A 72089-nucleotide genomic window follows, 5' to 3' on the forward strand; every position below is an offset into this window, starting at 1 on the left:
ACACACACACACACATACATACACACACAAGCACACACAATATCCACACATACCCAATTATTCCCTTACACCCATCTATTATACCCTACTCAATTATTTCCTGCCCCTTCACCTACCACAGTTTATTACCCCTGCCCACCTTCCCCTCATAGCCTGTTTCTGATGTCTGCCCTGGCTCCGCCCATGACAGGCCCAGGCCCCACCACACACCAACTGAATAACTCCCAGACCTTACCATGACACATCTGCAATCCCAGCCCCTACTTATAAATATCATCTCACTTTTCTTTCCTGGAAAGGGAAATGTTGGGAGATATGTTAATGCATTTGGTCACGTGTCCCACTACAGGCTAGAATACTAGTGAATCGTTGAATCTAGTATTCAAAGGATAGACATGCATCTAAAATAGCGTGCATATTCTAAGTTGAAAGTAAATGCATTCTCTTGAGCGCAAATTGGTTTAACGTGTCTGGTTAGTGTGACTTCAGAACTATGGTTAACTGTTGCACAAGACAAAAAAGTTGCACAAAAAAAACATTAAAAACACATTTTAAAGTACAGTTACACTGTCTGATAAAAAATATTAAAAACAATATTGTATTAAAAAGTTCTAAAGGCTCAAAGATATGAGGTCTCAGGTGTTAGAAAAAAAAGGCAGACAAAGGACTTTAACATAGAGATACATACATATACCGTACATGTCTAAATATGTATTTGTATATATGTGTGTTTTACTATATATGTACTGTATATATTTCCCATTCCAATATTCTTCACTTACAGGATAAAGTCCTTTTTATTGTGAATAGATATTTCTCTCTATATATATCTGTATATGCCTATATCTATCTATAGATATCTAGGTATAAATATGTATTTTACATGAACAGTAACAGATATATATAGACATATATATTTAGTAATAAAAAGTACATTATGTTCTATGTGAAGAACATAGGAATGTCAAATATGCACATCGGGTTTCACAATTTAGATTTTAACACACTCAAGTCACATGAAAACTTAGTAATCTTAAGGCTCGTTATTGAAATATAACATATAAAATATTTGTAAAATTATTACAATTATTTAACATACTTTAACATACTGTAAAATATATAGCTATATCATATGGATTATTTATTTTTTTAAATATTTTATATATAATATTTCAATGGTGTGTCTTAAGATTATTACATTTTCATGTGCGCTCCGCTAACCCGACCTCGTTAAAATGTAAATTGTGAAACACAATGCGCAAAGTGCACATTTGCAATTCCTTCACATAAAAAAAATATCTACTTTACAGTAATGTTGGGTTAGCGCACATTATTATTATGAATACTGTAAAAATATATATATTCTAAATATTATTTAGAATTTTCTACAGTATCTATAATAATTTTTAAATATATTTTTTTTTATACTTTCAAAAATGTGATGTAAAATATAAGATTAGTGATGTAAGATTAGTAATTCTTTAAGCATGCTAACCCAACAACACGTTAAACCTAATGCGAGATACACATAATTTATCATACCTATGTTCTTCATATAGAAAAGAATGTAATTTTTATTATTAAATATATATTTCTATATATAATAATTATATATTTATATATATATATCAGATAATGGCTGCACCTCACTGACGAGGCCCACAATAGGCCGAAACGTACGTCTGGGGTTTTGCTGTTTCTCTCGTTCAGAGAGGAATTGCCTGGTATTTCGGGGCTGGACTGTACTGTGAAGTCAGGATCAGACTGATATGCTTCAGGAAAGTTCTTCTCTGTGAAAGGCACATGTTGAGCAAAACGAGGCTGCTTCTTGGGTGGTAACTAGCCATAGAACAAGCTATTATGCTATTGTTCATTCCCAGGTTGAGCGCTTCTCTCTTTTTATTTATATATCAGATAATGTTAACGTAAAATAGATATATATATATACATATATATTTACAAAAAAAATAATTATCCTCTAAAATGAAGAACATTGGAATGTGAAATATGAACAGTAAATAAACAGTAAAAAACATATATATATATATATATATATATATATAGTGATGTCGCAAACATAAAATTTTCAGTTCGCAAACGGCGAACGAGAACTTCCGCAAATGTTCGCAAACGGGGGAACCGGGCGAACCGCCATAGACTTCAATAGGCAGGTGAATTTTAAAACCCACAGGGACTCTTTCTAGCCACAATAGTGATGGAAAAGTTGTTTCAAGGGGACTAACACCTGGACTGTGGCATGCCGGAAGGGGGATCCATGGCAAAATGGAAAATTACATAGTTGATGCAGAGTCTGGTTTTAATCCATAAAGGGCATAAATAACCTAACATTCCTAAATTGTTTGGAATAATGTGCTTTAAAACATCAGGTATGATATTGTATCGATCAGGTAGTGTAAGGGTTATGCCCGCTTCACAGTGACAGACCAAACTCCCCGTTTAATGAACCGCAAACAACCGCAAACAGTCCATTTGCTCAACCGCAAACTCCCCATTTGCACAAGGTTGGATACCAAGCTAGCCATCTCCCGTTCCTTGTCCTCACTGATGTCATTGAAGGTCTCTTCCTCCACCCAGCCACGTACAACACCAAGGGTCCCCGACAGGTGACAACAAGCCCCCTGGGATGCCTGCTGTGTTTGGTCTTCCACCTCCTCAAAGCCACCTTCCTCCTCTGACTCCTCTTCTTCAGACTCCTCTCTCTGCATTGCCTCTCTCTGCGTTATGTGTGTTAAGTAGTACTATGTCTATCAGTTTAATCCCTGTTACATCCCCTATCAGGGGACATGTATATGGCATCGATTTTAGGAACCAGGAGATGGAAAAAGATGCTTGGTCGGACCTCCTACTTCAAATTTGGGGCACTGCGCGTGCAATCTAATGTGCCACCAGATAGGAGTGTTGTGTTAAGTAGTACTATTCCTATCAGTTTAATCCCTGTTATGTGCCTTTTTTTTTGTTTGGTTTATGAAGCCACAGTGCAGCACCAGAGGCCAGAAAAATTAGGCATGTACACATGCCTGAAAAATTAGGTATTGTTGCAGCGGCCAGAAAAATTTATGTTTGTTTCCCAGGCAGAAAGTGCCCTAAAACATTGCGGCTTGAACCCTAGTTGGTGGCGGATAAGTCACGCAAGTCATCCGGCATTCAGAGATAAAATACAGCAGCATGTGGACCATTTTTAGCCCAAGGCAGCTCATCTCATCAGGCCTTTTTTAGTCTAATGTATCGCCCACTGTCAGTCCCTTCGGGATCCATCCCTCATTCATCTTAATAAAGGTGAGGTAATCTAGACTTTTTTGACCTAGTCGACTTCTCTTCTCAGTGACAATACTTCCTGCTGCACTGAAGGTCCTTTCTGACAGGACACTTGAAGCGGGGCAGGCCAGAAGTTCTATCGCAAATTGGGATAGCTCAGGCCACAGGTCAAGCCTGCACACCCAGTAGTCAGGGGGTTCATCGCTCCTCAGAGTGTCGATATCTGCAGTTAAGGTGAGGTAGTCTGCTACCTGTCGGTCGAGTCGTTCTCTGAGGGTGGACCCTGAAGGGCTGTGGCGATGCATAGGACTTAAAAAGTTCTGCATGTCCTCCATCAACAACACGTCTGTAAAGCATCCTGTTCTTGCCGGCGTGGTCATGGGAGGAGGAGGATTACTTTCACCTCTACCCCTGTTAGATTCCCGTTGTGCTGTGACATCACCCTTATACGCTGTGTAAAGCATACTTTTTAATTTATTTTGGAACTGCTGCATCCTTTCCGACTTGCGGTAATTCGGTAACATTTCAGGCACTTTATGCTTATACCGGGGGTCTAGTAGCGTGGACACCCAGTACAGGTCGTTCTCCTTCAGCCTTTTTATACAAGGGTCCCTCAACAGGCACGACAGCATGAAAGACCCCATTTGCACAAGGTTGGATGCCGAGCTACTCATGTCCCGTTCCTCATCCTCAGTGATCTCACTGAAGGTATCTTCTTCCCCCCAGCCACGTACAACACCACGGGTACCAGATAGGTGACAACGAGCACCCTGGGATGCCTGTTGTGGTTGGTCTTCCTCCTCCTCCTCCTCCTCAAAGCTACATTCCTCCTCTGACTCCTCTTCCTCACAATCCTCTTCCAGCGTTGCTACAGGTCCAGCAAGTGATGCTGATAAGGCTGTTTCTGGTGGTGATGGTGACCACAACTCTTCCTCTTCACGCTCATTTACGGCCTGATCTAGCACTCTTCGCAGGGCACACTCCAGGAATAAAACAAATGGTATGATGTCGCTGATGGTGCCTTTGGTGCGACTGACTAGGTTTGTCACCTCCTCAAAAGGACGCATGAGCCTACAGGCATTGCGCATGAGCATCCAGTAATGTGGCAAAAATATTCCCAGCTCCGCAGAGGCTGTCCTAGCACCCCGGTCATACAAATAGTCGTTAACAGCTTTTTCTTGTTGGAGCAGGCGGTCGAACATTAGGAGTGTTGAATTCCAACGTGTCGGGCTGTTGCAAATCAAGCGCCTCACTTTTTGTTTTGCCGCTGGATATCTGAAAAGTGCGCCATGGCCGTGTAGGAACACCTGAAATGGCCACACACCTTCCTGGCCTGTTTCAGGACGTCCTGTAAGCCTGTGTACTTATGCACAAAGCGTTGTACGATCAGATTACACACATGTGCCATGCACGGCACATGTGTCAACTTGCCAAAATTCAATGCTGCCACCAAATTTCTTCCATTGTCACAAACCACTTTGCCGCTCTCCAGTTGGTGTGGAGTCAGCCACAGATCCATCTGTGCTTTCAGGGTGGACAGGAGTGCTGGTCCGCTGTGACTCTCTGCTTTCAGGCAAGTCAACCCCAAGACGGCGTGACATTGCCATATCCGGGATGTGGAATAATACCTGGGGAGCTGGGCCGGGATGTGGAATAATACCTGGGGAGCTGGGGGGGTGCCGTTGATGTGGAGCAAGACGCAGCAGCAAAAGAGGACAAAGCCGAGGAGGTTATGGAAGAGGATGGAGTAGGAGGAGTAGAGGAGGTGGCAGTAGGCCTGCCTGCAAGTCGTGGCGGTGTCACCAACTCCTCTGCAGAGCCACGCATTCCATGCTTGGCAGCCGTCAGCAGGTTTAACCAATGCGCAGTGTAGGTGATATACCTGGCCTGACCATGCTTTGCAGACCAGGTATCAGTGGTCAGATGGACCCTTGCCCCAACACTGTGTGCCAGACATGCTATTACTTCCTTTTGCACAATCGAGTACAGGTTGGGGATTGCCTTTTGTGCAAAGAAATTTTGACCGGGTACCTTCCACTGTGGTGTCCCAATAGCTACAAATTTTTGGAACGCCTCAGACTCCACCAGCTTGTATGGTAAAAGCTGGCGGTCTAAGAGTTCAGACAAGCCAGCTGTCAGATGCCGGGCAAGGGAGTGACTTTGTGATATTGGCTTCTTATGCTCAAACATGTCCTTAAGAGACACCTGACTGTGGGCAGATGAGCAGGAACTGCTCAAGGTGAGAGACGGAGTGGCAGATGGTTGAGAGGGGGCAAGGAGGACAGCAGTGGTTGACGTCGCTGAAGATGCTGGACCAGGAGGAGGATGACGTCTTTGAGTTTGTGTGCTGCTTGTACTCATGTGTTGATCCCATAGGCGTTTGTGATGTGCGATCATGTGCCTTCGAAAAACAGTTGTACCGAGGTGGGTGTTGAACTTCCCACGACTCAGTTTCTTTTGGCACAGGTTGCAAATAGCATCGCTGTTGTCAGAGGCAAACACACAAAAAAAATGCCACACTGCTGAGCTCTGCAATGACGGCATTCTGGTGGTGGCAACAGTATGCGTTGATTGGCGTCCTGTCTGGCTGACCCCGGGTGCCGATGCATGCTGTCTGACTGTGCCACTAGCTCCTTGCGACGACCTCCCCCTGCTTCCAACTCGTCTACTCCTCCTCTCTGTCTCCTCATCTGAACTTTCCCCCTGTTCTTCTTCTCTTCTAGCGGGCACCCACGTGACATCCATGGACGCATCGTCATCATCAACCGCTTTACTTGTATCTGACAACTCAGCAAAGGAAGCAGCAGCGGGTACAACATCATCATCACACCGTACGTCCATGTGTGTAATCCTGCCTGACTGAGACATATCCCTGTTATCTACATACTCTGGCAATAATGGTTGCACATCACTAATTTCTTCCAACTGATGTGTAAATAACTCCTCTGACAGATCAAGTGAAGCGGCTGTGGTGCTAGTGTTGGTGGTGGCGGCAGGCGGGCGAGTGGTAACTTGAGAGGTGCCCGAAGCTAAGCAGGAGAAGGATGGTGTGTCAAGGTTCTGAGCGGAAGCTGTAGAAGATTGGGTGTCCTGTGTTAGCCAGTCAACTATGTCCTCAGAACTGTTCGAGTTCAGGGTACATGGCCTCTGAACACTGGGCATTATTCTAGGGCCAAAGGGAATCACAGCACCACGATCACGATGGCCCCTGCGGGGTGGCCTGCCTCTGCCTGTCATTTTTTTTTCAATTAGTGGTACTATGCGTGCAAGCTACTATGACAAAACAGATATGAGTGGCACTGTGCACTGGCAGAAGTTGGCAGAGTAGACGCTGTAGGCCTGACACACACGCTTGCAGACAACTAACTGCTATTCAATCTATTACAGTCAAATCTGTATTTTTATTTTTTTTAAATGTACACTACTGTTACAACAGATATGAGTGGTGGCACTGAGGTGACACTGTGTCATGGCAGGCACTGAAACGCACACGTGTGAAGGAGACTGACTGCTATTATTTCACAGTCAAAAAGTGATGATTTTTTTAAATGTACACTACTGTTACAACAGATATGAGTGGTGGCACTGGGGTGACACTGTGCCCTGGCAGGCACTGAAACGCACATGTGTGAAGGAAACTGACTGCTATTATTTCACAGTCAAAAAAGTGTTGTTTTTTTTAAATGTACACTACTGTTACAACAGATATGAGTGGTGGCACTTCATTAACACTGTGCCCTGGCAGGCACTGAAACGCACACGTGTGAAGGAAACTGACTGCTATTATTTCACAGTAAAAAAAGTGTTGTTTTTTTTTTTAAATGTACACTACTGTTACAACAGATATGAATGGTGGCACTGGGGTAACACTGTGCCCTGGCAGGCACTGAAACGCACACGTGTGAAGGAAACTGACTGCTATTATTTCACAGTCAAAAAAGTGTTTTTTTTTTTTTTAAATTTACACTACTGTTACACCAGATATGAGTTGCACTGGGGTGAAACTGTGCCCTGGCAGGCAGGCACTGAAACGCACACGTGTGAAGGAAACTGACTGCTATTATTTCACAGTCAAAAAAGTGTTGTTTTTTTTAAATGTACACTACTGTTACACCAGATATGAGTGGTGGCACTGGGGTGACACTGTGCCCTGGCAGGCACTGAAACGCACACGTGTGAAGGAAACTGACTGCTATTATTTCACAGTCAAAAAAGTGTTTTTTTTTTTTTTAAATGTACACTACTGTTACAACAGATATAAGTGGTGGCACTGAGGTGACACTGTGCCCTGGCAGGCACTGAAACGTGTAGGAACGCCTGAAATGGCCACACACCTTCCTGGCCTGTTTCAGGACGTCCTGTAAGCCTGTGTACTTATGCACAAAGCGTTGTACGATCAGATTACACACATGTGCCATGCACGGCACATGTGTCAACTTGCCAAAATTCAATGCTGCCACCAAATTTCTTCCATTGTCACAAACCACTTTGCCGCTCTCCAGTTGGTGTGGAGTCAGCCACAGATCCATCTGTGCTTTCAGGGTGGACAGGAGTGCTGGTCCGCTGTGACTCTCTGCTTTCAGGCAAGTCAACCCCAAGACGGCGTGACATTGCCATATCCGGGATGTGGAATAATACCTGGGGAGCTGGGCCGGGATGTGGAATAATACCTGGGGAGCTGGGGGGGTGCCGTTGATGTGGAGCAAGACGCAGCAGCAGAAGAGGACAAAGCCGAGGAGGTTATGGAAGAGGATGGAGTAGGAGGAGTAGAGGAGGTGGCAGTAGGCCTGCCTGCAAGTCGTGGCGGTGTCACCAACTCCTCTGCAGAGCCACGCATTCCATGCTTGGCAGCCGTCAGCAGGTTTAACCAATGCGCAGTGTAGGTGATATACCTGGCCTGACCATGCTTTGCAGACCAGATATCAGTGGTCAGATGGACCCTTGCCCCAACACTGTGTGCCAGACATGCTATTACTTCCTTTTGCACAATCGAGTACAGGTTGGGGATTGCCTTTTGTGCAAAGAAATTTTGACCGGGTACCTTCCACTGTGGTGTCCCAATAGCTACAAATTTTTGGAACGCCTCAGACTCCACCAGCTTGTATGGTAAAAGCTGGCGGTCTAAGAGTTCAGACAAGCCAGCTGTCAGATGCCGGGCAAGGGAGTGACTTTGTGATATTGGCTTCTTATGCTCAAACATGTCCTTAAGAGACACCTGACTGTGGGCAGATGAGCAGGAACTGCTCAAGGTGAGAGACGGAGTGGCAGATGGTTGAGAGGGGGCAAGGAGGACAGCAGTGGTTGACGTCGCTGAAGATGCTGGACCAGGAGGAGGATGACGTCTTTGAGTTTGTGTGCTGCTTGTACTCATGTGTTGATCCCATAGGCGTTTGTGATGTGCGATCATGTGCCTTCGAAAAACAGTTGTACCGAGGTGGGTGTTGGACTTCCCACGACTCAGTTTCTTTTGGCACAGGTTGCAAATAGCATCGCTGTTGTCAGAGGCAAACACACACAAAAAAATGCCACACTGCTGAGCTCTGCAATGACGGCATTCTGGTGGTGGCAACAGTATGCGTTGATTGGCGTCCTGTCTGGCTGACCCCGGGTGCCGATGCATGCTGTCTGACTGTGCCACTAGCTCCTTGCGACGACCTCCCCCTGCTTCCAACTCGTCTACTCCTCCTCTCTGTCTCCTCATCTGAACTTTCCCCCTGTTCTTCTTCTCTTCTAGCGGGCACCCACGTGACATCCATGGACGCATCGTCATCATCAACCGCTTTACTTGTATCTGACAACTCAGCAAAGGAAGCAGCAGCGGGTACAACATCATCATCACACCGTACGTCCATGTGTGTAATCCTGCCTGACTGAGACATATCCCTGTTATCTACATACTCTGGCAATAATGGTTGCACATCACTAATTTCTTCCAACTGATGTGTAAATAACTCCTCTGACAGATCAAGTGAAGCGGCTGTGGTGCTAGTGTTGGTGGTGGCGGCAGGCGGGCGAGTGGTAACTTGAGAGGTGCCCGAAGCTAAGCAGGAGAAGGATGGTGCGTCAAGGTTCTGAGCGGAAGCTGTAGAAGATTGGGTGTCCTGTGTTAGCCAGTCAACTATGTCCTCAGAACTGTTCGAGTTCAGGGTACATGGCCTCTGAACACTGGGCATTATTCTAGGGCCAAAGGGAATCACAGCACCACGATCACGATGGCCCCTGCGGGGTGGCCTGCCTCTGCCTGTCATTTTTTTTTCAATTAGTGGTACTATGCGTGCAAGCTACTATGACAAAACAGATATGAGTGGCACTGTGCACTGGCAGAAGTTGGCAGAGTAGACGCTGTAGGCCTGACACACACGCTTGCAGACAACTAACTGCTATTCAATCTATTACAGTCAAATCTGTATTTTTTTTTTTAAATGTACACTACTGTTACAACAGATATGAGTGGTGGCACTGAGGTGACACTGTGTCATGGCAGGCACTGAAACGCACACGTGTGAAGGAGACTGACTGCTATTATTTCACAGTCAAAAAGTGATGATTTTTTTAAATGTACACTACTGTTACAACAGATATGAGTGGTGGCACTGGGGTGACACTGTGCCCTGGCAGGCACTGAAACGCACATGTGTGAAGGAAACTGACTGCTATTATTTCACAGTCAAAAAAGTGTTGTTTTTTTTTTAAATGTACACTACTGTTACAACAGATATGAGTGGTGGCACTTCATTAACACTGTGCCCTGGCAGGCACTGAAACGCACACGTGTGAAGGAAACTGACTGCTATTATTTCACAGTAAAAAAAGTGTTGTTTTTTTTTTAAATGTACACTACTGTTACAACAGATATGAATGGTGGCACTGGGGTAACACTGTGCCCTGGCAGGCACTGAAACGCACACGTGTGAAGGAAACTGACTGCTATTATTTCACAGTCAAAAAAGTGGTTTTTTTTTTTTTTAATTTACACTACTGTTACACCAGATATGAGTTGCACTGGGGTGAAACTGTGCCCTGGCAGGCAGGCACTGAAACGCACACGTGTGAAGGAAACTGACTGCTATTATTTCACAGTCAAAAAAGTGTTGTTTTTTTTAAATGTACACTACTGTTACACCAGATATGAGTGGTGGCACTGGGGTGACACTGTGCCCTGGCAGGCACTGAAACGCACACGTGTGAAGGAAACTGACTGCTATTATTTCACAGTCAAAAAAGTGTTTTTTTTTTTTTTTAAATGTACACTACTGTTACAACAGATATAAGTGGTGGCACTGAGGTGACACTGTGCCCTGGCAGGCACTGAAACGCACACGTGTGAAGGAAACTGACTGCTATTATTTCACAGTCAAAAAAGTGTTGTTTTTTTGTTTTTTTTTAATAAATAATTTTTATTGAGGTAAAATGGCAAACAGAAATAGAATTTCGGAAAGAAACATCATGGCAACATGCCCATTTGACATACATTAAATTTTACAAGGTGAATTGAACAAGCATGCCTTCACAACTGTAGAATCTGGACTTAACTTAGCCCTAAGGTATAACTTCTAGCCATGAGTATTACCTCGTTTTAACATAAGTGCATGAACAGAGGACAGATAACACAAATCCAAACAGCTAACTGGGTGTAAGCCTAGTTTCAATGACCAATACAGAACCTTATGCAGGCTTGTGCTTGTCCTTGGAGTATTCAACAGATCCTATAGCTAAGTAACATAACACTCAAGAATGGTTAAATAGAGATGGGAATAGGTATCTCCCAAGTTGGACTCATTCCTCAAGCTATCTCTAATACACCGGCTGATGGTACATACATGGGGGGTGGGCCAACTCCAGATACATATGTTGAAGCGGTAATAGTTAAAAGCAGAACTTTTCTGCAAGGCAACAGGGCATAGAAGTAGAAAGGGAAACAGAGGAGAAGAGGGGAGGGGGGGGGGGAAGAGAGAGAAAAAAAAAATAAGGGGGAAGGCCTGGTGGTGGCCTATCTAGAAGGGCAAGGGGTTTATTTAAACTTTGTCTGTCCATACTTTCCTATGGGAGTAGAGTCTGCACACTCACATGTTACTCCCAGGGTATCCAGACCTGACCATGTAGACCCAATTTGCCTCTACAGCTCAAATAATATTCTTCCATAGAACGGATGTATGCAACGATCTCCCTGACCATGTTAAACGTGACTTGGGAGGATCCCAGCCAGCATCAAGCAATTGCCATTTTTGTGGCCAGGAGAATGATAATGCACGGTATTTTTTCTGGCTTGTTCAATTTTCCTAGTCCTAGGTGAAAAAGGGCCGTATCTGGTGTGAGATTGCGAAGTAAACCAAATTGGTCTAACATTATCCCCACCTTCCTCCACACTCTCTGAACCCCCACACAGCTCCACCAGACATGTAAATGCGTACCACTGCCGCCACACCCTCTCCAGCATGTATCCGGCCTATGAGGGAACATCTTTTGTAATTGCTCCGGGACCCTGTGCCAACGCAGCATCAATTTTACAAATAGCCCAAAGAGCGTAACGCAATGGATAGCCATTTTTGTGTGTCTGATAGCTGTCTGCCATTCCAATTCAGGATATACCTGCCCCAGTTCTCTCTCCCACTCCAGAACCCGAAACTGCTTCACAAAGCCATCTGAGCCTAAAAGCAGTTGGTAGTGGATCGTCATGGACTTTCGGAGAGGCTTACCCACCAGCCACCGTCTTTCCCATTGAGTCAAATCCCTAGGGTTCAGTTTTGGGAATTTCCAAGCTATTAGCAAGGAGATAAATCTAAAATACTCAAAGTGGTATTTCTTGGGTATATCAATATTTGGCAAGTCAAGAGCTTGCAGAGCCAATCCACGGGGTGTGTAAAGATCACGAGTCTGCTTCACCCCCAGGCGGTCCACATCTGGAGATGCGAGTCAGGAAGACAGAGCAACAATGCTCTTATTGAATGCACAGGCGAAGGGTGAGGAGCAACCTGTGGGAGGTCATGAAGATGTGACAGCCTAGCTGCTTCATAGTATTTACAGATGCTGGGGGCTGCAAGCCCACTGTGTATGACAGGTTTTTGTAATTGTTGCATAGCCACCCTCGGGGGTTTACCCTGCCAGATAAATCTACTTATTATGGATTGGAGGCGCTTTAGAATATAGTTCGGGACCCTCAATGGGATACACCTGAACAGGTACGTGGCCTTGGGAAGCAAAGTCATTTTGACTGATTGGATTCTCCCAATCCATGAGATCTCATATTTAGCCCACTTCGTAGTGAGGCTTTCAAATTCTCTCAATAGCGGGTCAAAATTAGACCGAATCACCGTCTTCGGATCAGGAGAGAGGATAATCCCCAAATGTTTTATCTGGGTTGTCGACCAGTCAAATGGATAGACTTCCTTTAGCTGGGAAAATTGTATCGGAGGGAGATTTAGGGCCAAAGCTTCTGTCTTTGTATTATTGAGTTTGTAATAAGACATCTCGCTGAACTGCCTTAAGCCATCAAAAACCGCCAGGAGGGACACCTCAGGCTCCAACACAAATAAGGTGAGATCGTCTGCAAATAACGCAAGCTTTTGTAAGGTATCATGGATTAAAAAAACCTTAATCCTATGATTTTGCCTAATCATGGCTGCCAGGGGCTCAATGGAAAGGACAAAGAGAAGGGGGGAAAGCGGGCACCCCTGTCTAGACCCGTTTCTGATCTCAAAAGGCTCAGAACAGAACCCCTTGCCCCTAATTCTAGCCGACGGGTTGGAATGCAGAGCCATAACCGCTTCTATAAATTGCGCCGGAAGCCCAAAGGCCCCCATAACCTCCTCCATATACTCCCACCGTACCCTGTCAAATGCCTTTTCCGCATCCAACGACAGGGCAACTAGTGGGAGCCCCAAGGATGTGGCCTCTGTAAAGATGTTTAGTAAACGACGCATATTATCCAAGCCTTGCCTGCCTCGCACGAATTCCACCTGGTCCAAGTGTATTAGGGACGGGAGTTCCCTGCCTAGCCGGTTTGCCAAGATTTTTGAGTATATTTTAACATCCTCATTTATTAAGGAGATGGGTCTATAACTCTCACAGCGACTAGGGTCCTTACCCGGTTTGGGAATGGTCACAATTTCTGCCTCTAGGCATTCTTTAGGGAAACTTCTAGTCTGAAAGGCTGAGTTGAAAACAGAAACCAGAACCGGGCCAACTTCTACACTTAATCCAACTTCTACACTTAATTTTTTTGTAAAAGATAGAAGAAAAGCCATCCGGCCCGGTGCCTTATTCAGCTTTATTCCCTTAATCACTTGTTGCACCTCAGTGATGGTGACCGGGGCTGATAGTCTCTCCCCCACCCTCTCAGGTACCCCGGGCAAGCCAAGGTCTCTTAAAAAGCGAGCAATGTCCTCTCTTGGAAGAGTCTGGTATCTCTCTGAAGAAGAGATTTGGTACAACCTCCAGTAATAGTCCACAAAGGCTTCCCCAATATCTCTGGGTGAGTAGTATCTTTCGCCCCCTTTCTTAATAAAGGGGATTCTGCTAGTTAGCGTTTTTTGTCGTAATCTGTTCGCTAGGAGGCGATCCGCTTTATTGCCACTATGATAAAATTTCAATTTCAGGAATCTGAGATTCTTCTGGACTTGTTCCAATTCAAGATCGCGGATCTGGGCTTTAATAGTATTCCCCGCCCTAATATCTGAGGGAGAGACACCCTCCCCAGCCTGTTTCCTCTCTAGGGCCAGCTTACCATAGAGTTGCGCCAGTGTTTCAGTTTTCTTTTTTCTGTTCTGGGATTCTCTTTTTATGAGTATCCCTCTCATGTATGCTTTCAGTGCTAGCCAGACCATGGACATTGAAGTTTCCCCATTAATATTGTTCTCAAGGAACTCAGTAATTTCCCTGGACCATTCGGGCAGGAAAATATTCGGAAAAAGATGTTCAGGCAAACGCCATCTCTTTGGCCCCTCATGCGCTCCAGTCCCATCAAGAGTGACCATCACTGCATCATGATCAGACCCCATGCAAGGCACTATAGCGGAGCCACGTACTTGTCTTTCCGCCCACGGGTCGCAGAAAACATAATCTATCCTGGAGAAGGAGGAGTGTGGAGCAGAATAGAAGGTATGGTCACAGGCGTCCGGATAGAGAGCCCTCCACAAATCATGGAAATCATATTGCGCTGTCAGTTCCCTAAATTTTTGGGAGAGAAAATCTCTGTTCCTGTCGCTGCCTAGGTTGGTATGTCCCCTTCTATCTTTCTCAGGATCCCAAAGCATATTAAAGTCCCCCGCTAAGAGAGTATGGCCCTGCTTTACTCTGGCTACCTGGAGGAGCAATTTCCTCAGAAAGCTAACCTGGTTAGTATTAGGTAAGTATGTTGCAACTAGTGTGTATAATACACAGTTTAAGCAGCACACACATATTACATAGCGTCCCGCCGGGTCGCTTGCCGTGTAAATAGGTTCATAGGCTACCTGATCTCCTATCAATATCGTCAGCCCCCTAGCTTTTTTGTGGAATGTGGATGAAACATTAAGTGGGTATCTCTTTGGTTTGAATCTATCTACAGCGTCTTCAGTCCAGTGAGTCTCCTGGAGGAAAGCCACGCCAACCCTATGTTTTAGTAAAAATTTGAACGCCAGACTCCTCTTAGTTGGGGAGTTCAGACCCTTGGTATTTAAGGTGCATACCTTCATGGTTAGGTCTCAACAAAGAGGTGGAAAAAAAAAAGGGGGGGGGTGGTGGGGTAAGGGGGAAAGAAGAAAGATTAGAGAGAATTTAGTCTTAAAAGAAAGCCCCTGTTGCCTTCGGATGGTGGAAGATAGTTACCCCTGCTGGGGGTATGCGGGGGGTCTAAAGTCCCTTAATCGCGGGGTAGGAATTACTTATCTGGTAATGATTAATGGGGTGGGATAAAATGTACAATAATGGGGAGTAAGTGAATAGGTAAGTAAGGGAGTAGGCAAATAAGTAGGCAAGCCGGTGTATGTAGATATTATCCCTGTCTATAATCAGCTCTGCAGCCTATAGATTTAGGAGGTATGACACACACAGGAGAATTATTACTTTGGTGAGATAGGGAGTAATGGGATAGGGTGATGCGGCATGGGTAGGGTGGATACAAAGGAGTGAGAGTGAGTGAAATGAAAAAAGAATAAGTGAGGATTAAATGAGATGAGATGAAATGAAAAATGATGAAAAGATGCTAAAAAGCGTTGACAGATGAAAGATGAATGAATGAGGAGGGGCGGAGCCAGCAACAGACCCTCACCCCCCCCCCCCAAACCTGTAACTTACTTTTTAAATGTAACAAGACAACATTAGTAAAAATGCAAACATATATAGAACAATGAAAAGAAATCAGTGGCCCATTGTAACTTTATGGGCGCTACATAAGATCAACCTTGTGGTCTAATTTGTGAAGTTAACCATCGTTACTCGCGGAACAAGAAGACATTCATTGATACAATTTTCATGTACCCTTCACATGGTTACTCATAAAGTCAGCCTAATTGGGACCCATAGGTGTCACACTAAATGAACTCAAAATGGCCAAACAGTAGTGGACCTTATGACAATTATTAAGGAAAGAAAAAGAGATGGAGAGGGCGCCACATAGCGTAATATTGTTTCAAATGGGATAATACAACAAGCAGAGTGGTAATGTGCTTACCGGAGACTGTGGTACTGTGCTGTGACCAGTACTAAATCACCTGCTAGCACTTTAGTCAGTGGCTAGTACACTGTCAGATACGATTCCTCCCGGGGCTTTCTCCTGGGGACAGGGAATTGTGCTGTAGGCGTTTCTAGGTTCAGCAACTATAGTATATTGCTCAATTGGGTTTGTTCCATAAAAAAGGTGCACAACTTCCAAAGTTTAAAAGAATTTCAAATAGGCTTTATTATAACGCGTTTCTCAACCACCAAGGGTCGTTTCTTCAGATACCAAAGCGAAGTTTCGCTTTGGTATCTGAAGAAACGACCCTTGGCGGTTGAGAAACGCGTTATAATAAAGCCTATTTGAAATTCTTTTAAACTTTGGAAGTTGTGCACCTTTTTTATGGAACAAACCCAATTGAGCAATATACTATAGTTGCTCAACCTAGGAACGCCTACAGCACAATTCCCTGTCCCCAGGAGAAAGCCCCGGGAGGAATCGTATCTGACAGTGTACTAGCCACTGACTAAAGTGCTAGCAGGCGATTTAGTACTGGTCACAGCACAGTACCACAGTCTCCGGTAAGCGCATTACCACTCTGCTTGTTGTATTATCCCTTTTGAAACAATATTACGCTATGTGGCGCCCTCTCCATCTCTTTTTCTAAACAGTTATATCCCTGCTCTCTGGGAACAAGAGGAGCTGCCTACACAGGAACCTTTGACGAACAAGATCACCGGACCAATACAGGACTGCCATTATTCATTCCAGAGCCGATAACCGAGTAAGACACACTCGACAAGGACGGAGTAACTATCTGTGGGACCTTTTATTATTTTTTAGGGTTCATATCACAATTTGCATTTGCATATCTTATATATTTATAACAGCGCGCCTTCTCATCTCCTTCTGAGATATTACACAATTATTAAGGAAAGGTGAAGAAAATTAGTTCAAGCTCAGGTCCTGAGCTCTTCTAGGCCCCCTAGAGCTCTCTTAGGTGTGCATGTAATGGTATCTGGAGGAAATACCATTAGAGGGCTGATGGCAAGTCAGGCCTATAAAAGCAGTGGATCAGTCTCAGTGTTATGGGCTTCCTGGATTCCACTCCTGGGCATTCACCCTCAGCTCTGGACTCCTCCTGTGCGGCGGGCCAGCCCGTTATGATCCATAGGGGACCTCCTCAGGGAGGCTGGTGGGGACCTATCTTGCTGCGGCAACTGCCACGTCCGAATGAGCTCCTGACCTTGCTGGGGGGGTCAGAATGATATGCTGAGCTCCATCTTTAGTAGCTATCAACTTGGTTGGAAAACCCCACCTATATCTGATCTGGTTGTTTCTTAGCACTCTGGTGACCTCGGCATAGCTTCTCCTTTGGGCCAAGGTGTAGGAGGACAGATCTGGAAACAGCGAGACCTCTCTGAATTGCCCATTGAGCTGCGGTGAGCGCAGCATTGCTCTCATCAGTTTATTTTTATATGAGTAGTAGTGCAAGCGGGCTATAGTGTCTCTAGCTTTACCAGGAGGGAGATTTCTAGGTCTCGCCGTCCGGTGAATTCTGTCTATTCTATTCATATCTCCAGCTGTGGGCCCCAGGATCGACTGGAAAAGGCGGTGAGCGTACTCCTCCAGATCCTGCGGAAGGACCGACTCAGGGATTCCACTTAATCTTACATTATTTCGCCTGGCTCTATCCTCAAGATCTGTGACTCTAATGAAGACACTTGATTTGTCAGGCTTTGCGTCTGGCCCACCCAGTTAGCATGGTCCACCATGAGGTCTTCCTGTTTCCGTTCAATGGTATCCGTTCTTTTGCTGATAGAAGAAATATCACGTCTCAGATCCTCAAACGATCTCTCTAGTTTGTCAAACCTTTTAGTGAGAGTCTGGTTCTGATTCTCGAACATACGCAGGATAGACTACAGTGGTAAGGTCGGGGCTTCCCCTTGCTTCTGCTTGGATTGTTGGAAGAAGAGAGCCTCCTCTCCATATGATCATCCAGTATGTCTGAGGTGATAGAGTGTTCATCTTCCGATCTGGCGAAGTCCCTTTGTCCCCTCGGGTGGAAGTGATCCATCACAGTTTTCTTCAGCCCCAAGTTGCCTTTTTGTTTTTTCAGTGTTGTTTTTTTTTAAATGTACACTACTGTTACAATAGATATGAGTGGTGGCACTGGGGTGACACTAAGCCCTGGCAGGAACTGAAACACACACGTGTGAAGGAACTGACTGCTATTATTTCACAGTCAAAAAAGTGTTGTTTTTTTTAAATGTACACTACTGTTACACCAGATATGAGTGGTGGCACTGGGGTGACACTGTGCCCTGGCAGGCACTGAAACGCATACGTGTGAAGGAAACTGACTGCTATTATTTCACAGTCAAAAAAGTGTTGTTTTTTTAAATGTACACTACTGTTACAAAAGATATGAGTGGTGGCACTGGGCAAGTGGGCACAGTATACGCTGTGAGACTGACACACATGCTGGCAGGCAGGCAACTGCAATTAGATTACACAGGAAAAAAAAAAAAAAGCAGACTGATGTTCTAGCCCTAAAATGGGCTTTTTGGGTGCTGTCCTTACAGCAGAGATCAGATGAGTCCTTCAGGAGTCTAGTGGACACTGAATACACTAGCCTAGCTATCGATTTCCTTATTAAATCAGCAGCAGCTACACTGTCCCTCCTCTCACTAAGAATGCAGCTTCCGAATGAATCTAAAATGGATGCTGTCCAGGAGGTGGGATGGTCTGGGAGGGAGGGTCTGCTGCTGATTGGATGGAATGTGCCTGCTGACTGTGAGGTACAAGGTCAAAGTTTACTCAATGTTGACGAATAAGGGGCGGACCGAACATCGCGGTGAACGCGAACATGCTATTTTTGCCGGGAACTATTCGTCGGCGAACTATTCGCGACATCACTATATATATATATATATATATATATATATACAGTATACACATACACATATTTATTTAGACATGTACATGTATATGTATGTATATATACATTATAGCCCTTTGTAGTCAAACACCTTGTCATATACAATATACTTTTTAACGTTTATAACTTTTTATAGCTTTTTAAAAAAATATATGAAAAATTATATATTTTATCAGATAGTGTTTATATGAGTGTAGCTGTATTGTTAAATGTATTTATGTTGTGTTTAGGGCAACATTTTTTTAAGTAACACATTATCCTTTATTCGAGAGTATGAGTCATGCTAACACGATGAGTATAAAATAGGATTGCACTCTCACGATCATGTTTACGTTTATTTCTGATGTGTGCCAAAAGCCAATATCACTTGAGCGCAACAATTAGAGCAACGCTTGTAATTTTCCCTTAATTAATTAGTGTTTTTATAGTTTTGTGGGTTTTTTTATAGCAAAGGATTAGTTTAGGTGTGATTTTTATAGGAAACATAAGTCCTTAAAGGGCCATAATACCCAAATGTTTAAACACTTGAAAGTGATGCAGTATAGCTGTAAAAAGCTGTCTAGAAAATATCACCTGAACATCTCTATGTAAAAAAGAAAGATGTTTTACCTCAAAAGTTCCTCAATAGCCACCTCCCATTGTAAAGGATTTCTAATCAGCATATTAGTGTGTCTGTCCTAGGACAGCAGAAGGGATGAGCATTGTGCACTCTCATATTATTTCACCAATCAGGTAAAGGAAGCTTACTATGAAATCTCATGAGAGTTAAGTCAAATCTCATGAGATCACAGTAAAAGAGTTCATGACCTCAGCACTGCTGATGCTGATTGGCTGCTGTTTATTTCTTCATTTTTTAATTTTTTTTTACCTACAGCTGGGAGCAGCTGAGTATAACTTTTTACACAGAACTTACTCTGCTGAGCTGAGGAGATTGTGAGGTAAAATATCTTCCTTTTTTATACATAGAGATGCTCAGGTGATATTTTCCTGTCAGCTTTTTACAGTTATACTGCATCAGTTTCAAGTGATTTAGCATATGAGTATTATGTCCCTTTAAATGTATTTTTGTAAAAAGTTATTTTAAGGGCAAATTAAAAAAAAAATACTATTTATTGTAAACTGAACTTTTGGAACTGTGGACTTTAACATGCCATGTACAGCTGCAAACAGATGGGTCATTCTCCAATAACAGGTAAACTAACAATAGTAATAACATTATTATTATTATCATAAAGGACTAATTTACTAGAGGTGGACAATGTTACTAGACAGGGAACATGTCTGCTCTGTGCTGGGAGGAGTGAGGCATTCTTTGCCATTATTATTACACAAGAATTTCCTTGGGCATCAACATCACCTGCTCTTACTGCGATCAGAGCTTGTTAGTGATCCCAACCTGCTTTTCCGATCATATGGAACAGTTTTGAAATTAATAAAAGAAAAAATGCACCTGATTTTCTTTAAAATATTTTTGGTAAATTTTCTGACAAACTGTATGGGGTTCTCATATAAATAACTTAGGCCTAGATTTGGAGTTTGGCAGTAGCCGTGAAAACCAGGGTTAGAGGCTCCTAACGCTGGTTTTAGGCTACCGCCGGTATTTGGAGTCAGTCAGGAAAGGGCCTAACGCTCACTTTTCAGCCGCGACTTTTCCATACCGCAGATCCCCTTACGTCAATTGCGTATCCTACCTTTTCAATGGGATCTTTCTAACTCCGGTATTTAGAGTCGTGGCTGAAGTGAGCGTTAGAAATCTAATGACAAAACTCCAGCCGCAGAAAAAAGTCAGTAGTTAAGAGCTTTCTGGGCTAACGCCGGTTCATAAATCTCTTAACTACTGTGCCCTAAAGTACACTAACACCCATAAACTACCTATGTACCCCTAAACCGAGGTCCCCCCACATCGCTGACACTCGATTCATTTTTTTTAACCCCTAATCTGCCGACCGCCACCTACGTTATCCTTATGTACCCCTAATCTGCTGCCCCTAACACCGCCGACCCCTATATTATATTTATTAACCCCTAATCTGCCCCCCACAACGTCGCCCCCAGCTATCTACACTTATTAACCCCTAATCTGCCATCCGCATGCCGCCGCCTACATTATAGCTATGTACCCCTAATCTGCTGCCCCTAACACCGCCGACCCCTATATTATATTTATTAACCCCTAATCTGCCCTCCCTAACATCGCCAACACCTAACTTCAATTATTAACCCCTAATCTGCCGACCGAATCTCGCCGCTATTCTAATAAATGTATTAACCCCTAAAGCTAAGTCTAACACTAACACCCCCCTAAGTTAAATATAATTTAAATCTAACGAAATAAATTAACTCTTATTAAATAAATTATTCCTATTTAAAACTAAATACTTACCTGTAAAATAAACCCTAATATAGCTACAATATAAATCATAATTATATTATAGCTATTTTAGGATTTATATTTATTTTACAGGTAACTTTGTATTTATTTTAACAAGGTACAATAGCTATTAAATAGTTAAGAACTATTTAATAGCTAAAATAGTTAAAATAATTTCAAAATGACCTGTAAAATAAATCCTAACCTAAGTTACAATTAAACCTAACAATTAATTAAATACAATACCTACAAATAACTACAATGAAATAAACTAACTAAAGTACAAAAAATAAAAAAGAACTAAGTTACAAAAAATAAAAAAATATTTACAAACATAAGAAAAATATTACAACAATTTTAAACTAATTACACCTACTCTAAGCCCCATAATAAAATAACAAAGCCCCCCAAAATAAAAAAATGCCCTACCCTATTCTAAATTACAAAAGTTCAAAGCTCTTTTACCTTACCAGCCCTGAACAGCCCTGGCCCTTTGCGGGGCATTCAGCTCTTTTGCCTGTAAAAAAAAACATACACTACCCCCCCCCAACATTACAACCCACCACCCACATACCCCTAATCTAACCCAAACCCCCCTTAAATAAACCTAACACTAAGCCCCTGAAGATCTTCCTACCTTATCTTCACTTCACCGGGTATCACCGATCGGTCCTGGCTCCAAAATCTTCATCTAAGCCCAAGCGGGGGCTAGACATCCATCATCCGACGGCTGAAGAAGTCCAGAAGAGGCTACAAAGTCTTCATCCTAATCGGAATTAAGGTAGGAAAATTCTGATTGGCTGATGGAATCAGCCAATCAGAATCAAGTTCAATCCGATTGGCTGATCCGATTAGCCAATCAGATTGAGCTCGCATTCTATTGGCTGATCGGAACAGCCAATAGAATGCGAGCTCAATCTGAATGGCTGATTGAATCAGCCAATCGGATTGAACTTGATTCTGATTGGCTGATTCCATCAGCCAATCAGAATTTTCCTACCTTAATTCCGATTGGCTGATAGAATCCTATCATCCAATCGGAATTCGAGGGACGCCATCTTGGATGACGTCCCTTAAAGGAACCGTCATTCGTCGGGAAGTCGTCGTCGGAAGAAGATGGGTCCGCGGTGGAGGTCTTCAAGATGGAGCCGGTCCTCATCGGATGAAGATAGAAGATGCCGCTTGGAAGATGATGGTTGCCGGTCCGGATCTACTCTTCTTCCTGGATAGGATGAAGACTTTGGACCCTCTTCTGGACTTCTTCAGCCGTCGCATGATGGATGTCTAGCCCCCGCTTGGGCTTAGATGAAGATTTTGGAGCCAGGACCGATCGGTGATACCCGGTTAGGTGAAGATAAGGTAGGAAGATCTTCAGGGGCTTAGTGTTAGGTTTATTTAAGGGGGGTTTGTGTTAGATTAGGGGTATGTGGGTGGTGAGCTGTAATGTTGGGGGGGGTAGTGTATGTTTTTTTTTTACAGGCAAAAGAGCTGAATTCTTTGGGGCATGCCCCGCAAAGGGCCCTGTTCAGGGCTGGTAAGGTAAAAGAGCTTTGAACTTTTGTAATTTAGAATAGGGTAGGGCATTTTTTTATTTTGGGGGGCTTTGTTATTTTATTAGGGGGCTTAGAGTAGGTGTAATTAGTTTAAAATTGTTGTAATATTTTTCTTATGTTTGTAATATTTTTTTATTTTTTGTAACTTAGTTCTTTTTTATTTTTTGTACTTTAGTTAGTTTATTTCATTGTAGTTATTTGTAGGTATTGTATTTAATTAATTTATTGATAGTGTAGTGTTAGGTTTAATTGTAACTTAGGTTAGGATTTATTTTACAGGTAATTTTGAAATTATTTTAACTATTTTAGCTATTAAATAGTTCTTAACTATTTAATAGCTATTGTACCTGGTTAAAATAAATACAAAGTTAGCCGTAAAATAAATAGTAATCCTAAAATAGCTATAATATAATTATAATTTATATTGTAGCTATATTAGGATTTATTTTACAGGTAAGTATTTAGCTTTAAATAGGAATAATTTATTTAATAAGAGTTAATTAATTTCGTTAGATTTAAATTATATTTAACTTAGGGGGTGTTAGTGTTAGGGTTAGACTTAGCTTTAGGGGTTAATACATTTATTAGAATAGCGGTGAGCTCCAGTCGGCAGATTAGGGGTTAATGTTTGAAGTTAGGTGTCGGCGATGTTAGGGAGGGCAGATTAGGGGTTAATACTATTTATTATAGGGTTAGTGAGGCAGATTAGGGGTTAATAACTTTATTATAATAGCGGTACGGTCCGGTCGGAAGATTAGGGGTTAATAAGTGTAGGCAGGTGGAGGTGACGTTGTGGGCGGCAGATTAGGGGTTAATAAATATAATATAGGGGTCGGCGGTGTTAGGGACAGCAGATTAGGGGTACATAGGGATAATGTAAGTAGCGGCGGTTTACGGAGCGGCAGATTAGGGGTTAATAAGTGTAAGGTTAGGGGTGTTTGGACTCGGGGTACATGTTAGGGTGTTAGGTGCAGACATAGGAAGTTTTTCCCCATAGACAACAATGGGGCTGCGTTAGGAGCTGAACGCGGCTTTTTTGCAGGTGTTAGGTTTTTTTTCAGCTCAAACAGCCCCATTGTTTTCTATGGGGGAATCGTGCACAAGCACGTTTTTGAAGCTGGCCACGTCCGTAAGCAACTCTGGTATCGAGAGTTGAAGTTGCGTTAAATATGCTATACCCTCCTTTTTTGGAGCCTAACGCAGCCATTCTGTGGACTCTCAATACCAGAGTTATTTTAAAGGTGCGGCCAGAAAAAAGCCAGCGTTAGATACGTGGGTCGTTACCGACAAAACTCTAAATCTAGCCATTATTCTCCTACTACCAATAAAAGTTTTATGGATAGAACTGTTGGCTTCTATAGGTTACCTTTACCAGATATTCCATACATAGTAAATATGCACAGGACTGTACATTAATCCTTACTCTGCTGTCCTGATACAAAGTCGATTTCCAGTTTTTTTTTTTTTTGTTTCTATCAAAGGAGCTTAAATTACTCAAGAATTCAAATAAACAACACTTTTTTATTTTTTGTAGATTCATTTTGTTTTTTCCACATTTTGCAAACTTTTGTATGTCCGAAATAGCCATGACCTTTTAAAATGTTTAATTTGTGATTGTCTTGTAAAATAAATGCTCATACTTTTTTTTTTGTTTCAATTTTTTTTGCACAATTTACTTGGTGCTTGAACAGCTTACATATTGAGTTATGGTGCTTGAGAATGTGAATATTAATTTATTTCAATTAATTACATTTTATTATGTGCATCCCGAGAATTTGAGAATTTCTTTGTTGTTCATTAAAGAATGATAGCTTAGTCAGGTCATAATAAAAAACACAGACTCTTTTTAATGTTGCAATAGAATGCTGATGGTATTAGCAGCTGATGCGCCAGTATGTCAGGCCTGCAGCTACGTCTACAACACAAAACACTTTCAGCAGGGTGCCCTTGTGTTCTCTATCTCATCTTAAAAAACAAGACTGTTGGAATTATCAATTCCAAACTCTTTACAACCCTGCAGTCAAGCATAAAAATTAATTCAAGCAAAACCTAATTTAGAATAATAATAACATGGTTTCCTAATGTGTTATACATTAATCGCAGTTAAGACAGTTACTATAGCAGCGCTGCTAGAATTTATTAGGAATATAAAAAAAATTACAACGCTACAATCTACTTGTTAGTAAGGATTACAGTTTGTTTTATAAAATGCCCCTTCTTGTTTCCTTTTGGCCTAATATTAGTCTTATTAACGTTTTTATCCAAAAACACATTAGCTTAACGTAAGTGGTTGTGACCTGAACCATTTGTAATATCTTTTTGCAAATATTAGCATAAAACGTGTATCGCTTTCAAGTGAATTTTACTCCAGGGAGACTGTAAAGCAATAGACATTAGCTTTCCTTATATTCAGGGCAACCTTTCTTGCTTTATGCATAGACCAAGGTAGTTTGTAGATATTTATAATGATTCAAAGTTCTTAAGTTCTCACTCATATCTACAGTATATGTTTCATTTGCTCAGGAACTCGTTGTTTAACTGAGGGTAATGCAGCAATTACAGTCTATTAAGAGACAGCTTAAAGGGACGTGATACCCAAATGTTGATGCACATTTAAGTGATGCAGCATAGCTGTAAAAAGCTGACTAGAAAATATCACCTTAACATCTTTATGTAAAAAAAGGAAGATATGTTATCTCAGTTTCCCACACCCTACTGTAAACAGACTTTAAGCAGCAAGTAAGGATGCTGTCCCAGGACAAGCTAGGGAGTGTGCATCTGGCAGGTGCAGACACATTCATGTTATTTTCCTATTCTGTTTAAGTAAGTTATATGAAATCTCATGAGATTTCAGTCAAATCTCCTGAGATCACAGCAAATGCAAAGCATTACCTCAGCTCAGCACTGCTGATACTGACTGGCTATTGTTTTGTTTTATCAACTTGCAGCTGGACAGCAGCTGAAGTATAACTGTTTAAAAAGCACTTACTCTGGTGAGCTGAAGAAATTTTACATAGAGATTCTTAGGTGATATTTCCTTGTCAGGTTTTTACAGATATGCTGCATTAATTTCAAGTGATCTACTGTATGAGTATTTTGTCCCTTTAAATCAGGAATTCACCTGTTTTTCATATTTTGGAGAAAACTATTTGCATATATCTACATTGAAAAAGATTTGAAGTACCTGTAAGCATTAAAAAACATAAAAACAACATTCCTTAAGACTTAAAGGGGCAGTAGACACCTTGTAATTGCAAGACATTTCTGTTATGTTGCTATAGAATAGCATCATAAAAATGTAAACACATTAACATCCTTTTACCGTAATTATTTTTCAATAGCCACAAAAAAGGGGGGTGGGGGGAATAATTAAGGAAAATATATTACAAAGTTGATTCATTAAACTCAACTAAACATTATACAAATCTCATGGTGTTTACTGTCCCTTTAGGCTTTCTACAATTAAACTTAATTTAGCAAGTTTACTTTATTGCTTATATAAATGCCTTACTCCAGCTTTTAAAGGGACATGAAACCCAACATTTTTTCTTTCATGATCCAGAGAGAATGTGCAATTTTAAATAACTTTCCAGTTTACTTCTGTTATCAATTGGTTTTCTACACTTGGTTTTCTTTGTTGAAAAGCATACCTAGGTATGTTTAGGAGCAGTGATGCACTACTGGGAGGTAGCTGGTGATTGGTGACTTCACTCATATGTCTATTTTCATTAGAACATCAGATGTGTTTATAATAAACGGCTGGCCATGATCCCCTTACCATAACACTGTTACCACATTTAACCCTCTCATTCAATCTACCACACAAAATTCCCCTGTAAATGATGCTGCAAGTCATAAATCTCATCTTGTAGTGTGTAGTGGTTGCAATTAAAGTTGAATAACAATTACAATGTAGGTTCTAGTGTTATAGTAGCTGATATTAACAAGATTAATGGACCTATTATTTAAGCATACAATTACCACCCCATTGGCCGTTGTAATATCCTACCACCAGTACTTTCTTAAACATTAAACACCTCTTTATTTTATATACAAACATTTATTGGTTTCCCTTTCCGTAGGAGGCCTAAAAAGAAATTCTGTAACCTACAAATTCTACAAATCCAATAACTGGTTCAGACATTATGCAGCCTAGGATACATATTTTGATTTTTAGCCAATCTAGAGAGTGTGGGGCAGTGCTATAAATCATCAAAAGGCTTTCAATGTCCCTTTAATGTTAAATACCCCATCCCAATATATTCTGACTCTCCCACCACTAAAGCCACAGGACACTTGTTGGCCTCTCTCATTCATCCTAAGTCAACACCATCAAGTAATATGTTGCCTCTATATAAATTATGTCATTTTGATTTGTCCAATAAGGAAAGTGTTTTTCAAGATTCTGAATGTGCTGTAAAAGAATCAACCTAATGTGCTATCAAAATCCCCCATTGTAAACACTGCTAGAAATAATCTTCTTGCACGCAAGAAAAACCTGACGTTTGTTAACTAAAAGACTTTGGATATCGCAACCTCGCTAACTTTTTATCCCTCAATGGAGAGTGCAGAATAGAAAAGCACTTATAGCACGCATGCTAAGTGAACAGGAGTTATTCATTAAGTCATTAGACTGGCACCAGAAATATATTTATGATCATGATTTATGTTCACCTGTAGACAGTGCTTGGGGATATAAATAATTTAAATACAGAACTTCAAAACAGAATGAACTACTAGCTACAGGGTAGTGGGAGTAACCCTGAGTTCCCACCCCTATCCTGTGTAGTTCAGTATATCCTTGTCCAGCAAAAACCTTATTGGATTCATCAATTCATTAATCCGACAAGGTTTGCGGGACAAGGATATATTGAACTACACAGGATAGGGGTGGGAACTCAGGGTTACTCTCCCTACCCTGTAGCTAGTAGTTAGTTCTGTTTTGAAGTTCTGTGTATATATATATATATGTATATGTGTGTATATATATATATATTTATACATATACATATTTAGTCATGTATATGTATGTATCTCTATGTATATCTATGTTAAAGTTCTTTGCCTGCCTTTTTTTCCCTAACACCTGAGACTCAAATCTTTGAGCCCTTATAACTTTTTGTGCAATTTTTTAAAAATATTTTTTATCAGACAGTTATTATGAATGTAACTGCACTTTTTAAAATGTATTTTTAATGGGTGTTTTTGACTTTTTTATTTGAGCTCTGAAGTCACGCTAACCCAGCGCGTGTCAAATTCAATTTCGCTTGCACGAATGTGTTTACTTTCAACCTGTAATACACGTGCTACTTCTGTAAGGTGCAATGAAATTAAGTGTATAGTAAAATAAACTAAAACAATTTTCATGATACACAAAACAAATTTGCTATGGACAAGTTGTTACAACTTGAGTAATAAAATCAGAGCTGTCATTCATTAGAAATTGACACAATTAATTCAGTAATAATAACTAATGAGGTTGTATTCCAAATATAAACCTTGTGATACTCTTTTTTTTTAAATGTATTTAAATATCCACTATACCTCCTTGCTTTGCCGAATAATAGTCTATATACCCTCCTCTTTTTGGGGTGAATACTTTCTCTCCATTTAAAAGAAAAAAAAAAATTCTAATGATGTCTGGCAAATGTTATACCAATGGAGTTTTCTCTATGCCACCTCAGAAATGGGGAGATTAAATTCCCTGACAATCGCTCGTTCATGATGATTGACATACCCTGCTCTAGAGCAATTAGCTGCACCACAGCAGGGGGCGGCATTGTACGAGAATCCTCTTGTGCAATGTTAAATTTCTATCTGCGCACGATTGCATTCAGACAGGTTCATTACTTGCAAGCCTGTCCACCTGCATGGATGGTAAATTCACCCCCAAGTTTTGTTGGTGCAACCAAATTGCCTTTTATTGTAGTAGAATCTGCAGCCATTTTTTATGACTCCTACCAATTTATTTTTTTCTGCTAACAGAGGAAAGTGTCTATGTATGATGTTGCAAGTTTGAGAATATTGTTCATTATATTTGGTGACAAAAGTAACTCCATTCAAATTAGAGTTTATGGCTGTCATAGAAACCCAATCTCTCAGCAGATCAGATCTTTCCAAATGTGACCCCTCTCAGCTAAAGAATCTGCTTGATCTCTATAGCTAGCTTACTTGCTACTGCATAAAATACCCTCTAAGGGTGAGAGCTTCTTGCATGAAGCAAAATATTTGCTGAAATTGGTTTTCTATATATTACTGTTACCACTTGTTCACGTAATGTCAAAATAGTTTCACTAGAACCTAAGGGCAAGACTTCTATGTGAGTATATAAAGTTTTAAATTGTTAAAGGTTGATTATACTCATATGTTAGTGAAGAAAGTGCTTTAGATTGTGACTGAGACAGGATAGTGATATGCATCTTACTGGTTTAATTGCATTTGGGGCCCTTTAGTTTGATAAGAGACCGTTAATTTGTTATTCTATATAATAAAAGGCCAAGTGTGTTTGTCCGAAGCTGTCATGCGCAGTAGAGACTGCGTGCAAGGACAAACACACCTGGCCTTAGAGTCCCTACCTGAACAGCTGGTGTGGGCAAAAGTGGGTGTGACCGGGCGTGAGCAGCATGATGGGGGCATGACCGGGCATGGCAGGGATGTGGCAGGAGTGTGGTCGGGTGCGGCCGCGCACCAGAGAGGGATAGAGGGGAGAGAGATATAAAGATAAGGGGAGAGAGATAGAAAGAGAGGGGGAGAAAGCAAAATTGATGGGAAAGAGCAAGAGAGGGGGAGAGAGAGAGCAAAAAAGATTGGAAAGAGCAAGAGAGGGGGGAGAGAGAGCAAAATAGAGGGGAAAGAGCAAAAGAGATGGGAATGAGCAAAATAAAGGGAAGAGAGAGAGAGCAAAAGAGAGGGGGAGAGAGAAAATAAGAGGGGGGAAAGAGAGAGAGCAAAAGAGAGGTGGCAGAGAGTGCAAAAGAGAGGGGAGAGAGAGAGTTAGCAAAAGAGAGGGGGGAGAGAGAGAGAGCAAAAGAGAGAAGGCAAGAGGGAGAGCGTAAAAGAGAGGGGGAGAGAGTGCGCAAAAGAGAGGTGGAGAGAGAGCACGCAAAAGAGAGGGGGGGAGAGAGAGAGAGTGCAAAAGAGAGGGGGGAGAGAGAGCAAAAGAGAGGGGGAGAGAGAGAGCGCAAAAGGGGGGGGGGAGAAAGAGCAAAAGAGAGAGATGGGGAGAGAGACAGAGCAAAAGAGAAGGATGGGGAGAGAGACAGAGCAAAAGAGAGGGGGAAGAGAGCGAGGGGGAATAGAGAGAGAGTACAAAAGAGAGGGGGGAGAGAGAGCGCAAAAAGAGTGGGGAAAGATTGCAAAAGAGAGGGGGAGAGAGCACAAAAGAGAGGGGGAGAGAGAGAGCGCAAAAGAGAAGGGGAGAGAGAGAGAGTGCAAAAGAGAGGGGGGAGAGAGAGAGCAAAAGAGAGGGGGAAAGAGAGAGTGCAAAAGAGAAGGGGAGAGAGAGAGCGCAAAAGAGAAGGGGAGAGAGCAAAAAGAGAGAGGGGAGAGAGAGAGAGCGCAAAAGAGAGGGGGAGAGCGCAAAAGAGAGGGGGGAGAGCTCAAAAGAGATGGGGAAGAGAGAGCGAAAGAGAGGGGGAGAGAGAGCGCAAAAGAGAGGGGTGAAGAGAGCAAAAGAGAGGGGGGCGAGAAAGCAAAAGAGAGGGGGGGGAGAGGGAGCAAAAAGAGAGGGGAAAGAGCAAAAGATAGGGGAGAGAGAGCAAAAGAGAGGTGGAGCGAGAGAGAGCGCAAAAGAGGGGGGGGAGAGAGAGCAAAAGAGAGGGGGAGAGAGAGAGTAAAAGAGAGGGGGAGGGAGAGAGCGCAAGGCGTGGGACCGCTGTACTGCAAAAAATGGCCGTGTGAACGGGCTTTAGGACTAGTAGTTATTATAAATGATTATCATACCCTAATAGAAGCAAAAAAAAAAAGGCAAAGACATGTTCAATAGCAATTTGGCAGGAGCTGTTTAAAGAAGGTTTTAGTTTCATATATTCCTGTGTATGATACTTTATATTATATATTTTCTGTAGTATGTATGTATATATATATATAAGTGGAAGTCAGACTACATATGCACATACCACACACAGTACACATATGCTACACAAACAAACATTTAACACATACCACGCTAACACTACACACACCATTCAAGCACTAGTGCCCACAAACAAACCACATAAACATAGGCGCACATACACACTACACCAACACTGTACACAAGCTTTACAACATACACAAGTATTACACACAAACTTCACAAATGCACACAAATAATGTACATACACTATGAAAAGACTACACATACATAAACAAATACCACACTATGAATATATTATACTAACACATAATACACAAATATACACACTATGCAAATATTATAGATGCACAACCACTGCATACATGCTACACATTCACTACACAGACCACACACCCACAACATAAACGGTCTACACATCCCACACCCACTACATTAGACATTGCTAAATAAATATTACACAATATAAACTCACACAATAGAAACACTATGCACAAGCAATATGCACCCCACAGACACAAACTACTCAACATACTACACATTGCGTACACCACTCATATACAAAAGCACACACTTCACAAAAACTACCACCACACACACTACACAAACACTATAAACAAACTGCAAGTTTAGAAACAAACATTATACACGCTATATACCACAATATACAGTCACACAATGTACCACATTAATATACCGACTGATAAATAGGATATTAAAATTCAAGAATATTATATTTTGTATACAATTTTCTGTATAATAATACAATACATAATACGGAAAACAGCATGTGTATACCTAATTTGCCAAACTAGAAAAAACAAATATACGCCTAGATTTAGAGTTCTGCGTTAGCCGTCCAAACCAACGTTAGGGGGTCCTAACGCTGGTTTTGGCCGCCCACTGGTATTTAGAGTCAGTCAGGAAAGGGTCTAACGCTCACTTTCCAGCCGCGACTTTTCCATACCGCAAATCCCCTTAGTCCATTGCGTATCCTATCTTTTCAATGGGATCTTTCTAACGCCGGTATTTAGAGTCTTGGCTGAAGTGAGCGTTAGAACTCTAACGACAAAACTCCAGCCGCAGAAAAAAGTCAGGAGTTAAGAGCTTTCTGGGCTAATGCCGGTTCATAAAGCTCTTAACTACTGTGCTCTAAAGTACACTAACACCCATAAACTACCTATGTACCCCTAAACTGAGGTCCCCCCACATCGCCGCCACTCTAATAAAATTTTTTAACCCCTAACCTGCCGACCGCACACCGCCGCCACCTACATTATCCCTATGTACCCCTAATCTGCTGCCCTTAACATCGCCAACACCTACATAATATTTATTAACCCCTAATCTGCCCCCCCCAATGTCGCCACTACCTAACTACACTTATTAACCCCTAATCTGCTGACCGGACCTCGCCGCCACTATAATAAATGTATTAACCCCTAAACCGCCTCACTCCCGCCTCAAAAACCCTATTATAAATAGTATTAACCCCTAATCTGCCCTCCCTAACATTGCCGACACCTAACTTCAAGTATTAACCCCTAATCTGCCGACCGGATCTCGCCGCTACTCTAATAAATGTATTAACCCCTAAAGCTAAGTCTAACCCTAACACTAACACCCCCCTAAATTAAATATAATTTAAATCTAATGAAATAAAATAAATCTTATTAAATAAATTAATCTTATTTAAAACTAAATACTTACCTGTAAAATAACCCTAATATAGCTACAATATAACAAATAATTATATTGTAGCTATTTTAGGATTTATATTTATTTTACAGGCAACTTTGTATTTATTTTAACTAGGTACAATAGCTATTTAATAGTTAAAACCTAGTTAAAATAATTACAAAATTACCTGTAAAATAAATCCTAACCTAAGTTACAATTAAACCTAACACTACAGTATCAATAAATTAATTAACTAAACTATTTACAATTATCTACAATTAAATCAACTAAACTAAATTACAAAAACAAACAAACACTAAATTACAAAAAATAAAAAATAGATTACAAGAATTTTAAACTAATTACACCTACTCTAAGACCCCTAAAAAAATAACAAAGCCCCCCAAAATAAAAAAATGCCCTACCCTATTCTAAAATAAAAAGTAAACAGCTCTTTTACCTTACCAGCCCTTAAAAGGGCCTTTTGCGGGGCATGCCCCAAAGAAAACAGCTCTTTTGCATTTAAATAAACATACAATACCCCTCCAACATTACAACCCACCACCCACATACCCCTAATCTAACCCACCCAAACCCCGCTTAAAAAACCTAACACTAAGCCCCTGAAGATCTCCCTACCTTGTCTTCACCATGCCGGGTATCACTGATCCGTCCAGAAGAGGGTCCGAAGTCTTCATCCTTTCCGGCAAGAAGAGGTCCAGAAGAGGGTCCGAAGTCTTCATTCTATCAGGCAAGAAGAGGTCCAGAAGCGGGTCCGAAATCTTCATCCTATCTGGCAAGAAGAGGACATCCGGACTGGTAGACATCTTCATCCAGGCGGCATCTTCTATCTTCTTCCATCCGGCACAGAGCGGGACCATCTTGAAGCAGCCGACGCGGATCCATCCTCTTCTTCCGGTGACTCCCGACGAATGAAGGTTCCTTTAAGTGATGTCATCCAAGATGGCGTCCCTCAAATTCTGATTGGCTGATAGGATTCTATCAGCCAATCGGAATTAAGGTAGGAAAAATCTGATTGGCTGATTGAATCAGCCAATCAGATTCAAGTTCAATCCGATTGGCTGATCCAATCAGCCAATCAGATTGAGCTCACATTCTACTGGATGATCGGAACAGCCAATAGAATGCGAGCTCAATCTGATTGGCTGATTGGATCAGCCAATCGGATTGAACTTGAATCTGATTTGCTGATTCAGAATCCTATCAGCCAATCGGAATTCGAGGGACGCCATTTTGGATGACATCACTTAAAGGAACCTTCATTCATTGGGAGTCGCCAGAAGAAGAGGATGGATCTGCGTCGGCTGCTTCAAGATGGTCCCGCTCCGCGCCGGATGGAAGAAGATAGAAGATGCCGCCTGGATGAAGATGTCTTCCAGTCTGGATGTCCTCTTCTTGCCTGATAGGATGAAGACTTCGGACCCTCTTCTGGACCTCTTCTTGCCGGATAGGATGAAGACTTCGGACCCTCTTCTGGACGGATCGGTAATACCCAGCGTGGTGAAGACAAGGTAGGGAGATCTTCAGGGGCTTAGTGTTAGGTTTTTTAAGGGGGGTTTGGGTGGGTTAGATTAGGGGTATGTGGGTGGTGGGTTGTAATGTTGGGGGGGTATTGTATGTTTATTTAAATGCAAAAGAGCTGTTTTTTGGGGGCATGCCCCGCAAAACGCCCTTTTAAGGGCTGGTAAGGTAAAAGAGCTGTTTACTTTTTATTTTAGAATAGGGTAGGGCATTTTTTTATTTTGGGGGGCTTTGTTATTTTTTTAGGGGGCTTAGAGTAGGTGTAATTAGTTTAAAATTCTTGTAATCTTTTTTTTATTTTTTTGTAATTTAGTGGGGTTTTTTGTAATTTAGTTTAGTTGATTTAATTGTAGGTAATTGTAGGTAGTTTAGTTAATTTATTTATTGATAGTGTAGTGTTAGGTTTAATTGTAACTTAGGTTAGGATTTATTTTACAGGTAATTTTGTAATTATTTTAACTAGGTAGCTATTAAATAGTTATTAACTATTAAATAGCTATTGTACCTAGTTAAAATAAATACAAAGTTGACTTTAAAATAAATATAAATCCTAAAATATCTACAATATAATTATTCGTTATATTGTAGCAAAATTAGGGTTTATTTTACAGGTAAGTATTTAGTTTTAATAAGGATTAATTTATTTAATAAGATTTATTTTATTTCGTTAGAATTAAATTATATGTAACTTAGGGGGGTCTTAGTGTTAGGGTTAGACTTAGCTTTAGGGATTAATACATTTATTAGAGTAGCGGTGAGGTCCGGTCGGCAGATTAGGGGTTAATACTTGAAGTTAGGTGTCGGCGATGTTAGGGAGGGCAGATTAGGGGTTAATACTATTTATTATAGGGTTTTTGAGGCGGGAGTGAGGCGGTTTAGGGGTTAATACATTTATTATAGTGGCAGCGAGGTCCGGTCGGCAGATTAGGGGTTAATAAGTGTAGGTAAGGTAGCGGCAACATGGGGGGGGGGGCAGATTAGGGGGTAATAAATATAATATAGGGGTCGGCGATGTTAGGGGCAGCAGATTAGGGGTACATAGGGATAATGTAGGTTGCGGCGGTGTATGGAGCGGCAGATTAGGGGTTAATAATAATATGCAGGGGTCAGCGATAGCGGGGGCGGCAGATTAGGGGTTAATAAGTGTAAGGTTAGGGGTGTTTAGACTCGGTGATCGGAACAGCCAATAGAATGCAAGCTCAATCTGATTGGCTGATTGGATCAGCCAATCGGATTGAACTTGAATCTGATTGGCTGATTCAATCAGCCAATCAGATTTTTCCTACCTTAATTCCGATTGGCTGATAGAATCCTATCAGCCAATCAGAATTCGAGGGACGCCATCTTGGATGACGTCACTTAAAGGAACCTTCATTCATTGGGAGTCGCCAGAAGAAGAGGATGGATCTGCGTCGGCTGCTTCAAGATGGTCCCGCTCCGCGCCGGATGGAAGAAGATAGAAGATGCCACCTGGATGAAGATATCTTCCGGTCCGGATGTCCTCTTCTTGCCGGATAGGATGAAGACTTCGGACCCTCTTCTGGACCTCTTCTTGCCGGATAGGATGAAGACTTCGGACCCTCTTCTGGACGGATCGGTAATACCCAGCGTGGTGAAGACAAGTTAGGGAGATCTTCAGGGGCTTAGTGTTAGGTTTTTTAAGGGGGGTTTGGGTGGGTTAGATTAGGGGTATGTGGGTGGTGGGTTGTAATGTTGGGGGGGTATTGTATGTTTATTTAAATGCAAAAGAGCTGTTTTTTTGGGGCATGCCCCGCAAAAGGCCCTTTTAAGGGCTGGTAAGGTAAAAGAGCTGTTTACTTTTTATTTTAGAATAGGGTAAGGCATTTTTTTATTTTGGGGGGCTTTGTTATTTTTTAGGGGGCTTAGAGTAGGTGTAATTAGTTTAAAATTCTTGTAATCTTTTTTTTATTTTTTTGTAATTTAGTGGTTTTTTTTTGTAATTTAGTTTAGTTGATTTAATTGTAGGTAATTGTAGGTAGTTTAGTTAATTTATTTATTGATAGTGTAGTGTTAGGTTTAATTGTAACTTAGGTTAGGATTTATTTTACAGGTAATTTTGTAATTATTTTAACTAGGTAGCTATTAAATAGTTATTAACTATTAAATAGCTATTGTACCTAGTTAAAATAAATACAAAGTTGCCTTTAAAATAAATATAAATCCTAAAATAGCTACAATATAATTATTCGTTATATTGTAGCAAAATTAGGGTTTATTTTACAGGTAAGTATTTAGTTTTAAATAGGATTAATTTATTTGATAAGATTATTTTATTTCGTTAGAATTAAATTATATTTAATTTAATTTAGGGGGGTCTTAGTGTTAGGGTTAGACTTAGCTTTAGGGGTTAATACATTTATTAGAGTAGCGGTGAGGTCCGGTCGGCAGATTAGGGGTTAATATTTGAAGTTAGGTGTCGGCAATGTTAGGGAGGGCAGATTAGGGGTTAATACTATTTATTATAGGGTTTTTGAGGCGGGAGTGAGGCGGTTTAGGGGTTAATACATTTATTATAGTGGCAGCGAGGTCCGGTCGGCAGATTAGGGGTTAATAAGTGTAGGTAAGGTAGCGGCGACATGGGGGGGGCAGATTAGGGGGTAATAAATATAATATAGGGGTCGGCGATGTTAGGGGCAGCAGATTAGGGGTACATAGGGATAATGTAGGTTGCGGCGGTGTACGGAGCGGCAGATTAGGGGTTAATAATAATATGCAGGGGTCAGCGATAGCGGGGGCGGCAGATTAGGGGTTAATAAGTGTAAGGTTAGGGGTGTTTAGACTCGGGGTACATGTTATTGTGTTAGGTGCAGACTTAGGAAGTTTTTCCCCATAGGAAACAATGGGTCCGCTGCTTTTTTGCAGGTGTTAGGTTTTTTTTCAGCTCAAACTGCCCCATTGTTTCCTATGGGGGAATCGTGCACGAGCACGTTTTTTAAGCTGGCTGCTTCCGTAAGCAATGCTGGTATTGAGAGTTGAAGTGGCGGTAAATATGCTCTATGCTCCCTTTTTGGAGCCTAACGCAGCCCTTCAGAGAACTCTAAATACCAGCGTTGTTTAAAAGGTGCGGGGGGGAAAAAACACGAGTAGCTAACGCACCCCTTCTAACGCAAAACTCTAAATTTAGGCAATATTATTTACAGAAGTATTACCTTGAGTTAAAACTTTGCTTTGAAAATGTTTATAATATTTTATGTTCCAAAAATCATATTACAGATGTATGGAGCTTAAAACTGTTCTGTTTATATAAATTTATCATCAATAATATCAAATCAGATTTTAGTATGTTTCATGTTTACTGAACATTCCACTGCTAATATAATAATCTTATCACACTTCTCTTTGACAAGTCTTTATTATTTGCTTAGGTTTTGAAGAATAGTTTAACAAAAGATTAAGTATTCACTGTGATTGTGTGTTTAGAATAGGTTTCCATCCCTATCTGTATAAGATGCTTGTAAAATGCTTCTGTATCTTGAGAAAATATCACATCATGCTATGTTATTCTAAGGGACAATTTATCTCACTGCCATGTTAATGTATCATAGAATAATATTTAACCAAGTAGATAAGTACTTATATGCAATCTCACCTTTTAAGCAACATTAATATAGCAAGTGATGTGAAACATACATAATTCAGGCAAAATTCAAATAAATGTTTTTTTATCTTTATTTACGTATTTATTTATTGTTTCAATGCACGGTTTTACATGTACTATGTACGTCAAGATGAAGACAAACAAACCCCAATTGAAACATCTGCCTGTGAGAAATGTTTAGTGGAATTCACTGCATAATATATTTATGCTATTTTCTTAAGCTTTATTTAAACTAACCTTCCAATTGCACTAAATTTCTTAACTTATGTACTGTATATTATCACCTTGTTCAGTGTACCACAATAAGCTAGTTATTCCAATTATAATGGTACTCAACAGTATAAAGACAATCAGGATTTCAATATTTTCTTTCTTGCTCAGTCAAAATCACTAAACCCCATAGATATTCTCAGATGAGATTTCAAGCCCATTGTTTTGCCCTGATAAACTCAGCCCTACTTAGTTTCAGCATTTCTACACGTTTCCTGGCAGTCAAATTTGATAGCTAGCTTGTAAGTACTCTGGCCAACAACATGCATATTATCTGATGTGTAGCACTTCAGAACCCTGGCCAGCTCCATATATAAATCTTATGTAAAAGCCTTCAGCAACATGGCTAGCAACACACACATTATCTGATAGTTAGAACTTGAGCACACTGGACAGAATCTGTGTATTTCTGGCAAGAACTTGCATTGACATAAAATGACCTATACTATTAATGTTTACTTTTCAAAACTATTAGTTTTTAAAAATAAAAATGTCCTTGCATCACAGAAATCATCTATTCACATAAGGTGCCAATGTATTTGACACTCTGTACTGTCCTCTTAATTCCCTCTCCCATAAAGTAACCTATATGGGCTCTGGATTTCTTGCAATAATTCCTTAGGGGCTATTTATCAAGCTCTGTATGGAGCTTGAAGCCACGTGTTTCTGGGGAGCCTTGAGGCTTGGTATATTAAAACGAGAGGGGAGATGGAACAAGAAGGGGTTAAATAGCACTCATTCCAATATATATTGTGATACTTGTTGAAAAATTATTTCAACTAAAGAGTTTAAGTAATTTAAAAAATTTAATTTTTATTGTACACTTATTAAAATATAATTAGTATAACCACTAGTAAATAATTCTAATATATTAGGTATAGTCTCCCAAAAGACCAAATAATGCGGCCACTATAGAAAGAAAGGAGATCACAGTGCAACTACCCCCCTGTATTCTTGGCCGGTATCAGGATACCCCTGCTTCAGGTGACAGGGATGGCCAAAGGCACTGAGTTCCTTAGATAGCTGCAAGCTAGAAATTACGGAGACTGCTAATATACTTAAATTTAAAATCAACAACCATTCACACCATCGCACAAACGCGTTTCGGCCAAGTAACGGCCTTTCTCAATGTGCTTTTAAAATTTGACAAAGAGCCTTGAGGCTTGCATGAAACACAAATTATGAAACAGCGCTCTAAATACCGCTGCTCCATAACCTGTCCGCCTGCTCTGAGGCGGCAGACAGACATCGCGGAAAATTAACCCGATCCAATACGATCGGGTTGATTGACACCCCCTGCTGGCAGCTGATTGGCCGCTAATCTGCAGGAGGCAGCATTGCACCAGCAGTTCACAAAAACTGCTGGTGCAATGATAAATGCCAACAGCGTATGCTGTCGGCATTTATCGATGTGCGGTGGACATTATCCGCTATATAGGATCATATACGTCCGCACATTAATAAATGGACCCCTTAGTATGTATCTGCCTGTAGGTTTGTTAGCATGTGTGTACTTTTGTGTATGTTTCAATATCAGTATAAAGCATGTTTATATATATATATATATATATATATATATGTATTTCCACATGTACACATACACATGTATATTGTATATACACACATGTATACATTATCTATCTATCTATTTATCTATCTATCCTATATGACCACAAGTATCTGAACACACCTAATAATTATTAAGGTCAGATGTTTCAGCCATACCCATTGCTAAAAGGTGCATAAAATACAGGACATGAAGTATCCATAGAGAAACATAGGTCATAGGATGCCACCTTTGCCACAAGTCAGTTTGCAAAATGTCTCCCCTGCTAGATCTGCTCTGGTGAACTGTAAATTATGTTATTGTGAAGTGCCTAGGAGCAATAAAAGCACTGAACACCTTTGGCATGAATTGAAATGCTGATTGCGAGCCAGACCTTGTCTTTTGACAAATCTTCATAGTCACATTCCAAAATCTTGTGAAAAGCCTTCTTAGATGAGTGTTGGCTGTTATAGTGACAAAGGGGGGGCAACTTCATATTAGGTGTGATGGTCAGGTGTCCACCTACTCTTGGCCATAATGTGTGAGTATGTATATACAGTATATATATATATATATATATATATATATATATATATATAGTAACAGACTGCCTGTCTGCCTGGAACTTTACCTGCAAATACATGGAAATATATACTTAAAAATAAAAAGATTTTTTTTTTCTAATCGAAGACCATAAGCATTTGAAGTATTATAAATGCACCTGCAGCTTTAGCCCGGTTGTCCTAGTGCACCTTTGGGTTAGGTCTCAAACGAAAGACAGAAAAAGATTTTTTTTAGTATGCCTTATAGAGATCTATGGCGAAAGGGAGTTAGAGATTTTGCGTTATCTGACCTCTGAATGTTAGTAATATTGAGTCTTTTGTTCCAGTAATAACTTTTTAGTTGTAACTTGTAAAACCAGTACAAACAAGGCAGTACTACTGATTTACTTTGAGTGGTGTAAGCTATCAAAAGTGCTAAAAATGTTTTGCTCCACTTGTAATGCAGCCCATTGTATGGTGTGGAAATTCAAAATTCTTAATTGCATTCATGCAGTCCCCCAAGTCAATGGAGAAAAAAAGTTGAAAAAACACCCCACCAGTGACGTGCAGTAATAGGAGGCAGGGGAGGCAGAGCCTACCCTGTCCAATCAGGGAAAAAAAGATTTAAAGTAATATTTATTATAAAAAAGTATGTGTTTTTTTTCTTAATAAACTTTGGCCACGCCCACCCCGCTCCAAGGGTACCCCCACCCACGATGGCGATTTTCACTGATGACTGATCTACTGTACACTCTCTGCGGCTCTGCGCTTGCGCTGACAAATTCACCATGTTGCGCAATTAGGAGGCAGTGAGCCGGTCCGCTGCCCTCCATTAATTGCGCAACATGGATCTATAACACAGATCGACGCTGCGCCACCCACTGGTGACTCGCCGTGTCCTCATACAAGCTCCAATGGAGGCGGTTCTCAAAACCGCCTCCATGATGAGCTAGATTACTTTAGCCAATCAGCATTCAGCAGCACTGCAGGGAGGCGTGCCTGCTGGGCTGCTGAGTGCTGATTGACAGTCTGGGGGTCATATGACATCTCTCGCGCCGCCGCCGACACAGTAGTACTGGAGGGAGCTGCTGCTGGAAGAGCGTGAGCGTCTACTGCGTGCACTCACTGCCCATGCTGCCCTGCCCTCTCAGTGCCCGCGGCGCTGCCCGGCGCCTGGGCTGAAAAAAAATTAAAGTGCTGCTCTCACTCACTGCTTAGTGAGTCAGTCAGAGGTCCTGGAGGGAGACTCAGGAGGACGGTGCAGCGGTGCCGGTGGACCCGGTGGATTCAGGAGTGACAGGTCAGACTCTCTCTCAGACTCGGTCTTCTGTGTGTCTGGCAGAGTGACAGTGACACTGACTGATGAGTCGACTGGACCGAGCGACCGGACCAATGAATCAGCAACCAAGCTTTAGTCCAGGTAAGGAGGATCACCTCATCAAAACCACCCGATCAGAGTCCAGTTTAATTTTACTTTAGGCCTGTCTGTGTATGTGTAGTGTACAGCCCTGCCCCTGAATTATTATTTATTAATTTGTAGAAGAAAGTTAGTCACATCACACTCACTACTAATACAGTCTGCAGCTCTGCTCTGCTTAAAACAAAAGTGACTGAATGTAAGTGATATTATATTAGAGGAGGCATTGCACATTTTGTAAATAATCACAATTTTTCCTTCCTCCCCTGTGTCTCTCCCCCTCCCTTCCTCCCCTGTGTCCCTCCCCCCCTCCTCTGTCTCCCCCCCCCTCCCCTGTGTCTCCCCCCCTCCCCTGTGTCTCCCCCCCCCCTCCCCTGTGTCTCTCCCCCCCTCCCCTGTGTCTCTCCAGTCCCCCCTCCCCTGTGTCTCTCCCCCTTCCCTTTCTGTCTCTCTCCCCTGTCTCTGTCTCTCTCCCCTGTCTCTGTCTCTCTCCCCTGTCTCTGTCTCTCTCCCCTGTCTCTGTCTCTCTCCCCTGTCTCTCTCTCTCTCTCTCCCATCTGTCTCTCTCTCCCCTTTCACTCTCTCTCTCCCCCCTCTGTCTCTCTCTCTCTCTCCCCTCTGTCTCTCTCTCTCCCCTCTGTCTCTCTCTCTCCCCTCTGTCTCTCTCTCTCTCCCCTCTGTCTCTCTCTCTCCCCTCTTCCCTCTCTATCTCCCATCTGTCTCTCCCCTCTGTCTCTCTCCTCTGTCTCTCTCTCTCTCCCCTCTGTCTCTCTCTCTCTCTCTCTCTCTCTCTCTCCCCTCTGTCTCTCTCTCTCTCCCCTCTGTCTTTCTCTCTCTCTCCCCTCTCTCTCCCCTCTGTCTCTCTTTCTCCCCTCTGTCTCTCTCTCTCCCCTCTGTCTCTCTCTCCCCTCTCTGTCTCTCTCTCCCCTCTCTGTCTCTCTCTCCCCTCTCTGTCTCTCTCTCCTCTCTCTCTCTCTCTCTCCTCTCTCTCTCTCTCTCTCTCTCTCTCCCCTCTGTCTCTCTCTCTCTCTCTCTCTCTCTCTCTCTCTCTCCCCTCTGTCTCTCTCTCCCCTCTGTCTCTCTCTCTCTCTCCCATCTGTCTGTCTCTCTCTCTCTCTCTCTCTCTCTCTATCTCCCCTCTGTCTCTCTCTCTCTCTCCCCTCTGTCTCTCTCTCTCTCTCTCTCCCCTCTGTCTCTCTCTCTCTCCCCTCTGTCTCTCTCTCTCTTCCCTCTCTCTCTCTCCCCTCTGTGTCTCTCTCTCCTCTCCTCTCTCTCTCTCTCTCTCTCTCTCTCTCCCCCCCCTTTCTCTCTCTCTCTCTCCCCCTCACCCCTCTGTCTCTTTCTCTCTCCCCCCTCTGTCTCTCTCTCTCTTCCCCCTCTGTCTCTCTCTTCCCCCTCTGTCTCTCTCTTCCCCCTCTGTCTCTCTCTTTCCCCTCTGTCTCTCTTTCCCCTCTGTCTCTCTCTCCCCTCTCTCTCTCTCCCCTCTGTCTCTCTCTCCCCTCTGTCTCTCTCTCCCCCTCTGTCTCTCTTTCCCCTCTGTCTCTCTCTCCCCTCTGTCTCTCTCTCCCCTCTCTCTCTCCCCTGTGTCTCTCTCTTTCCCCTCTGTCTCTCTCTCTCTCCCCTCTGTCTCTCTCTCCCCTCTGTCTCTCTCCCCTCTCTCTCCCCTCTGTCTCTCTCTCTCCCCCCTCTGTCTCTCTCTCTCCCCCCCCTCTGTCTCTCTCTCTCTCTCTCCCCCCTCTGTCTCTCTCTCTCTCCTTCCCTCTGTCTCTCTCTCTCCTTCCCTCTGTCTCTCTCTTTCCCCTCTGTCTCTCTCTCCCCTCTGTCTCTCTCTCCCCTCTGTCTCTCTCTTTCCCCTCTGTCTCTCTCTTTCCCCTCTGTCTCTCTCTATCCCCTCTGTCTCTCTTTCCCCTCTGTCTCTCTCTCCCCCTCTGTCTCTCTCTTTCCCCTCTGTGTCTCTCTCTCTCTCCCCTCTGTCTCTCTCTCCCCTCTGTCTCTCTCTCCCCTCTGTCTCTCTCTCCCCTCTGTCTCTCTCTCCCCCATCTGTCTCTCTCTCTCCCCCCTCTGTCTCTCTCTCTCCTTCCCTCTGTCTCTCTCTCTCTATCTCTCTCTCTCTCTTTCCCCTCTGTCTCTCTCTCTTTCCCCTCTGTCTCTCTATCTCTCCCCTCTGTCTCTCTCTCTCTCTCTCTCTCTCCCCTCTGTCTTTCTCTCTCTCTCTCTCTCTCTCTCTCTCTCTCTCTCTCTCTCTCTCTCTCTCTCTCTCTCTATCCTCTGTCTCTCTCTCTGTCTCTCTCTCTCTCTCTGTCTCTCTCTGTCTCTCTCTGTCTCTCCCCTCTGTCTCTCTCTCTCTCTCTCTCTCTCTCTCTCTCTCTCTCTCCTCTACCTTTCTCTGTCTCTCTCTCCCCCTCTGTTTACTGGATAATGAAGGAATCTATAAGCATAATTTGCAGCATTAAAGTAAAAAGTATGTTTTAAACATATTTTAATTGGTCTGGATTTCTAGATCTCATAATCAGAGCAAGCATTTTGTTATCTGGCAAGAGGTTCTGTTTACAATCCTTTAGACTAAAATCAGATGTTTACTAAGGTGACCAGTTTCCAAAATGCCATTTAAAGGGACATGAAACCCATATGTTTTCTTTCATGATTTAGAAAGAGCATGCAATTTTAAATAATTTTCCAATTTACATCTATCTAATTTTCTTCATTCTCTTGATATCCTTTGTTGAAAATCATATCTAAATATGCTCAGTAACTACTGATTGGTGGCTGCACATAAATACCTCATATGATTGGCTCACCCATGTACATTGCTATTTCTTCAACAAAGGATATCTAAAGAATGAAGGCGTATCCAAGCCAGTGCCTCACCTGCCTCTGACCTCACCGCTCGTCACTGCACCCCACTCTCTCGCACAAACACTATCACATATTCTCAATAGTGCTAACCTGGCATGAAAATATGAATATTTCATTTTCCAATTTTCTTTACGTAATGGAATATGTTCTATTTATTCATAAATACATATTTCTACATGTATCTCATAGTTTTTTAAACACATATATAGTTAAAACAATATATCTATATGATTATATATAGGTATAGATATATACAGTTATTTATATGAATATCTATTTTATTTATTGGATTAATTTTCCTCAATATACATTTATATACTCAGGTTATAATATTATATCCATGCCCAGATATTTAATACAAGGAGTTCAAATAATATCACACATATATCACATGTCTAATTAATTTAGTTTAGTTTAAATTTAAATTGTATGGTGTGGAAATTCAAAATTCTTAATTGCATTCATGCATTCCCCCATAGAAGTCAATGGAGAAAAAAAGTTGAAAAAACCTAACACCCCACTCTCTCGCACAAACACTATCACATATTCTCAATAGTGCTAACCTGGCATGAAAATATGAATATTTCATTTTCCAATTTTCTTTACGTAATGGAATATGTTCTATTTATTCATAAATACATATTTCTACATGTATCTCATAGTTTTTTAAACACATATATAGTTAAAACAATATATCTATATGATTATATATAGGTATAGATATATACAGTTATTTATATGAATATCTATTTTATTTATTGGATTAATTTTCCTCAATATACATTTATGTACTCAGGTTATAATATTATATCCATGCCCAGATATTTAATACAAGGAGTTCAAATAATATCACACATATATCACATGTCTAATTAATTTAGTTTAGTTTAAATTTAAATGTAATCACTATAATTAACAATATACTTTGTATATATCAAGTTAGGCAATAGTTTGAAGTTATATCTAATGTTCCTAATACATATAATGTCTTGTAATAACACTATGTATTCTCTAGAACTAGGGTCAGGGTTTCTTTCTATACACTATAATCTTAGAGTGTTAGTATATATATCCACATACTTATTAATAAGATTATCAATTCTTACGGCTAGATTTAGAGTTTTGTCGGTAGCGACCCACGTAGCTAACGCTGGCTTTTTTCTGGCCGCACCTTTAAAATAACTCTGGTATTGAGAGTCAACAGAATGACTGCGTTAGGCTCCAAAAAGGGAGCGTACAGCATATTTAACGCAACTTCAACTCTCGATACCAGAGTTGCTTACGGACGCGGCCAGCCTCAAAAACGTGCTCGTGCACGATTCCCCCATAGGAAACAATGGGGCTGTTTGAGCTGAAAAAAAACCTAACACCTGTAAAAAAGCCGCGTTCAGCTCCTAACGCAGCCCCATTGTTTCCTATGGGGAAACACTTCCTACGTCTGCACCTAACACTCTAACATGTACCCCGAGTCTAAACACCCCTAACCTTACACTTATTAACCCCTATTCTGCCGCCCCCGCTATCGCTGACACCTGCATATTATTATTAACCCCTAATCTGCCGCTCCGTAAACCGCCGCTACTTACATTATCCCTATGTACCCCTAATCTGCTGCCCCTAACACCGCCGACCCCTATATTATATTTATTAACCGCTAATCTGCCCCCACAACGTCGCCTCCACCTACCTACACTTATTAACCCCTAATCTGCCAAGCGGACCGCACCGCTATTATTATAAAGTTATTAACCCCTAATCCGCCTCACTAACCCTATCATAAATAGTATTAACCCCTAATCTGCCCTCCCTAACATCGCCGACACCTAACTTCAATTATTAACCCCTAATCTGCCAACTGGAGCTCACCGCTATTCTAATAAATGTATTAACCCCTAAAGCTAAGTCTAACCCTAACACTAACACCCCCCTAAATTAAATATAATTTTAATCTAACGAAATTAATTAACTCTTATTAAATAAATTATTCCTATTTAAAGCTAAATACTTACCTGTAAAATAAATCCTAATATAGCTACAATATAAATTATAATGATATTATAGCTATTTTAGGATTAATATTTATTTTACAGGTAACTTTGTATTTATTTTAACCAGGTACAATAGCTATTAAATAGTTAAGAACTATTTAATAGATAAAATAGTTAAAATAATTACAAAATTACCTGTAAAATAAATCCTAACCTAAGTTACAATTAAACCTAACACTGCACTATCAATAAATAAATTAAATACAATTCCTACAAATAAATACAATAAAATAAACTAACTAAAGTACAAAAAATAAAAAAATATTTACAAACATTAGAAATATATTACAACAATTTTAAACTAATTACACCTACTCTAAGCCCCCTAATAAAATAACAATAGAATGCGAGCTCAATCTGATTGGCTGATTGGATCAGCCAATCGGATTGAACTTGATTCTGATTGGCTGATTCCATCAGCTAATCAGAATATTCCTACCTTAATTCCGATTGGCTGATAGAATCCTATCAGCCAATCGGAATTCGAGGGACGCCATCTTGGATGACGTCATTTAAAGGAACCGTCATTCGTCGTTCAGTCGTCGGCCAGGATGGATGTTCCGCGTCGGAGGTCTTCAGGATGCTGCCGCTCCGCTCCGGATGGATGACGATAGAAGATTCCGCTTGGATGAAGACTTCAATCGGATGGAAGACCTCTTCTGCCCCGCTTGGATGAAGACTTCTACCGGATGGAGGACCTCTTCTTGCTCCGCTTGGATGAAGAATTTGGCTCGGCTGGGTGAAGACGACTCAAGGTAGGGAGATCTTCAGGGGCTTAGTGTTAGGTTTATTTAAGGGGGGTTTGGGTTAGATTAGGGGTATGTGGGTGGTGGGTTGTAATGTTGGGGGGGTATTGTATGTTTTTTTTTTACAGGCAAAAGAGCTGAACTTCTTGGGGCATGCCCCGCAAAGGGCCCTGTTCAGGGCTGGTAAGCTAAAGAGCTTTGAACTTTAGTAATTTAGAATAGGGTAGGGCATTTTTTTATTTTGGGGGGCTTTGTTATTTTATTAGGGGGCTTAGAGTAGGTGTAATTAGTTTAAAATTGTTGTAATATTTTTCTTATGTTTGTAAATATTTTTTTATTTTTTGTAACTTAGTTCTTTTTTATTTTTTGTACTTTAGTTAGTTTATTTCATTGTATTTATTTGTAGGAATTGTATTTAATTTATTTATTGATAGTGTAGTGTTAGGTTTAATTGTAGATAATTATAGGTATTTTATTTAATTAATTTATTGATAGTGTAGTGTTAGGTTTAATTGTAACTTAGGTTAGGATTTATTTTACAGGTAAATTTGTAATTATTTTAACTATTTTAGCTATTAAATAGTTCTTAACTATTTAATAGCTATTGTACCTGGTTAAAATAAATACAAAGTTACCTGTAAAATAAATATTAATCCTAAAATAGCTATAATATAAATATAATTTATATTGTAGCTATATTAGGATTTATTTTACAGGTAAGTATTTAGCTTTAAATAGGAATAATTTATTTAATAAGAGTTAATTAATTTCGTTAGATTAAAACTATATTTAATTTAGGGGGGTGTTAGTGTTAGGGTTAGACTTAGCTTTAGGGGTTAATACATTTATTAGAATAGCGGTGAGCTCCAGTCGGCAGATTAGGGGTTAATAATTGAAGTTAGGTGTCGGCGATGTTAGGGAGGGCAGATTAGGGGTTAATACTATTTATTATAGGGTTAGTGAGGCGGATTAGGGGTTAATAACTTTATTATAGTAGCGGTGCGGTCCGCTCGGCAGATTAGGGGTTAATAAGTGTAGGCAGGTGGAGGCGACGTTGAGGGGGGCAGATTAGGGGTTAATAAATATAATATAGGGGTCGGCGGTGTTAGGGGCAGCAGATTAGGGGTACATAGCTATAATGTAGGTGGCGGCTCTTTGCGGTCGGCAGATTAGGGGTTAATTATTGTAGGTAGCTGGCGGCGACGTTGTGGGGGGCAGGTTATGGGTTAATAAATATAATATAGGGGTCGGCGGTTTTAGGGGCAGCAGATTAGGGGTACATAAGGATAACGTAGGTAGCGGCGCTTTGCGGTCAGCAAATTAGGGGTTAATTATTGTAGGTAGCTGGCTGCGACATTGTGGAGGGCAGGTTAGGGGTTAATAAATATAATATAGGGGTCGGCGGTGTTAGGGGCAGCAGATTAGGGGTACATAAGTATAACGTAGGTGGCGGTCGGCAGATTAGGGGATAAAAAAATTTAATCGAGTGTCGGCGATGTGGGGGGGGCCTCGGTTTAGGGGTACATAGGTAGTTTATGGGTGTTAGTGTACTTTAGAGCACAGTAGTTAAGAGCTTTATAAACCGGCGTTAGCCCAGAAAGCTCTTAACTACTGACTTTTTTCTGCGGCTGGAGTTTTGTCGTTAGATTTCTAACGCTCACTTCAGCCACGACTCTAAATAACGGAGTTAGAAAGATCCCATTGAAAAGATAGGATACGCAATTGGCGTAGGGGGATCTGCGGTATGGAAAAGTCGCGGCTGAAAAGTGAGCGTTAGACCCTTTTTTGAATGACTCCAAATACCGGCGGTAGCCTAAAACCAGCGTTAGGAGCCAAACTCCAAAATCTAGGCCTTAGTGTTTAGACAGATTTTCCCATACAACATTAATTCTCTCTATTATTTCACAGGTAAACACACAAAAAAACAAAAAAACAATATCTCAGAAACATTATATTAAGAAATAGTAGGTATGTAAATATTAAGCACTACCAGAGGGTAAGTTAAAAGATCCAACACAAACTATTTTTATTTACAATATATTTGCAGTGTTTTTATTTTGTTGTGTATTTCGTTGCAACAGAAATACATCTTTTTTCCTCTTGAATTTTAAAGGACACACACTATTTGTCTTAAAGTGCATTTTACAATTGCATTTTAGATACTGGTAATCACATAAAATTATTGCATTTTTTATAAGAGAGGGATATCTCTATAGAACAGCAATTATGTGTCAAATAAAAGCCAAATATATAAGTGGTAGACAAATGTTGTCCCTATTTTCATAGGTTTATTTAAAGGCATACATTTATACTATTGAAATAAATATACCACACGTAGACTCCACGTTGTAGACTGTAGATAATATTTAATTATAGTATACACATTCAGGTTTGACAAAATAAGGTCCTTATGACAGTTTTACCTTAGTTATCACCAATGCTCAGTACATTTTGTATTTCAAGTGTTAATGAGTGCATATGCTAATTTAGTAATGACTAGTAAGTGTTAACTTTGCTTTTATCCAATTACCATTTAGCGAGGGGTTTTTAAATGCAACAGGCATCTCACATCATTAGGCTATGATTACGGGCAACGCCCGAAACGCGTAAGCCAGTGTGCCACGCTTACTAGCAATCCGAATTGACCGCTGTACATACAATTTTTAACGATGGAAAATAAATGTTATGTTTTACTCTAATACAAGGAGCGTGTTACCTTTTTTCTGATCTTTTGTATCTATTTATAAATACATAAAACAAATTCTGCTATGTGCAGAACATTGGAATGTGAAATCTTTACAGTAAATACATAGTTATGCAAATATTGCATAAATATGCTTTAACATGTTTTCATCTACTTTAGAGCAAACGTCTCTAATGCACACACACACACACATATATATTTATATATATATGTCTATTTATGTGTACATATACATTTATGTGTTCATATGTGTATATATGTCTGTAAATACATACATACACATATAAATACATTATTATATATATAGACATACTGTATATATATATATATATATATATATGTAAGTACATTAGAGACATTTGCCGTATATATATATAATCTCCCGTATATATATATATATATATATATATATATATAATAGTGCTTAAACCATGTTTGATCCCTCCCCCAACAGAAAAACCACCAAAGGGTTGTCATAGTGATACAAAACATAATAAAAAACAAAGTATCAGCATATAAACACAAGTGTCAAAGATCCAAGTGCATCTCTATTAATAGAGTCAGTGTGATAGTACAACGTATAAAACCGAGAGTGTGACCCTGTGTGTAAATACGCTAGAAGCGCATAAAAGCCGTAAGTATTAATTCTACTGGGACATTCTAGAAAAGATATATGCGAAAAATATATAAGTGGACAGGCAGATATATAATCATTACAAGCAGCATAAGCGTATATGCGTTGGGATCCTTACCATTACATTTTAGCTAGATGGTTAAGATAGATGGTTAAAGTTGGTTGTGTTTCATGTAATGTCTATCGAAAAATTGCATTGTTAGTGTGTGGGGTGTCAGAATGCGCCTGCGTGTACACCAGACGTCATAGTTACGCACATAGTAGGCATGTACCACCAGCAATAAAAGCCAATGGTATAGCTTGGTGGCAATTAAGCCGTACCAAACATGTCACATACTATGTTGTCTATTAGCGAGTGAATGCGTCAAATATCTGTCACTCCAAGATTAAGAATGCTAGCGCACTACATGATGTAACAAAACAGGGGAAAAAATAACTGGATGGAAAGACTCACTTAATGTAAACTGTTGCTAGAAGTGAATCCTACCTCGTCACTCTAGGACCTAATAACTCGGGTAGATTGTATTAAATAAATAGTACAGCAAAATTATCACTAGTACATAAACAATGACGAGTGGCATGTAAGAGTATAAACACTGGGTTGACAGTCAAAATTTAGGTAATTGGCTAGAGTCAATGGAGTATATTTACCAATGTGCGAGTGGACATGATACAAAGTAGCGTATCATGTCCGCTGCACATCGCGGCACATCAATAAATGCAGACAGCATACACTGTAAGCATTTATCATTGAACCAGCAGTCCTTGTGAACTGCTGGTGCAATGCCACTCCCTGCAAGTTTGCGGACAATCGGCCGCTAGCAGGGGGTGTTAATCAACCCAATCGTATTCGATCGGGTTGATTTCTGTCCGCCGCCTCAAAGCAGGCGGACAAGTTATGGAGCAGCGGTCTTTAGACCGCTACTTCATAACTTCTTCATAACTTCTGTTTCCGGAAACAAGGGGCATCAAGCTCCATACGGAGATTGATAAATATGCCCCAATATGTGAAAACATACACCAGCAATAATCTCTATTCTAACACTAACAAGATCATGGGGGTATAAAAATAATGGATGTGGGAACCTATTGGTCAGTTTGAGCCAACTTCCTAAACTAAAATAGAGTACATTACCATCATCAGAAAGTATATAAACAATATATAAAAATATGTACAAGACAGTAAAATTATCACTCACACTAGAATAGTTACTTGTGTACAGAGGTGCTTGTGATACATATCAGCAAGGAAGGAAAGTACAAATGATGATACAACCCACTATAGAAAAAATGTGAAAGGCTAAGAGCTAAGGGTCTCAATTAGTCATAACATTAAATGGTAGGCTGTTATGCACTATAGGTAGTAGGACACCATATTGTAGATCATATCAGTGGGGAACAAAGAGTCACAAATGACAATACGGCCGGATTAAGGGCTAATATAAATCATAAGTGGCATGTCTAAAAAGTAATAACAGATGTAGCCACATCTTTAAATGAGGATAAAGCACTAACAAAGGAGATATGCAAATAAGAAATTCAAGGATGCCCAGAGTGTTTACTACACTCATATGTGATCAATACTGTATAAGAACATACCAGATTAGGATATACATGACAATTAATAATGTACCACGCAGTGGTAATAAATTTATAAGAAACAGTGCCAGTTGATACTTGTGTTCAGCCCTCTTGGATGGACAGTGTCCAATTTATCGATCCAGCGTGCCTCAATCTGTAATAATCGTTTGTTCCTGTCACCACCTCTGAGTAGTGGCGGAACATGATCAATCAGCTGGAACCTAAGGTCTTTCACCGTATGTCCTTTGTGAGCAAAATGTCTTGTCACTGGTTGGTCACTTTTTCCTTTTTTCTATGGCTGCCTGGATGGCACATCCTCTTCTTTATATCATCAGAGGTCTTACCCACATATAACAACCAGCAAATACAACTCAACATATATATTACATATGGAGTCATGCATGTTAGATAACGCTTGATTGGATATCTTTTGTTGGTGTGGGGGTGTCTGAAACAATTTCCTTGAACCATAGAGTGAAAGGTGACACAACTGGGACATCTGTAGGATCCCTTCTTGGTGGATTTCAGCCATGTCTGATTTCTGTAACAATGTTGCGGATCAGTCAATACCAGTAGGTCACGTAAGCTCTTACCTCATATGAAACCAACCCTTGGTGGTGCATACTCTTGGTATGGTAGTGATGGATAACTTTGGATGACATGCCATTCTTTGTTCAATACTTCACCCATCTTTCTCAATTGTGGAGTACAGGTGGTAGTGAAATTCATCCTCTTGGTGCTGTCCTTGACTCTTGTTGTCGCCATAAGGTCCTTTTGTGTCACCTGTATGGCATTACTTTTAGCCACTCTGATACCTTTGTTTCTATAGCTTCTTGCAACAAAATTATCTTCCATTAGTTGTAGCTGTAGAATTTCCTGCTTATCAGATTAATTGTTCCTCACTACCCTCAACATCTGGGCTTAGGGTATGGTTCTCACCAATGATCTCGGGTGACTGCTGTTAGCATGTAATATGGAGTTTCTATCAGTCTCTTTATGGAGCAAAGTGGTGCCTAGTCAGCCATCTTCCTTAAAGATTCCTAAATCTAAACAGTCAATGGTTCTCTTACTTGCAGACATTTTTCACTTAGTTGGACAGTCTGAGTCATTGAAGGTCATCACCCACTCATTCAGTCTCAACTCATCGCTTTTCCATATGAGCAGTATGTCATCAATATAACGGTGGTAATATGTGACACTCAGATGCATATAGACTTTTAGTACATTCTCTTCCACATGTTCCATATATAAGTTGGCAAACGATGGTGCCATGTTGGAACTCATTGTCATCCCCGTGAGTTGCAAGTAGAATGTATTTTCAAACCTGAAATAGTTGTTTCTGAGTGAACATGTCAGAAGTTTTGGATGAACTCATCCGGTGGTCCCACATATGGGTATTTCTGTTGACATGTCAAAATGACCTGTATGCCTTTTTCTTGTGGGATCACAGTGTAGAGACTGTTGACATCCATACATACCAGCAAGTCATCAGGTGCTAACTCTTGCAAACCCATCAGTATCTCCACAAAAGCCCAGGAATCTCTCAAGTATGATAACATATTGCATACCATAGGTTGCAGTATGTGGTCAAGGAAAATGGCAAGAGGTTGTTGCAGTGATTCCCTGGCAGACACAATGGCGCAGCCTGGAGGTGATCATAAATCCTTACGGATCTTTGGTAGGGTGTATATGATGGGACTCACTGGGTGTGCTACAGTTAGCCAATCACTGATCTGTGTATTAATCCATCCATCAAGAGTAAATTCACAATCTTTTTTTTGTTGTTTCAGTTGAAGCATCAGATCACCTCATAGACATTTGTATGTATTATCCTCAGATAATTGTCTCAGGATTTCTGCTCGGTAATCTTGGTAGTTCTGAAGTACCACTGCTCCACCATTATCCGCCGGGTGAATCACTATATCGGCATTCCTAGAAAGTGTTGTTATCACTTCACGTTCTTCTTTAGTGAGATTATGCTTGAAGGGGGTTGTTTTATTTTGTTCACACAGTTGCTGTGTGAGTCTGGTGTACATACGGATGCTGGGGTTGGTAGTCACCGGATTAGGAAATCTCCTAATTTTAACTGGCACTGGAACTACATACTGTCCACATATAGTGAGAAATCATCAATGTGGGTTGTCGGTACATATGACAGTCCTTTATTAAGTACATGTCTCTCCACCTCCGACTAGGTGTGTGTACTAATATTGACAATTATGTTGGTAGTGGGGCCTTCCTCCAAAAGCATCCCCTTCTGGTGTGTGGTCTTTGCCTCACCTTCTTTGTATGGACCCTGGTGGTCACCCCTAAAAAAGACTGTGAGGGGAATGATTGCTGGCCCTGGAGTTCAGTATTTTCTGGATCAGAACCTGAACTGGTATCCACTGTGTTGAGTCTTTGGTTTGTGTATACTCTCTGTCTCCTAAATCTCCTCATAGGAAACCTGGAGCATTCTTCTGGTTCAAGGGTCTAGCGGTACACCTTATTATCTTTATAGTCTTCCTACCAGGTGATCCAACGCTTCAACTGAAACAACAAATTGACAAGATTGTGAATTATGCTCTTTTCAGAGAATGGATTGATACACAGATCAGTGATTGGCTAGCTGTAGTGCACCCAACGAGACCCATCATATACACCCTACCAAAGATCCATAAGGATTTACGATCACCTCAGGGCCGCCCCATTGTGTCTGCCAAGGAATCACTGCTACAACCTCTGGCGATTTTCCTTGACCACATACTGCAACCAATGGTAACCAATATGACATCATACTTGAGAGATTCCTGGGCTCTTGTGGAGATACTGACGGGTTTGCCAGATTAAGCACCTGATGACTTGCTGGTATGTATGGATGTCAACAGTTTCTACACTGTGGTCCCCCAAGAAGAAGGCATGCAGGTCATGTTAACATATCTACAAAAATACCCATGCTGGGGACCTCCGGCTGAATTAATCCAACAACTTCTGACATGTTTTCTCAGAAACAACTATTTCAGGTTTAAAAATACATTCTACTTGCAACTCATGGAGATAGCCATGGGTTCCAACATGGCACCATCATTTGCCAACTCATATATGGAACATGTGGAAGAGAATGTACTACAAGTCTATACACGTGTCACGTTTTACTGCCGTTATATTGATGACATACTGCTCATATGGAAAGGCGATGAGTTGACACTGAATGAGTGGGTGATGACCTTCAATAACTCAGACTGTCCAACTAAGTTAAAAAAAATTCTTGACTTTTTAGATTTACGAATCTTTAAGGAGGATGGCCGACTAGACACCACTTTGTTCCATAAGGAAACTGATAGAAAATCCATATTACATGCTAACAGCAGTCACCCGAGTTAATTGGTGAGAACCATACCAAAAGCCCAGATGTTGAGGGTAGTGAGGAACAATTCATCTTATAAACAGAAAATTGTACAGCTACAACTAATGGAAGAGAAGTTTGTTACAAGGGGCTATAGGAATGAAGATATCAGAGTGGCTAAAAGTGATGCCATACAGGTGACACAAAAGGACCTTATGGTGACAACAACAGTCAAGGACAGCACCAAGAGGATGAATTTCACTACCACCTATATTCCAAAATTGAGAAAGATGGGTGAAGTATTGAACAAAAAATGGCATGTCATCCAAAGTGATCCATCACTACCATACCAAAAATATGCACCACCAAGGGTTAGTTTTAAATGAGGTAAGAACTTACATGACCTACTGGTATTGACTAATCCGCAACATTGTTACAGAAATCAGACATGGCTGAAATCCACCAAGAAAGGATCCTACAGATGTCCCAGTTGTGTCACCTGTCACTCTATGGTCCAAGGAAATAGTTTCAGACACCCCCCACACCAACAAAAGATATCCAATCAACTATTATTTAACATGGACAACTCCATATGTAATATATATGTTGAGTTGTATTTGATGGTTGTTTTATATGGGTAAGATTTCTGATGATATAAAGAAGAGGATGGTGAATCATCAGAGTGCCATCCGGGCAGCCATAGAAAAAGGAGAAAGTGACCAACCAGTGGCGAGACATTTTGCTCACAAAGGACATACAGTGAAAGACCTTAGGTTCCAGCTGATTGACCATGTTCCACCACTACTCAGAGGTGGTGGCAGGAACTAATGATTATTAGAGATTGAGGCACGCTGGATCCATAAATTGGACACTGTCCATCCAAGAGGGCTGAACGCAAGTATCGACTGGCACTGTTTCTTCTAAATGTATTACCACTGCATGGTACATTATTAATTGTCATGTATATCCTCATCTGGTATGTTCTTATATAGTATTGATCACATATGAGTGTAGTACACACTCTTAGCCTTTGACATTTATTTTATAATGGTTTGTATCATTATTTTTACTTTTCTTCATTGTTGATACGTATCACAAGCACCTCTGTACACAAGTAACAATTCTAGTGTGAGTGATAATTTTACTGTCTTGTACACATTTTTATATATTGTTTATATACTTTCTGATCTTGGTAATGTACTCTACTTTAGGTTAGGAAGTTGGCTCAAACTGACCAATAGGTTCCCACATCCATTGTGTTTATATCCTCATGATCCTGTTAGTTTTAGAATAGAGATTATTGCTGGTGTATAGTTTCACATATTGACTCTAGCCATTTACCTGAATGTTGACTGTAAACTCAGTGTTTATACTCTTAAGTGCCACTCGTCATTGTTTATGTACTAGTGATAATTTTGCCATACTATTTGTCTAATACAGTCTACCCGAGTTATTTGGTCCTAGAGTGATGAGGTAGGATACACTTCTAGCAACAGTTTAAATTCAGTGAGTCTTTCCATCCAGTTATTTTCTCCTATGTTATGTTACATCATATAGTGCGGTAACATTCTTAATCTTGGAGTGACACATATTTGACACATTCACTTGCTAATAGACAACATAGTATGTGACATGTTTGGCACGGCTTAATTGCCACCGAGCTATACCATTGGCTTTTATTGCTGGTGGTACACACTTACTATGGGCGTAACTATGATGTCCGGTGTGCATGCAAGCGCATTCTGATACCCCACATGCTAACAATGCAATTTTCAATAGATGTTACATGAAACACAACCAACTTTAACCATTTAGCTTCTGTGCCAGTACTAAAATGTAATGGTAAGGATCCCAAAGCATATACGCTTATGATGCTTATAATGATTATATATCTGCCTGTCCACTTATATATTTTTCACATATATCTTTTCTAGTATGTCCAAGTAGAATTAATACACACAGCTTTTATACACTTCTAGCATGTTTTTATATGTTGTACTATCACACTTACTCTATTAATAGAGATGCATTTGGATCTTTGACACTTGTGTTTATATGCTGATACTTTGTTTTGTATTATGTTTTGCATCACTATGACAACCCTTTGGCAGTTTTTCTGTTGGTGGAGGGATCAAGCATGGCTTAAAAGTTTGTCTGTTTTTCTACACTATTGTTGGTCTGATGAAGGGGTGAACACCCCGAAACGTCACTAAGTAATAACATTTGTTGAATACTTTATAAGACCAGTGAGTGCTTCGTCCATCAGCTCTTTTATTATTTTGCTTAGCACCCTGGCATGTAAGTATTTAGTAAGAGTGCACATATCTCTACAATATACATATCCATCTTTAGACATGTATATGTATGTATCTCAATGTTAAAGCTGTGATGAGAGTGGGAAGTGACGTCACCGGACGGGGACATAGTTTAGGTCCGTTATTATCTATGTCGCAGTTACTAAGTGAGATGTATTGTACCAGGTGTATACTTCCATGCTCTGCAATAAAATAGTGTTGTACCTTCTATGCTGTGTCCTGCATCTCATGACATGGTGTCAGAAGTTCTTGCCTGCGCTTCTGTTTCCTGATTGATGACGATGTCGAAGTTTACCCCACCTGAGCCTTTTGATTTCTCTCAGCCTGCAGCTTGGCCCACATGGTGTAAGCAGTTTCAGCGCTTCAGGATTGCTTCCAAGCTGGACAAGGAGAATGGTGAAGTACAAGTTAATTCTCTTTTATACTCTAAGGGGAAAGATGTGGAGCCAGTGTTCAATGCCTATATTTTCCAAGAAGGGGAAGAATTTGACTTTGAAATAGTTATGAACAAACTCAGTGCCCACTTTGTGCCCAAAAGAAATGTGATTCATATGAAGGCTTGTTTTCACAAATGTGTGCAGTGTGTGGGAGAATCTGTGGAGTCATTTGTGCGCAGCCTGTATGAACTAGCTGAATTCTGTGAGTTTGATGTTGCTAAAGAGGAGCAAATCAGAGATAGAATAGTCATAGGAATTGCAGACACTGAAGTCTCACTGAAGCTACAGTTAGAGGCTGAATTAACATTAGATGGGTCTATTAGGATGGCCCGCCAGAGTGAACTGGTGAAAAAGCAAAGTGCTGATCTGAGGTCTGAGAGTATTGTGGATTAAGTGCAGCAGTTCAGGAGAGCTGCTAATGAAAGGCACAGAGTAAGGGGTAGACCAAGGGCAACAGATAGGCCCAGAAGCGGATGGGCGCAGCATGCTCACTGCACACGGTGCAACCATGCCCATAATCAGAGTGTCATATGCCCTGCTAAAGACAAAAGATGTAGAATGTAACCGAATGGGCCATTTTAAAGTGGTGTGTAAAACTGAATATATTAAAGGACCAGTCAACACTGTAGATTTGCATAATCAACAAATTCATGATAAGAAGACAATGCAATAGCACTTAGTCTGAACTTCAAATGAGTAGTAGATTTTTGTTAAATAAATTGCAAAGTTATGTCTATTTCCACTCCCCCTGTATCATGTGATAGCCATCAGCCAATTACAAATGCATATACGTATATGCTGGGAATTCTTGCACATGCTCAGTAGGAGCTGGTGACTCAAAAAGTGTAAATATAAAAATACTGTGCACATTTTGTTAATGGAAGTAAATTGGAAAGTTGTTGAAAATTGCCTGCTCTATCTGAATCATGATGCTTAATTTTGACTTGAGTGTCCCTTTAAGGAGATGCAGGTGGATAGCAACCAGCAGGGTCAAAAACTGTTCTTTGTAGGGTCTGTTGTTGAATGGTCTGGTTCAGATGAAGATTGGAGGGTTACTCTTACTGTAATAGGAGCCAAAGTTGCCTTTAAGATTGACACAGGAGCAAACATCACTGTTATGTCCCTTGCAGCGTTCATAAAACTGCCTCGACAGCCTCAGCTGGTGAAAGTTACAACAAAAGTCCATAGTTCTGGTGACCGCATTGATTGTGCGGGGAAATTTCTTGCAAGCTGCGAGTACAAGCAGAGGAAATTCACCATGTGGGTGCATGTGATTAGAGGTCAGTGTGTTAACAACCTGTGGAGCAGAAAAGCAGCCTGTGGTTTGGGTCTAGTCGCCAGAGTGAATGAGATTTCAGAAGATATGTTTGGTGAATTGTGCCTACTGAATTGCAACCCAGTCCGCATATCACTTAAAAGTGACGCAGTCCCATACAACATTTCCACTCCATGTAGAATTCCATTCCCGCTCATGCCTCAAGTGGAGAAGGAACTTCTGCGTATGAAGAATATGGGAGTTATTGAAGAGGTTGTTGAAGAAACTGACTGGTGTGCCCCCATTGTGCCTGTTGCAAAGAAAAATGGGAAGGTACGCATCTATGTAGACTTGAAAAGGCTGAATGAGGCGGTGAAGAGAGAGAGATATGTGCTGCCGACACTTGAAGACATAGCTCCGAAATTGGCTGGGGCGAAGTTCTTCTCTATACTGGATGCTTCCAGCGGCTTCTGGCAGATACCTCTAGATCCAAAGTGCCGCAAACTGACTACCTTCATTACACCCTTCGGGGTATCCTCTGCTCCTGAAATCTTTCAAAGAGAAATGAGTTCTCTCCTAAGAGACCACGAGGGCATGGCAGTTGTCATGGACGACATCTTGGTGTATGGGTCTACATTGAAAGAACATGATCAGCGATTGAGCTGTGTGCTGAAGACCATTAGAGAGTCTGGGCTGAAATTAAATAAGGAGAAATGCCATTTTAGGAAAGCAGAGTTATGTTACTTTGGGCATATAATCAATGGGGATGGCATCAAGCTGGACCCCGATAAAATCTGTGCTATTGAACAGATGAAAAGTCCTTCTGATGTACATGAGCTGAGACAAATATTGGGCCTTGTAAATTATGTGGGCAGGTTCCTTTCAGATTTATCCACAATACTACACCCTATCACAGAGTTGCTAAAGAAAGATGTTGCCTGGGTCTGGGGACCTTCACAGGAAGAATCCTGCTGGGGTCTGCCCCAGTGTTGGGGTTCTATGACCCTTCCAAAAAGACTGTGGTTAGTGCTGATGCGAGCAGTTATGGGTTAGGGGCCGCCCTCCTGCAGTTGAATGAGAACAAACTACAGCCCATCGCCTACTGTTCCCGTACACTGACGGATGTTGAGTCGAAATACACCCAAATTGAGAAAGAGTGTCTGGCTGCAGTTTGGGCTTGTAAGAGACTGGAGACTGACCATAAACCGCTAGTCCCGCTAATCAACTCCTATGATATTGACAAAACACCCCTAAGATGTCAGAGACTTCTAATGTGGCTACTCAGGTTCAGCGTTCAGGCAGTGCATGTGCCGGGGAAACAACTGGTTGTGGCAGATATACTTTCCAGGCTCCCGCTGGCTGCTGCTGAAGAATCTTCAACGGAATCAGATGTGAAGGTGTATGTAGATTCAGTTCTGGCCTCCAAATCCATTTCTTCAGGGAAGCTAGAACAAATAAGAAAGGAGACATATTTAGATACAGACCTTCAAGAAGTTATTAAGTACATAAAAGAAGGTTGGCCCGAGAGTCGGGCAGCCTGGATGTCTTTAAGTTCTTACCAGTCAGAAAGGTCGCAGCTCACGGAGCTGAATGGGTTGGTGCTGTTCCAGGACCACATTGTTATTCCTGTTAGCATGCAGCAGGAGATGTTAAGCAGGATTCATGATGGCCACTTGAGCATTACAAAGTGCAGAGAAAGGTTAGCTACGGCAGTATGGTGGCCTGGGATCAGCTCCGACATTGCTAGCCATGTGTCAAAATGTGCCTTTTGCCGGGAACGCAGGTCTACTCAGAGAAGGGAGCCCTTGATTTCTACTCCGCTGCCTGCAGGCCCGTGGCCGAAAATAGCTGCTGCTTTGTGCGAACTGCATGGGAAAAAGTACCTAGTCGTGATTGACTACTATTCCAGGTATTTGGAGATTACACCCTTGAATGAAATCACAAGTCAAGCCGTTATCACTCGTCTCAAGAGCTTGTTCGTCCGATGGGGCATACCAATTGAGTTGGTGAGTGATAACGGAATGCAGTTTGCTTCCACAGAATTTAGTTCTTTCAGCAGAGAATATGATTTAGTCCATTCCACATTGAGTCCACATTACCCGCAGGCCAATGGAATGGCTGAAAGGGCAGTTCAAACAACAAAGTTCATTTTGAAGCAATCTGAGCCGTACCTGGCCCTCTTGTCCTATAGGGTGACTCCCATTCAAGCCACGGGTTTTAGCCTGGCACAGCTGATGCTAGGACATCAGATTCACACCACCTTACCCTCTGTGGGTGTCTTCTAGTCAACTAGCTCTATTCCTCGGGACGAGGTCCTTAGGAGGGATGAAGAGGCAAAAAGGGGCTGTTGATTTTTCTATGACAGGAGACACTCTGTGAGGCCCTTGCAGGAGCTGAATGCAGGGCAAAGTGTCAGAATTAAACTGGATGATGAGAAGAAATGGAAGACGCCTGCTATGGTAATTCAACGCTCTCCAGAACCAAGGTCTTATGTAGTCCTTACTGATGGAGGGACAGTCACACGTCAAAAACAAAATCTTCAGCCTGTACCTGAGAGTTTGGAATTGGATGCCTCAGTACCACCGCCGGTGGGATCCCCTGTTTTAAGAGGGGTGCCTTCCCCTCAGCAAGATCACAGTGGGGATACGTCTTTGCCTCCAGCAGACTCTCAATCACCTTCTTCTGTATCAGAGGACAGTTCATGTAGAATTACATCAAGTGGAAGAGTGGTGAAACTTCCGGCCCGATATCAGGATTAGCACTAGTTAGACCGGAAGTATGGGCAGAATAATCCCATGGTCACTGTGGACTAGGGTAGTCTACCCCGATGTTCAAGTCAGGATGTAATTCATGTTGTTTATACAGATGTTCTCTCTAACTTGTTATTTTTTATATACTATACAAAACTGTTGTTGTATGCTTCTTATATACCTTGTTATTTGATGTATCCAAATGAAAAAAAAATGTATGCTTTGTCCTTTGAAAAGGGGGAAGATGTGATGAGAGTGGAAAGTGACGTCACCGGATGGGGGTGTGGTTTAGGTCTGTTATTGTCTATGTCGCAGTTACTAAGTGAGATGTTTTGTTCCAGGTGTATACTTCCATGTTCTGTAATAAAATAGTGTTGTACCTTCTATGTTGTGTCCTGCATCTCATGACAAAAGCCCTTCGGCTTTTTCTAACACCGAGATCTTATATCTTATATATTTTGTGTGCAATATTGTTTGACAATCATTTTTATTAGACAGTGTTAATATGAATGTAACTGTACTTTGTAATGTATTTTTAAAGTGTTTTGTGCAACTTTTTAATTTCGCAAAACAGTTAACCAGAGCTTTGAAATCGTGGTAAGGTTGCTCTTGCAAAATTGCAATTTCGCTCCACATGTAATATCAGCACAATTAAAAAGGAGCGCAAACTATGTTTGAACATCATTAACTTGTTAATTTTACACATAATAATGCAAAATATATATGAAATTGTTATTTATAAATAATTAAATTTTAAAAATCTAATATTGTTGTACAGTATATGTTAAAAAACTGCATTCACATAAATTAGAAAGTCATCAAGTTTTCCTTTCACTTTGGCTGCATATCTTTTTCTACCATGTAAATCTGATAAAACCCCAGCTAAACATCTGTTTCTTCACATTTGCCTGAGTGGAATTTACGGAAATAAATTAGATGTTCTAGTTGTCTTATATGTAATTATAATGTTTGATAGCTCATCTAATGAATGGAAGACAAAAATGCCCTAGATAGTCTCAAATATTCCCACCTAAACATCTAATGGCTTATAAAGGGAGACAAAGAAGTGGAAACAGAATATTTTCCAACAGCAGACAGTTACTGGGATCAACAAGAAAATTATTATTACCTAAAGTGGCTCTGAAAAGGGGGTATCATTTTGTAATTGTTATCAGTAATATCTTGGAAAGTTGAAATAGTATTTTAAAAAAATACTTATTGTCCATGTTGTTCATTAATAAAGTAAAGAGGATAAAAGCAAAGAGAAATATATTTGTTTTGAAGTTACATTAGCAAGCAAATCACAAGAACAATATTATGTAAGTTGGTCCTCAACCAAACAATTTAATGCAATTCAATAATGGTTGAAAATGTCCTCACTAATGGAATGAGGATTCTGGCTAAGCACCAGTCAGGCATATGCTAATGCTAATATACATAAATGAATGCATAATTAAAGCAAGTTGGGTTCCTGTGTTTGAAACTCGAGGCTATTAGGGATTATTGATTCCTCAAAATTGTTGAATTTTAAGCAGTGTATATAAAGTAGAAATTTGTAAGAGCTGAAAAATAACTGCATTTAAATAGAAGCAGATGGGCAAAAAAAATGTAACCTGAAAATGAATCCAGGAATTACTACAACACACATTTAATTGTAACAAAATCACATGTATTTCATAATTAAAATTCTACCTGAGGGAAGATAAATCAAAGAGTGTTTGCAACACGTATAAGAATTTGTCAATGTGATTAAGGTTTAGCTCCAAATTCGAATTGGTATTCTAATTTCACATTCTATTCAGGTGCTCTTGCTTTTTCAAGGAATAAACCCATGTGAGACAAAATGAAAGGAGGGGTTAATTGACCCCACTTGAAAGGAATGTAGGGGTCAATTTTGGGGCAAGTGACTGAGCAGCAAGAAGGATTATAAGGGTAGAGCGGAAGTGGTAATCCCTTTTCTAATATGAAGCTGCATGGCATGAACAATGCCAGTGTTCCTGTGGCATGTGTAACTGGTGGGATTGTGGGCAGTAAAAGGTTACTCACCATGCAGGAGCTGCTGCATGAGCTAACAGTGGTTGCCAGGAGGAGCAGTGTGCCACAGTGGATCTTTTGTCGAGGCAGGAGGAGACCAGTCTTCAGGGCTGCGATTCCCAGATTATAGGGAGGCCTGTAAGGAGTTCCAGGGCTCCAGCAGGCCTTAGCCCTGAAGTATCTTCTGGGAGCAAGAGGAGGTTAGCGGCTGAGTCTGGGCACAGTTCGTAACCTCATGGTCCTGCACTTAGAGGCAGGTAGAGGCCAAATAAGAGGCTTCAGTGGAGGTCCCTGCAAGACCAGCCCCTTCTGAATGCAGTGATGGTGTTAGCGGGACCATGGAGACAGAGCGGTTATATGACAGCAAGGAGCTGGTGGAGGCCGGAGTCAGGGAGTGGCAGTTGGAGGTCCTGTGGGGTCTGATATGTGTTCCCAGCTTATCGAAATGTTTGGGGTTGTGACCCAGGATTTTGTTGTTCCAGTGGCCAAAAACAAATTTGAAGGACTGATGTCTCTTAGCTTCCTGTGTATTGAAGTGGATACAGTGGAGATGGAATGTAGACTCCCAGAAGATAAGTTAATGGACTTGAGGTAAGCTATTGCAAAAGCTTTGATTTCTGAGCAGATCAAGCTTTAGCAATTTCAATCTTTACTGGGAATTTTGCATGCCTGATTATTCCTGTAGGCCGTATTTGTTGTTGTTGTTTGTCTCTAGCTGATCATACAGGAAGTGGGAGGCTTAGATAAGGACTTGTGTGTGTTCATGATGCATTGGGGGCACATGGCTTTCAAGCATACCTTAAAGGTAGTAAACACACTCTGTAATCCCGCTACTCCAGAAAGAGGACTTGAGATATTTGTTAAAAAAAAAATTTCAAAATTTATTCATCACAAAAGTTAAAAGTTTCACAACAGTCACAGGCCTGCAACAAGATGTTCAGGACTAAAAATAGCCAAACATGTTTCGGGCCAGATCTCAGCCCTTGTTCACTGGCATAGTTTGTGTCCACACCTACTAGTACTATTTAAAGGTAAGGAGTTAAGATAATTGCAAGCACCTGTATCTTATTAACCCCTTATGGGCAAAAAACTTTGTTCAAGCAAAAAACTTTATATTTAGAATATTTGAACAACTATGCATACTAATATTTAAACTTCATTTTTGAAATACATCTTTTATCTACAGTCAACTCAAATGTTTCCTTTGTCAAAATTATATCTACAAAGGAAGAATTTTATTAAAGATTCAATAAAATAAATCTACATCCATAATGGAGTTTAGACCAGAAGGGTGCTTGGTTTTTAAATTAAATATCCAAAACACTTCCCTCTGGTCCAAACGTCTCTCCCTGTCTCCCCCTCTTCTATGTCTTGGCACATGGTCTATGCCTTGTATAGTCAATAATGAATCGTCTGAATTATGTTCCTGCCTAAAGTGTTTTGCTATTGGGGTGGTACAATCTGGATTTCCTATGTCCCTCAAATGTTGGAGGGCCCTGTCACGTAGGGCACGTTTCGTGCGCCCCACGTACTGTTTTTTACATCCCTGGCATGTTAAAAGGTATATGATATATGTGGTGTTACAGGTAATTCTATAACGTATGTCAAATTCTTTTTCCGTTGTACTCGATTTAAATCTGTTCCCTTGTTCAATATGTGGACAGGTTTTACAGATTCTACCTTGACATTTGTAGCAACCTAGCCTTTTTGTGAGCCATGTCTGACCATTACTTATAGGTAACATGGAGGGGGCCAAAATGCTCCCCAAAGTTTTCGCTTTTCGTGCTGAAAAAAGGCAACCATTAGCCACAATTTTTTTAAGTTTCACATCGCTTTCAAGGATGGGAAGACAATTCCGTACAATGTTAAAGATCTTATTGTAATCTTTACTGTAATTAGTAATACAGATTGGTTTAGTATATTCTTTCTGTTTACGTGTATTACTTTTATAAATTAGATCCTCCCTATTTAGGAGATCTACTCTTGCTTTGGTTTGGTTCAAAAGTTCTGTATTGTACCCTCTGGCTTTTAGACGCTGATTTGTACTTTCTGCATGTATCTGAAATTTAGAATCCGTAGTACAGTTAAGTTTTGTTCTTACTAATTGTCCATATGGAATGGACTCAATAGTATGTTTAGGGTGACATGATGTTGAGTGCAATATCGTGTTGCCTGCTGTGCTTTTCCTGTATAATTCAATCTCTATTGAATGTGTCTCAGTGTTGGATGTTAAAGAAACATCCAAAAAATTAATAGTATGTGTGTTTTCCTGCATAGTGAAAGATAAATTGAATCGATTGCTGTTGGCGTATTCAAGGAACCTAGCAACCGATTGCTGGTCCCCATCCCACACCAACACCAAGTCATCAATGTACCGACCGAAAAAAAACAATATTATTTCGAAAAGGATTACCATCTCCAAAGACGTGGCACCGCTCCCAGAACCCCATATAGAGGTTAGCATAGGAAGGGGCAAATTTTGCCCCCATAGCGGTGCCACGTCTTTGGAGATAGAATCGACCCTCGAACATAAAAAAATTGTGTGTAAGTAAATACTCCACTGCAATGTGAAGAAATTGATTAGTGAAAAAATCATATGTGGTGTGATTTGTTAGAAAAAAATCCAATGCTTCCAAACCTAAAACATGAGGAATGGTTGTGTAAAGTGAGGTGACGTCTAAAGTGACAAATCTATAAGAGTCACACCATGTAACATGTTTAATTTTCTCAATAAATGATGTAGTATCTTTCAAATATCCATATAGCTCAATGACTATCGGTTTCAAAAAAGTATCAACCAGATCAGATAGCCTTTCATTTAAGGACCCAATGCCTGCCACTATTGGGCGGCCTGGCGGATGTACAGGGTCCTTATGCAATTTTGGAAGCTGATGGAAAATAGGTACACAGGGATTTTTGGGTAAAAGGTACTCCATGACTTTCTCAGAGAATACTTCATCTAATTTTGCTTTGTATACTATTTCTGATAGTATCTTTCTGAATGAATAAGTAGGATCCGACAAAAGTGGTTGGTATACATCCATGTTAGAAAGTTGCCTGTTGGTCTCAGTTAAGTAATCAATTTTATTTAAGATGACTGTATTACCTCCTTTGTCGGATTCTCTTATGACTATATTCCTGTCATTTTTAAGTGCCTGTATTGCTTTTCTCTCTTGGGATGTAAGGTTACTGCTTTTGTATGTGTTTGAGGTTTTGTTCTTATCATCTAATGCAATTAATTGTTTTTCTAAGGTCTGTTGAAATACCTGTAGATGTTGACCTCTACTATGTATAGGATAGAAAAAACTTTTTTCTTTGAAATCATTAAGATTAATGTCTCTTTCAGAGGGTCCAGATCTAGTTGTCTGTGTGCAATCACTTTCCCTGATGAGTTCTTGCATATCAACCATTGCAGTATAATCATTAAAATCAAAATTGGGAATGTGCTGCTCACAAACAACTTGATTGTCCTCTTCCTCATTTGTCATTTCCACATCACTTGCAAAATGTTTTTTGAGGGTAAGATTTCTCACAAACCGATTAACATCTAACACTGTAGAAAAAAGATTAAAACTGCAACTGGGGGCAAAATTTAGGCCCCTTTGTAATAAAGAGATTTCCTGTTCTGTCAGACATCTAGAAGATAAATTTACTACATTATTTATTGATGACTTGTCCTGTAAGACACTCTCTTTCTGTGAGGGTAGCGACTGCCTCCTGCCCCTTCTCCTATTCCCTCTACGTACTTTCTTTTTGTTTTCAGTTTGGGAAAACCCTCCCCGTTTTTTGACTGTGTAGCATTGGAGGTAGTGGGAATGTCTAGCACTGATAAACTATCTTTTGCTGATGAAGAATGATTCACTTGTTGTGAAGATGTTTCCTGATCTGAGGTGTCATATTCATATTCTGTCTCACTAAAGGTGACTTTTTTGTCTTGTTTAGGCCCTGACTTCTTATGTGTATTCCTATGTTGCATTCTATGGCCTAGATTTGGAGTTCGGCGGTAGCCGTCAAAACCAGCGTTAGAGGCTCCTAACGCTGGTTTTGGCCGCCCGCTGGTATTTGGAGTCAGTGATTAAAGGGTCTAACGCTCACTTTTCAGCCGCGACTTTTCCATACCGCAGATCCCCCTACGCCATTTGCGTAGCCTATCTTTTCAATGGGATCTTTCTAACGCCGGTATTTAGAGTCGTTTCCGAAGTGAGCGTTAGAGCTCTAACGACAAGATTCCAGCCGCCTGAAAATAGCAGGAGTTAAGAGCTTTCTGGCTAACGCCGGTTCATAAAGCTCTTAACTACTGTACCCTAAAGTACACTAACACCCATAAACTACCTATGTACCCCTAAACCGAGGTCCCCCCACACCGCCGCCACTCGATTAAAATTTTTAACCCCTAATCTGCCGACCGCCACCTACGTTATATTTATGTACCCCTAATCTGCTGCCCCTAACCCCGCCGACCCCTGTATTACAATTATTAACCCCTAACTTGCCCCCCACAACGTCGCCGCCAGCTACTTAAAATAATTAACCCCTAATCTTCCGACCGCAAATCGCCGCCACCTACGTTATCCCTATGTACCCCTAATCTGCTGCCCCTAACATCGCCGACCCCTATATTATATTTATTAACCCCTAATCTGCCCCCCTCAACGTCGCCGACACCTGCCTACACTTATTAACCCCTAATCTGCCGAGCGGACCTGAGCGCTACTATAATAAATGTATTAACCCCTAATCCGCCTCACTAACCCTATCATAAATAGTATTAACCCCTAATCTGCCCTCCCTAACATCGCCGACACCTAACTTCAATTATTAACCCCTAATCTGCCGACCGGAGCTCACCGCTATTCTAATAAATGTATTAACCCCTAAAGCTAAGTCTAACCCTAACACTAACACCCCCCTAAGTTAAATATAATTTAAATCTAACGAAATAAATTAACTCTTATTAAATAAATTATTCCTATTTAAAGCTAAATACTTACCTGTAAAATAAATCCTAATATAGCTACAATATAAATTATAATTATATTATAGCTATTTTAGGATTAATATTTATTTTACAGGCAACTTTGTAATTATTTTAACCAGGTACAATAGCTATTAAATAGTTAAGAACTATTTAATAGTTACCTAGTTAAAATAATAACAAATTTACCTGTAAAATAAATCCTAACCTAAGTTATAATTAAACCTAACACTACCCTATCAATAAAATAATTAAATAAACTACCTACAATTACCTACAATTAACCTAACACTACACTATCAATAAATTAATTAAACACAATTCCTACAAATAAATACAATTAAATAAACTAGCTAAAGTACAAAAAATAAAAAAGAACTAAGTTACAGAAAATAAAAAAATATTTACAAACATAAGAAAAATATTACAACAATTTTAAACTAATTACACCTACTCTAAGCCCCCTAATAAAATAACAAAGCCCCCCAAAATAAAAAATTCCCTACCCTATTCTAAATTAAAAAAGTTACAAGCTCTTTTACCTTACCAGCCCTGAACAGGGCCCTTTGCGGGGCATGCCCCAAGAATTTCAGCTCTTTTGCCTGTAAAAAAAAATATACAATACCCCCCCCCCCAACATTACAACCCACCACCCACATACCCCTAATCTAACCCAAACCCCCTTAAAGAAACCTAACACTAAGCCCCTGAAGATCTTCCTACCTTGTCTTCACCATACCAGGTTCACCGATCCGTCCTGGCTCCAACATCTTCATCCAACCCAAGCGGGGGTTGGCGATCCATAATCCGGTCCAGAAGAGGCTCCAAAGTCTTCCTCCTATCCGGCAAGAAGAGGACATCCGGACCGGCAAACATCTTCTCCAAGCGGCATCTTCGATCTTCTTCCATCCGGAGCGAAGCGGCAGGATCCTGAAGACATCCAGCGCGGAACATCCATCCGGACCGACGACTGAACGACGAATGACTGTTCCTTTAAGGGACGTCATCCAAGATGGCGTCCCTCGAATTCCGATTGGCTGATAGGATTCTATCAGCCAATCGGAATTAAGGTAGGAATTTTCTGATTGGCTGATGGAATCAGCCAATCAGAATCAAGTTCAATCCGATTGGCTGATCCAATCAGCCAATCAGATTGAGCTCGCATTCTATTGGCTGTTCCGATCAGCCATAAGAATGCGAGCTCAATCTGATTGGCTGATTGGATCGGCCAATCGGATTGAACTAGATTCTGATTGGCTGATTCCATCAGCCAATCAGAAAATTCCTACCTTAATTCCGATTGGCTGATAGAATCCTATCAGCCAATCGGAATTCGAGGGACGCCATCTTGGATGACGTCCCTTAAAGGAACAGTCATTCGTCGTTCAGTCGTCGGTCCGGATGGATGTTCCGCGCTGGATGTCTTCAGGATCCTGCCGCTTCGCTCCGGATGGAAGAAGATCGAAGATGCCGCTTGGAGAAGATGTTTGCCGGTCCGGATGTCCTCTTCTTGCCGGATAGGAGGAAGACTTTGGAGCCTCTTCTGGACCGGATTATGGATCGCCAACCCCCGCTTGGGTTGGATGAAGATGTTGGAGCCAGGACGGATCGGTGAACCTGGTATGGTGAAGACAAGGTAGGAAGATCTTCAGGGGCTTAGTGTTAGGTTTCTTTAAGGGGGTTTGGGTTAGATTAGGGGTATGTGGGTGGTGGGTTGTAATGTTGGGGGGGGTATTGTATGTTTTTTTTTACAGGCAAAAGAGCTGAAATTCTTGGGGCATGCCCCGCAAAGGGCCCTGTTCAGGGCTGGTAAGGTAAAAGAGCTTGTAACTTTTTTAATTTAGAATAGGGTAGGGAATTTTTTATTTTGGGGGGCTTTGTTATTTTATTAGGGGGCTTAGAGTAGGTGTAATTAGTTTAAAATTGTTGTAATATTTTTCTTATGTTTGTAAATATTTTTTTATTTTCTGTAACTTAGTTCTTTTTTATTTTTTGTACTTTAGATAGTTTATTTAATTGTATTTATTTGTAGCAATTGTGTTTAATTAATTTATTGATAGTGTAGTGTTAGGTTAATTGTAGGTAATTGTAGGTAGTTTATTTAATTATTTTATTGATAGGGTAGTGTTAGGTTTAATTATATCTTAGGTTAGGATTTATTTTATAGGTAAATTTTTAATTATTTTAACTAGGTAACTATTAAATAGTTCTTAACTATTTAATAGCTATTGTACCTGGTTAAAATAATTACAAAGTTGCCTGTAAAATAAATATTAATCCTAAAATAGCTATAATATAATTATAATTTATATTGTAGCTATATTAGGATTTATTTTACAGGTAAGTATTTAGCTTTAAATAGGAATCATTTATTTAATAAGAGTTAATTTATTTAGTTAGATAAAAATTATATTTAACTTAGGGGGGTGTTAGTGTTAGGGTTAGACTTAGCTTTAGGGGTTAATCCATTTATTAGAATAGCGGTGAGCTCCGATCGGAAGATTAGGGGTTAATAATTGAAGGTAGGTGTCGGCGATGTTAGGGAGGGCAGATTAGGGGTTAATACTATTTATGATAGGGTTAGTGAGGCGGATTAGGGGTTAATAACTTTATTATAGTAGCGCTCAGGTCCGCTCGGCAGATTAGGGGTTAATAAGTGTAGGTAGGTGTCGGCGACGTTGTGGGGGGCAGATTAGGGGTTAATAAATATAACATAGGGGTCGGCGATGTTAGGGGCAGCAGATTAGGGGTACATAGGGATAACGTAGGTGGCGGCGATTTGCGGTCGGAAGATTAGGGGTTAATTATTTTAAGTAGCTTGCGGCGACGTTGTGGGGGGCAAGTTAGGGGTTAATAAATATAATATAGGGGTCGGCGGGGTTAGGGGCAGCAGATTAGGGGTACATAAGTATAACGTAGGTGGCGGTCGGCAGATTAGGGGTTAAAAATTTTAATCGAGTGGCG

Source organism: Bombina bombina, chromosome 1 (assembly GCF_027579735.1).
Source record: "Bombina bombina isolate aBomBom1 chromosome 1, aBomBom1.pri, whole genome shotgun sequence".
NCBI lineage: Eukaryota > Metazoa > Chordata > Amphibia > Anura > Bombinatoridae > Bombina > Bombina bombina.